The 72,089-nt window shown below is 44.2% G+C and overlaps 1 protein-coding gene across 1 annotated transcript; it reads right to left on the minus strand.

Annotated features, from left to right (window-relative positions):
• Positions 1-16,579: 16,579 nt before the first annotated feature.
• On the minus strand, positions 16,580-18,432 carry TPBGL (trophoblast glycoprotein like). The gene has a single exon (XM_056560273.1). The coding sequence runs from the start codon at positions 18,162-18,164 to the stop codon at positions 17,106-17,108; it is 1,059 nt and encodes a 352-aa protein (XP_056416248.1). The 5' UTR covers positions 18,165-18,432; the 3' UTR covers positions 16,580-17,105.
• Positions 18,433-72,089: the final 53,657 nt, after the last annotated feature.

Raw genomic sequence — 72,089 nt, forward strand, 5'->3', positions numbered from 1 at the left:
GGGGATCTCACGGCAGGTACAACAGTAAGATAAGCAGGAATGTCTTGGCAGTACAATGGGTGGGAGACCACCACTGGCTCAAGTCCCGGGATGAATGTTACAGTGCTGTGGTTTAAATTACTTTCCTGGAAAAGCTGCTGAGTTGCCCATAGCAACCAATCAGATTGCTTCTTTCATTTTTCACAAGGCCTCTGCAAAATGAAGGAAGCGATCTGATTGGTTGCTATGGGCAACTGCACAACTCTTCCTCTACACTGGTTTTGATGAATCTCCCCCATTTATCAAAACCTGTCCAGAGGAAAAGTTGCCCATAGCAACCAATCAGATCGCTTCATTTTACAGAGGCCATGTGAAAAATGAAAGAAGCAATCTGATTGGTTGCTATGGGCAACTCAGCAGCTTTTCCAGGAAAGTAAAGTTAAACCACAGCACTGTAACATTCTGTCCCACCCCAGGACTTGAGCCAGTGACGGTCTCCCATCCATTGTACTGCCGAGACATTCCTGCTTATCTTACCTGCCGTGAGATCCCCATAGATCACACTGGGCCTATTGGTTTCAATGGGCAGAAAATCACAGAGTTGAGTCATCAGTCATAGTTCCCTCTACCATTAAAGAAGGGAGGGCGCAATATTCGCGAATATGCGCATATATTTTCGCATATGCGCAAAAAAAAATATAATGAATATGCGAATTTCGCGAATATATGCCGAATATTCGTCCATATATTCGCAAAATATCGCAAATTCGAATATGGCCTATGCCGCTCATCACTAGTCGTGTGGTGGTAGTCGTGTGATAGTAGTCGTGTGATAGTAGTCGTGTGGTGGTAGTTATGTGATGGTAGTCGTGTGGTGGTAGTTATGTGATGGTAGTCGTGTGGTGGTAGTCGTGTGATAGTAGTCGTGTGATGGTAGTCGTGTGGTGGTAGTCGTGTGATAGTAGTCGTGTGATAGTAGTCGTGTGATAGTAGTCGTGTAGTAGTACTGATGTGGTGGTAGTCGTGTGGTGGTAGTCGTGTGATAGTAGTCGTGTGATAGTAGTCGTGTGACAGTAGTCGTGTGATAGTAGTCGTGTAGTAGTACTGATGTGGTGGTAGTCGTGTGGTGGTAGTCATGTGGTAGTACTGATGTGGTGGTAGTCGTGTGGTGGTAGTCGTGTGGTGGTAGTCGTGTGGTTGTACTGATGTGGTGGTAGTCGTGTGGTTGTACTGATGTGGTGGTAGTGGTGTGGTGGTAGTCGTGTGGTAGTACTGATGTGGTGGTAGTCGTGTGGTGGTAGTCGTGTGGTAGTCGTGTGGTAGTACTGATGTGGTGGTAGTGGTGTGGTGGTAGTCGTGTGGTAGTACTGGTGTGGTGGTAGTCGTGTGGTAGTCGTGTGGTAGTACTGATGTGGTGGTAGTGGTGTGGTGGTAGTCGTGTGGTAGTACTGATGTGGTGGTAGTGGTGTGGTGGTAGTCGTGTGGTAGTACTGATGTGGTGGTAGTCGTGTGGTAGTACTGATGTGGTGGTAGTCGTGTGGTGGTAGTCGTGTGGTAGTACTGATGTGGTGGTAGTGGTGTGGTGGTAGTCGTGTGGTAGTACTGGTGTGGTGGTAGTCGTGTGGTAGTCGTGTGGTAGTACTGATGTGGTGGTAGTGGTGTGGTGGTAGTCGTGTGGTAGTACTGGTGTGGTGGTAGTCGTGTGGTGGTAGTCGTGTGGTAGTATTGATGTGATGATGGTCGTGTGATGGTTGTCTAGTCATGTGGTTGTAGTCACAGACCTCCATAGCCTGATGGTTCTGATACATTGCTACCTGTACATATATTAGTGATACACAATATTTTACTATTGACTTTTCTTTTAACCCTTTTGTTGTCCTGATGACACAAGAGAGAGAGGTGCAGATGCTGACATTGGGTATTGGCTGCTTATACTGATCTTTAGTCACTGTAGAGAAGATTGTGGGCACCAGGTGGCGATGCTTCTCCATTCATCGCCATCAATTCACATATACTTGTGATATCTAGTGTGATATACTTATATTACCTCACAAGTGTTTATTCCCCATTTGTCATGTGCTCTGGGAATAAAAGAGTTAATATGCAGGTTGTATTATCCTTCTATATGGAGGTTATTCTAGGGAATCCATTGTGCTGCATGAATCCAATCTGTAACCTCTGTCCCTTTAAGGCCAGAGACCCTACAGGTCAAAGGTTACAATAATGCTGGAACAAGGTATAAGGAGTGGATTATATCAATCACCTCTTATTACAGTACAGCAGTGTTATATAGAGGAGAGGATGATATCACATCTTATTACAGTACAGCAGTGTTATATAGAGGAGAGGATGATATCACATCTTATTACAGTACAGCAGTGTTATATAGAGGAGAGGATGATATCACATCTTATTACAGTACAGCAGTGTTATATAGAGGAGAGGATGATATCACATCTTATTACAGTACAGCAGTGTTATATAGAGGAGGGGATGATATCACATCTTATTACAGTACAGCGGTGTTATATAGAGAGGATGATATCACATCTTATTACAGTACAGCAGTGTTATATAGAGGAGAGGATGATATCACATCTTATTACAGTACAGCAGTGTTATATAGAGGAGGGGATGATATCACATCTTATTACAGTACAGCAGTGTTATATAGAGGAGAGGATGATATCACATCTTATTACAGTACAGCAGTGTTATATAGAGGAGAGGATGATATCACATCTTATTACAGTACAGCAGTGTTATATAGAGGAGAGGATGATATCACATCTTATTACAGTACAGCAGTGTTATATAGAGGAGAGGATGATATCACATCTTATTACAGTACAGCAGTGTTATATAGAGGAGGGGATGATATCACATCTTATTACAGTACAGCAGTGTTATATAGAGGAGAGGATGATATCACATCTTATTACAGTACAGCAGTGTTATATAGAGGAGAGGATGATATCACATCTTATTACAGTACAGCAGTGTTATATAGAGGAGAGGATGATATCACATCTTATTACAGTACAGCAGTGTTATATAGAGGAGAGGATGGTATCACATCTTATTACAGTACAGCAGTGTTATATAGAGGAGAGGATGATATCACATCTTATTACAGTACAGCAGTGTTATATAGAGGAGGGGATGATATCACATCTTATTACAGTACAGCAGTGTTATATAGAGGAGAGGATGATATCACATCTTATTACAGTACAGCAGTGTTATATAGAGGAGAGGATGATATCACATCTTATTACAGTACAGCAGTGTTATATAGAGGAGAGGATGATATCACATCTTATTACAGTACAGCAGTGTTATATAGAGGAGAGGATGATATCACATCTTATTACAGTACAGCAGTGTTATATAGAGGAGAGGATGATATCAAATCTTATTACAGTACAGCAGTGTTATATAGAGGAGAGGATGATATAACATCTTATTACAGTACAGCAGTGTTATATAGAGGAGGGGATGATATCACATCTTATTACAGTACAGTAGTGTTATATAGAGGAGAGGATGATATCACATCTTATTACAGTACAGCAGTGTTATATAGAGGATGATATCACATCTTATTACAGTACAGCAGTGTTATATAGAGGAGAGGATGATATCACATCTTATTACAGTACAGCAGTGTTATATAGAGGAGAGGATGATATCACATCTTATTACAGTACAGCAGTGTTATATAGAGGAGAGGATGATATCACATCTTATTACAGTACAGCAGTGTTATATAGAGGAGGGGATGATATCACATCTTATTACAGTACAGCAGTGTTATATAGAGGAGAGGATGATATCACATCTTATTACAGTACAGCAGTGTTATATAGAGGAGAGGATGATATCACATCTTATTACAATACAGCAGTGTTATATAGAGGAGAGGATGATATCACATCTTATTACAGTACAGCAGTGTTATATAGAGGAGAGGATGATACCACATCTTATTACAGTACAGCAGTGTTATATAGAGGAGAGGATGATATCACATCTTATTACAGTACAGCAGTGTTATATAGAGGAGAGGATGATATCACATCTTATTACAGTACAGCAGTGTTATATAGAGGAGGGGATGATATCACATCTTATTACAGTACAGCAGTGTTATATAGAGGAGAGGATGATATCACATCTTATTACAGTACAGCAGTGTTATATAGAGGAGAGGATGATATCACATCTTATTACAGTACAGCAGTGTTATATAGAGGAGAGGATTATATCACATCTTATTACAGTACAGCAGTGTTATATAGAGGAGAGGAGGATATCACATCTTATTACAGTACAGCAGTGTTATATAGAGGAGAGGATGATATCACATCTTATTATAGTACAGCAGTGTTATATAGAGGAGAGGATGATATCACATCTTATTACAGTACAGCAGTGTTATATAGAGGATGATATCACATCTTATTACAGTACAGCAGTGTTATATAGAGGATGATATCACATCTTATTACAGTACAGCAGTGTTATATAGAGGAGAGAATGATATCACATCTTATTACAGTACAGCAGTGTTATATAGAGGAGAGGATGATATCACATCTTATTACAGTACAGCAGTGTTATATAGAGGAGGGGATGATATCACATCTTATTACAGTACAGCAGTGTTATATAGAGGAGAGGATGATATCACATCTTATTACAGTACAGCAGTGTTATATAGAGGAGAGGATGATATCACATCTTATTAGAGTACAGCAGTGTTATATAGAGGAGAGGAGGATATCACATCTTATTACAGTACAGCAGTGTTATATAGAGGAGGGGATGATATCACATCTTATTACAGTACAGCAGTGTTATATAGAGGAGGGGATGATATCACATCTTATTACAGTACAGCGGTGTTATATAGAGGAGAGGATGATATCACATCTTATTACAGTACAGCAGTGTTATATAGAGGAGGGGATGATATCACATCTTATTACAGTACAGCAGTGTTATATAGAGGAGAGGATGATATCACATCTTATTACAGTACAGCAGTGTTATATAGAGGAGAGGATAATATCACATCTTATTACAGTACAGCAGTGTTATATAGAGGAGAGGGTGATATCACATCTTATTACAGTACAGCAGTGTTATATAGAGGATGATATCACATCTTATTACAGTACAGCAGTGTTATATAGAGAGGATGATATCACATCTTATTACAGTACAGCAGTGTTATATAGAGGAGGGGATGATATCACATCTTATTACAGTACAGCAGTGTTATATAGAGGATGATATCACATCTTATTACAGTACAGCAGTGTTATATAGAGGAGAGGATGATATCACATCTTATTACAGTACAGCAGTGTTATATAGAGGAGAGGATGATATCACATCTTATTACAGTACAGCAGTGTTATATAGAGGAGAGGATGATATCACATCTTATTACAGTACAGCAGTGTTATATAGAGGAGGGGATGATATCACATCTTATTACAGTACAGCGGTGTTATATAGAGAGGATGATATCACATCTTATTACAGTACAGCGGTGTTATATAGAGGGGATGATATCACATCTTATTACAGTACAGCAGTGTTATATAGAGGATGATATCACATCTTATTACAGTACAGCAGTGTTATATAGAGAGGATGATATCACATCTTATTACAGTACAGCAGTGTTATATAGAGGAGGGGATGATATCACATCTTATTACAGTACAGCAGTGTTATATAGAGGAGAGGATGATATCACATCTTATTACAGTACAGCAGTGTTATATAGAGGAGAGGATGATATCACATCTTATTACAGTACAGCGGTGTTATATAGAGAGGATGATATCACATCTTATTACAGTACAGCAGTGTTATATAGAGGAGAGGAGGATATCACATCTTATTACAGTACAGCAGTGTTATATAGAGGAGAGGATGATATCACATCTTATTACAGTACAGCGGTGTTATATAGAGAGGATGATATCACATCTTATTACAGTACAGCGGTGTTATATAGAGGGGATGATATCACATCTTATTACAGTACAGCAGTGTTATATAGAGGAGAGGATGATATCACATCTTATTACAGTACAGCAGTGTTATAGAGAGGATGATATCACATCTTATTACAGTACAGCGGTGTTATATAGAGAGGATGATATCACCTCTTATTACAGTACAGCAGTGTTATATAGAGGAGAGGATGATATCACATCTTATTACAGTACAGCAGTGTTATATAGAGGAGAGGATGATATCACATCTTATTACAGTACAGCAGTGTTATATAGAGGAGAGGATGATATCACATCTTATTACAGTACAGCGGTGTTATATAGAGAGGATGATATCACATCTTATTACAGTACAGCGGTGTTATATAGAGGGGATGATATCACATCTTATTACAGTACAGCAGTGTTATATAGAGGATGATATCACATCTTATTACAGTACAGCAGTGTTATATAGAGAGGATGATATCACATCTTATTACAGTACAGCAGTGTTATATGGAGGAGGGGATGATATCACATCTTATTACAGTACAGCAGTGTTATATAGAGGAGAGGATGATATCACATCTTATTACAGTACAGCAGTGTTATATAGAGGAGAGGATGATATCACATCTTATTACAGTACAGCAGTGTTATATAGAGGAGAGGATGATATCACATCTTATTACAGTACAGCAGTGTTATATAGAGGAGAGGATGATATCACATCTTATTACAGTACAGCAGTGTTATATAGAGGAGGGGATGATATCACATCTTATTACAGTACAGCAGTGTTATATAGAGGAGAGGATGATATCACATCTTATTACAGTACAGCAGTGTTATATAGAGGAGAGGATGATATCACATCTTATTACAGTACAGCAGTGTTATATATAGGAGAGGATGATATCACATCTTATTACAGTACAGCAGTGTTATATATAGGAGAGGATGATATCGCATCTTATTACAGTACAGCAGTGTTATATAGAGGAGAGGATGATATCACATCTTATTACAGTACAGCAGTGTTATATAGAGGAGAGGATGATATCACATCTTATTACAGTACAGCAGTGTTATATAGAGGATGATATCACATCTCATTACAGTACAGCAGTGTTATATAGAGGAGGGGATGATATCACATCTTATTACAGTACAGCAGTGTTATATAGAGGAGAGGATGATATCACATCTTATTACAGTACAGCAGTGTTATATAGAGGAGAGGATGATATCACATCTTATTACAGTACAGCAGTGTTATATAGAGGAGAGGAGGATATCACATTTTATTACAGTACAGCAGTGTTATATAGAGGAGGGGATGATATCACATCTTATTACAGTACAGCAGTGTTATATAGAGGAGAGGATGATATCACATCTTATTACAGTACAGCAGTGTTATATAGAGGAGAGGATGATATCACATCTTATTACAGTACAGCAGTGTTATATAGAGGAGGGGATGATATCACATCTTATTACAGTACAGCAGTGTTATATAGAGGAGAGGATGATATCACATCTTATTACAGTACAGCAGTGTTATATAGAGGAGAGGATGATATCACATCTTATTACAGTACAGCAGTGTTATATAGAGGAGAGGATGATATCACATCTTATTACAGTACAGCAGTGTTATATAGAGGAGAGGATGATATCACATCTTATTACAGTACAGCAGTGTTATATAGAGGAGAGGGTGATATCGCATCTTATTACAGTACAGCAGTGTTATATAGAGGAGAGGATGATATCACATCTTATTACAGTACAGCAGTGTTATATGGAGGAGAGGATGATATCACATCTTATTACAGTACAGCAGTGTTATATAAAGGATGATATCACATCTTATTACAGTACAGCAGTGTTATATAGAGAGGATGATATCACATCTTATTACAGTACAGCAGTGTTATATAGAGGAGAGGATGATATCACATCTTATTACAGTACAGCAGTGTTATATAGAGGAGAGGATGATATCACATCTTATTACAGTACAGCGGTGTTATATAGAGAGGATGATATCACATCTTATTACAGTACAGCGGTGTTATATAGAGGGGATGATATCACATCTTATTACAGTACAGCAGTGTTATATAGAGGATGATATCACATCTTATTACAGTACAGCAGTGTTATATAGAGGAGAGGATGATATCACATCTTATTACAGTACAGCAGTGTTATATAGAGAAGAGGATGATATCACATCTTATTACAGTACAGCAGTGTTATATAGAGGAGGGGATGATATCACATCTTATTACAGTACAGCAGTGTTATATAGAGGAGAGGAGGATATCACATCTTATTACAGTACAGCAGTGTTATATAGAGGAGAGGAGGATATCACATCTTATTACAGTACAGCGGTGTTATATAGAGGAGAGGATGATATCACATCTTATTACAGTACAGCAGTGTTATATAGAGGAGAGGATATCACATCTTATTACAGTACAGAAGTGTTATATAGAGGATGATATCACATCTTATTACAGTACAGCAGTGTTATATAGAGGAGAGGAGGATATCACATCTTATTACAGTACAGCAGTGTTATATAGAGGAGAGGATGATATCACATCTTATTACAGTACAGCAGTGTTATATAGAGGAGAGGATGATATCACATCTTATTACAGTACAGCAGTGTTATATAGAGAAGGGGATGATATCACATCTTATTACAGTACAGCAGTGTTAAATAGAGGAGAGGATGATATCACATCTTATTACAGTACAGCAGTGTTATATAGAGGATGATATCACATCTTATTACAGTACAGCAGTGTTATATAGAGGAGAGGATGATATAACATCTTATTACAGTACAGCAGTGTTATATAGAGGAGAGGATGATATCACATCTTATTACAGTACAGCAGTGTTATATAGAGGAGAGGATGATATCACATCTTATTACAGTACAGCAGTGTTATATAGAGGAGGGGATGATATCACATCTTATTACAGTACAGCAGTGTTATATAGAGGAGAGGATGATATCACATCTTATTACAGTACAGCAGTGTTATATAGAGGAGAGGATGATATCACATCTTATTACAGTACAGCAGTGTTATATAGAGGAGAGGATGATATCACATCTTATTACAGTACAGCAGTGTTATATAGAGGAGACGATGATATCACATCTTATTACAGTACAGTAGTGTTATATAGAGGAGAGGATGATATAACATCTTATTACAGTACAGCAGTGTTATATAGAGGAGAGGATGATATCACATCTTATTACAGTACAGCAGTGTTATATAGAGGAGAGGATGATATCACATCTTATTACAGTACAGCAGTGTTATATAGAGGAGAGAATGATATAATATCTTATTACAGTACAGCAGTGTTATATAGAGGAGAGGATGATATCACATCTTATTACAGTACAGCAGTGTTATATAGAGGAGAGGATGATATAACATCTTATTACAGTACAGCAGTGTTATATAGAGGAGAGGATGATATCACATCTTATTACAGTACAGCAGTGTTATATAGAGGAGAGGATGATATCACATCTTATTACAGTACAGCAGTGTTATATAGAGGAGAGGATGATATAACATCTTATTACAGTACAGCAGTGTTATATAGAGGAGAGGATGATATAACATCTTATTACAGTACAGCAGTGTTATATAGAGGAGAGGAGGATATCACATCTTATTACAGTACAGCAGTGTTATATAGAGGAGAGGAGGATATCACATCTTATTACAGTACAGCAGTGTTATATAGAGGAGAGGAGGATATCACATCTTATTACAGTACAGTAGTGTTATATAGAGGAGAGGATGATATCACATCTTATTACAGTACAGCAGTGTTATATAGAGGAGAGGATGATATCACATCTTATTACAGTACAGCAGTGTTATATAGAGGAGAGGATGATATCACATCTTATTACAGTACAGCAGTGTTATATAGAGGAGGGGATGATATCACATCTTATTACAGTACAGCAGTGTTATATAGAGGAGAGGATGATATCACATCTTATTACAGTACAGCAGTGTTATATAGAGGAGAGGATGATATCACATCTTATTACAGTACAGCAGTGTTATATAGAGGAGAGGATGATATCACATCTTATTACAGTACAGCAGTGTTATATAGAGGAGAGGATGATATCACATCTTATTACAGTACAGCAGTGTTATATAGAGGAGAGGATGATATCACATCTTATTACAGTACAGCAGTGTTATATAGAGGAGAGGATGATATCACATCTTATTACAGTACAGCAGTGTTATATAGAGGAGAGGAGGATATCACATCTTATTACAGTACAGTAGTGTTATATAGAGGAGAGGAGGATATCACATCTTATTACAGTACAGCAGTGTTATATAGAGGAGAGGATGATATCACATCTTATTACAGTACAGCAGTGTTATATAGAGGAGGGGATGATATAACATCTTATTACAGTACAGCAGTGTTATATAGAGGAGAGGAGGATATCACATCTTATTACAGTACAGTAGTGTTATATAGAGGAGAGGATGATATCACATCTTATTACAGTACAGCAGTGTTATATAGAGGAGAGGATGATATCACATCTTATTACAGTACAGCAGTGTTATATAGAGGAGGGGATGATATAACATCTTATTACAGTACATCAGTGTTATATAGAGGAGAGGGTGATATCACATCTTATTACAGTACAGCAGTGTTATATAGAGGAGAGGATGATATCACATCTTATTACAGTACAGCAGTGTTATATAGAGGAGAGGATGATATCACATCTTATTACAGTACAGCAGTGTTATATAGAGGAGAGGAGGATATCACATCTTATTACAGTACAGCAGTGTTATATAGAGGAGAGGATGATATCACATCTTATTACAGTACAGCAGTGTTATATAGAGGAGAGGATGATATCACATCTTATTACAGTACAGCAGTGTTATATAGAGGAGAGGATGATATCACATCTTATTACAGTACAGCAGTGTTATATAGAGGAGAGGATGATATCACATCTTATTACAGTACAGCAGTGTTATATAGAGGAGAGGATGATATCACATCTTATTACAGTACAGCAGTGTTATATAGAGGAGAGGATGATATCACATCTTATTACAGTACAGCAGTGTTATATAGAGGAGAGGGTGATATCACATCTTATTACAGTACAGCAGTGTTATATAGAGGAGAGGATGATATCACATCTTATTACAGTACAGCAGTGTTATATAGAGGAGAGGATGATATCACATCTTATTACAGTACAGCAGTGTTATATAGAGGATGAGATCACATCTTATTACAGTACAGCAGTGTTATATAGAGGAGAGGATGATATCACATCTTATTACAGTACAGCAGTGTTATATAGAGGAGAGGATGATATCACATCTTATTACAGTACAGCAGTGTTATATAGAGGAGAGGATGATATCACATCTTATTACAGTACAGCAGTGTTATATGGAGGAGGGGATGATATCACATCTTATTACAGTACAGCAGTGTTATATAGAGGAGAGGATGATATCACATCTTATTACAGTACAGCAGTGTTATATAGAGGAGAGGATGATACCACATCTTATTACAGTACAGCAGTGTTATATAGAGGAGAGGATGATATCACATCTTATTACAGTACAGCAGTGTTATATAGAGGAGAGGATGATATCACATCTTATTACAGTACAGCAGTGTTATATAGAGGAGAGGATGATATCACATCGTATTACAGTACAGCAGTGTTATATAGAGGAGAGGATGATATCACATCTTATTACAGTACAGCAGTGTTATATAGAGGAGAGGATGATATCACATCTTTTTACAGTACAGCAGTGTTATATAGAGGAGAGGATGATATCACATCTTATTACAGTACAGCAGTGTTATATAGAGGAGGGGATGATATCACATCTTATTACAGTACAGCAGTGTTATATAGAGGAGAGGATGATTTCATAACACCTGCAGTCCTATGTAACACCACATATAACACCGTGATAACTCTCTGAGTACAGATAATGTATAGATGTGACCTGCAGTCCTATGTAACACCACATATAACACCGTGATAACTCTCTGAGTACAGATAATGTATAGATGTGACCTGCAGTCCTATGTAACACCACAGATAACACAGTGATCACTCTCTGAGTACAGATAATGTATAGATGTGACCTGCAGTCCTATGTAACACCACAGATAACACAGTGATAACACTCTGAGTACAGATAATGTAGTAGATGTGACCTGCAGTCCTATGTAACACCACAGATAACACAGTGATAACTCTCTGAGTACAGATAATGTATAGATGTGACCTGCAGTCCTATGTAACACCACAGATAACAGTGATAACTCTCTGAGTACAGATAATGTATAGATGTGACCTGAAGTCCTATGTAACACCACAGATAACACAGTGATAACTCTCTGAGTACAGATAATGTATAGATGTGACCTGCAGTCCTATGTAACACCACAGATAACACAGTGATAACTCTCTGAGTACAGATAATGTATAGATGTGACCTGCAGTCCTATGTAACACTACAGATAACACAGTGATAACTCTCTGAGTACAGATAATGTATAGATGTGACCTGCAGTCCCATGTAACACCACAAATAATACAGTGATAACTCTCTGAGTACAGATAATGTATAGATGTCACCTGCAGTCCTATGTAACACCACAGATAACAGTGATAACTCTCTGAGTACAGATAATGTATAGATGTGACTTGCAGTCCTATGTAACACCACAGATAACAGTAATGACTCTCTGAGTACAGATAATGTAGTAGATGTGACCTGCAGTCCTATGTAACACCACAGATAACACAGGGATAACTCTCTGAGTACAGATAATGTAGTAGATGTGACCTGCAGTCCTATGTAACACCACAGATAACAGTGATAACTCTCTGAGTACAGATAATGTATAGATGTGACCTGCAGTCCTATGTAACACCACAGATAACAGTGATAACTCTCTGAGTACAGATAATGTATAGATGTGACCTGCAGTCCTATGTAACACCACAGATAACACAGTGATAACTCTCTGAGTACAGATAGTGTATAGATGTGACCTGCAGTCCTATGTAACACCACAGATAACAGTGATAACTCCCTGAGTACATATAATGTATAGATGTGACCTGCAGTCCTATGTAACACCACAGATAACAGTGATAACTCTCTGAGTACAGATAATATATAGATGTGACCTGCAGTCCTATGTAACACAACAGATAACAGTGATAACTCTCTGAGTACAGATAATGTATAGATGTGACCTGCAGTCCTATGTAACACCACAGATAACACAGTGATAACTCTCTGAGTACAGATAATGTATAGATGTGACCTGCAGTCCTATGTAACACCACAGATAACAGTGATAACTCTCTGAGTACAGATAATATATAGATGTGACCTGCAGTCCTATGTAACACAACAGATAACAGTGATAACTCTCTGAGTACAGATAATGTATAGATGTGACCTGCAGTCCTATGTAACACTACAGATAACACAGTGATAACTCTCTGAGTACAGATAATGTATAGATGTGACCTGCAGTCCTATGTAACACTACAGATAACACAGTGATAACTCTCTGAGTACAGATAATGTATAGATGTGACCTGCAGTTCTATGTAACACTACAGATAACACAGTGATAACTCTCTGAGTACAGATAATGTATAGATGTGACCTGCAGTCCTATGTAACACCACAGATAACAGTGATAACTCTCTGAGTACAGATAATGTATAGATGTGACCTGCAGTCCTATGTAACACCACAGATAACACAGTGATAACTCTCTGAGTACAGATAATGTATAGATGTGACCTGCAGTCCTATGTAACACCACAGATAACACAGTGATAACTCTCTGAGTACAGATAATGTATAGATGTGACCTGCAGTCCTATGTAACACCACAGATAACACAGTGATAACTCTCTGAGTACAGATAATGTATAGATGTGACCTGCAGTCCTATGTAACACCACAGATAACACAGTGATTACTCTCTGAGTACAGATAATGTATAGATGTGACCTGCAGTCCTATGTAACACCACAGATAACAGTGATAACTCTCTGAGTACAGATAATGTATAGATGTGACCTGCAGTCCTATGTAACACCACAGATAACACAGTGATAACTCTCTGAGTACAGATAATGTATAGATGTGACCTGCAGTCCTATGTAACACCACAGATAACACAGTGATAACTCTCTGAGTACAGATAATGTATAGATGTGACCTGCAGTCCTATGTAACACCACAGATAACACAGTGATAACTCTCTGAGTACAGATAATGTATAGATGTGACCTGCAGTCCTATGTAACACCACAGATAACAGTGATAACTCTCTGAGTACAGATAATGTATAGATGTGACCTGCAGTCCTATGTAACACCACAGATAACAGTGATAACTCTCTGAGTACAGATAATGTATAGATGTGACCTGCAGTCCTATGTAAGACTACAGATAACTCACTGACAAACTACAGATTCCATTGCATTTATTTTACTCCCCTGTCTCATCTGTAGGGTGTTCCCTTTATGCGAGATATATATATAATTAGATTGTGCTTCTATTGTTATTTAATCATTTTTGTGCTTTAATCAAACAGAAATCAAATTCTGTGCAGAGGAAATGTTGCCCATAGCAACCAATCAGATCGCTGCTTTCATTTTGAACAAGGCCTTTGAGAAATGAAAGCAGGGATCTGATTGGTTGCTATGGGATACTGGCCAACGTTTCCTCTTCACAGGTTTTGATAAATCTTCCCCTACATCATTTCTTCTTTACTTGATATCCTGGGCCCTAATCCTCATTGCACCTTCTTCTGGTCATGCTCTTCCTTTGACCATATTCAGCAGTACCACCTCCTGCAGGATGGTGGCGCTCTTTTCTTTATGCTTTTACACGGTGACCCATTTCCATCTTGTGGTCATGCTCTGCCTGTGATAAGTGTCCTATGCTATACTAGTGATGAGCGGCATTGGCCATATTCCAATTTGTGATATTTCGTTAATATATGTACTAATATTCATCCTATATCCGCAAATTTCACTTATTCGTTGTGTATTTGCGTATTCGTTGCGTATTTGCGTAACCGCACATGAATCCCCCCCCCCCCCCCCAAAAAAAAAAAAAACGCTGCTGGAAGGAATCTTATATAGTTAAGTGGTGGGAAACTTTCCTATTGGTTGCTAGGGATGTTGCTAACCTCTGACAAGTGTATTTGCATCATTCTTATTGGTCCATAAGCTTAACGAAGTCATATGCGCAATTGCAAAATATTCGCGCTCCACCGTCTCACACAATAACTCGTATCGGAGCCTTCGTTAGACCACAAGCTGGAAGCAAGGAGGGATGATGATCCCTGTGATGTATTCTCTGGAAAAAAAAATTAAAAATAAAAGAATATGCGTAATTTCGAATATATAGCGAATATATTCGCAATATTCGGGATAAAAATTCGAAATGCATATACAGTGACCCCCCGACCTACGATGTCCCTGACATAGGATAATTTCAACATACGATGGCCTCTCAGAGGCAGCATCAACATCCGATGCTTTTGTATGTCGGGGCCATCGCATAAACGGCTATCCTCCAGCGCAGACTGCTTCAGCTGCCACCGGATAGCCGTTTACGGTGCCCCGTGTGGTCCGCTGACGATCACTTACCTGTCCTCGGGGCTCCGGCGCGTCCTCTTCGGGATCCCCTGCATCGCCGGCTCTCTCAATCGTCGTCATCACGTCGCTGCGCACGCCGTCCCGTCATCCAATAGGAGCCCCGTGTGTAGCTACGTGATGGCAGCGACGGAGAGCAAGGATGTCGGGGAAGCAGAGGCCTTCCGGAGCGTCGGGGACATCTTGTGGACGCGGCGACAGCGATGGACGGCGACATCCAGGGCAGCGGTGACAAGCGGTGATGGTCCGGAGCGGCAGGGACAGGTGAGTATAACTTCCCATGCCAGTGGTCTTCAACCTGCGGACCTCCAGATGTTGCAAAACTACAACTCCCAGCATGCCCGGACAGCCAACGGCCAACGCAGGTTGTAGACCACTGTCCTATACTTTCCATTCCACGGATCCCTCAACATACGATGGTTTCAACAAACGATGGTCCGTTTGGAACGGATTACCATCGTATGTTGAGGGACCACTGTATTTGCGCCCAACACTATGCAGTACCACGATAAGCACAGTGGTGGCGCTCAATACCTGGTGCAGTGACAGAGGGACATGCATGAGACGTATCTCAAAGAGTCCCCGGTCCCTGTCATGTGACTCATACCATAATGAATGCTACTCACCCAGCTTTCTAAAATGTGACCTGTATTTGGATACAGTATATACAGAGTAACGCTACAGCATTGTTTCTCAACCAGAGTGCCTCCAGCTGTTGCAAAACTACAACTCCCAGCATGCCCAGACAGCCGTAGGCTGTCTGGGCATGCTGGGAGTTGTACTTTTGCAACATCTGGAGGCACCCTGGTTTGGAAACAATGCTTTACAGGATACATATACACTATATACATGTTATGACTAGTGATGAGCGTCAGGGGCCATATTCGAATATATTGATTAATATTCGTCCTATGTTTGCGAAATTCACACATTCGCTATGTTTGTTCTCTTTAGTTTTTTTTTTTTTGTAAAAAAAAAACGAAAATTCGCATGCACAATTATATCTTTCACCTAAAAGAAAGGAGGGATCAGTATCCAGTGTGGAAGTGCCGATAGTGGCCTAAATATTTGCATAAATATCAGCATAAACATTAGCATAAATTTGCATATATTAAATAAAAAAAACAAATATTCGTCATTATGAATATATATATATATATCACTATATTCTAAATATTCACATAATCGCGAAGTGCCGTTATTGGCGGTAAAAATTAGCATTTCGAATATTCGGCGCTCAACACTAGTTATGACTTCATTCCTCATTGCATTTCAATAAATAGTAAGAACTCCCCCTTCGAGGGGACTATTTTGTCCGGTTAGATCCCGGTTGAGGCGTTCAACCTTCTCGGGTCGGAGTCCTGCTCGTATCGGTAGTGATATCCTTCCATCTGGTCCCGACAAGCTTCCCAAAAGTTATTGAGCCACTTCTTCATCCCTCGTCGGTTCAGGTAAAGTACCATGAGGAATATAACTCCTATCAGAGCCAGGACTATCCCAAAAAAGACGTAGGAGGCCGTCTCCAGTCCCTGGCTGATGCACTTTAGGTTTTCAGTCTTCAGGTTGGACACCAGGGTCCCGTTTACGTTGGGCGGAGAGAAGCACTGGAGGCTTTGGGCTTCCGAGGTCTGAGACGTATTTTTTATCCACAGGATCATGTCTAGAGTGTTACATTCGCAGGCTACCGGGTTTGGGCTTAGATAGACCCGAACTTTCCTCTCCTTGAGCTGCAAAATCGTTTCTTTATCGATCGACTTAATAGAATTGTTCCCAAGGTAGACGGTCTGCAGGCTTCGGAGATCCAAGACGTTCTTGGGGAAAGCTTGGAAGTCATTGCCGGTAAGTTCTAAAGTCCGGAGGTTCCTCAAGGCTTCGGTCCACGGTTGGTTAAATAGAAGCTTCTGAGACACTTCTCGAAGGGCATTGTTTAACTTTAAGGTTTCCAGTTGACTTAATCCAAGAAAGGTTTCATTCGATAAGGAGTCCAGGGGGTTGTTGCTAAGGTCCAAGGTGGTCAGGGTGGGAAGGTCAATGAACGTCTTGGCATCTATGGCTTGGATGTTGCAGTTGCTGAGGAGGAGACTTGTCAGGTTGGTTAAATGTATCTCGTAGCTTCGGAAGAAGGAGCCTTGGAGGACACTTATATTGCTTCCAACGAATGACAGGTTCTGGACCCAGGGAGGGACACCCTCCGGAAACTCCTGCTGAGGGGTCAAGAGGTGGCATTGCACCAGGCTGGTCTGGTTATGGCAGTAGCAGCTCAAGGGGCAAGAAAGGGTGACGTTGACCAAGACGAGCATCCCAAATAACTTCAAGACTTCAGAGGGGGTGCTGAGGGAGAGGTCGCCATGACCATCGAGACTGAACCTTCGGGGCATGTTTCGGAGTTGCGAATGGGTTACGAATGAGGTCCCCAAAGTAGGAAAAGAATTGCTCCAGTGTCCCGGTGACTGTCAGTGAGAGGAGGCAGCGTCTTCTCTCTCATCCTTTCGCTACATGGGGAGGCTCGAGCATCTCAGAGGTTCTCCAGCAGCAGCAGCAGCGCGCGGAGCGTCTGAAGTCAGGGAGCCCGGCGTCTTCCCATTGGAAACTCTTAATTCGATTTTGACGTCTCTGGCAGGTCAGATGGATGGACTGGTGTCTAACAGCGACGCCTCCCCCCCCCCACCATTCCGCACGGCAGGAGGCTTCCCCGCCCCCCCCCCCCATCTATTATACAGGAGGAGAGGCTGGAGGGATTTGCTGGGATGTATTCGCAGCAGTAAGCAGTGTCTCCGTATATATGAACCCGGACAACAAGGCTTAACCCTGGATGTGCCCAGTTGCGGGGGATCCACCACCCTGTCATGTCCTGCACACATCAGGTCATCGTTCTGAACTCACAATTTAGTCTTTTTTTTTTTTTTTTAATAGATTTTTGTTGTTGTTGTATTTTATCAGAACATTCTAAGGTAGTATTTCCCAACCAGGGTGCCTCCAGCTGTTGCAAAACTACAACTCCCAGGATGCATCCTGGGAGTTGTAGTTTTGCAGCAGCTGGAGTCACACTGGGCTGTCAGGGCATGCTGGGAGTTGTAGTTTTGCAACAGCTGGACGCACACTGGGCTGTCAGGGCATGCTGGGAGTTGTAGTTTTGCAACAGCTGGAGGCTCACTGGGCTGTCAGGGCATGCTGGGAGTTGTAGTTTTGCAACAGCTGGAGTCACACTGGGCTGTCAGGGCATGCTGGGAGTTGTAGTTTTGCAACAGCTGGACGCACACTGGGCTGTCAGGGCATGCTGGGAGTTGTAGTTTTGCAACAGCTGGAGGCTCACTGGGCTGTCAGGGCATGCTGGGAGTTGTAGTTTTGCAACAGCTGGAGGCACACTGGGCTGTCAGGGCATGCTGGGAGTTGTAGTTTTGCAACAGCTGGAGGAGGCACTGGGCTGTCAGGGCATGCTGGGAGTTGTAGTTTTGCAACAGCTGGAGGCGCACTGGGCTGTCAGGGCATGCTGGGAGTTGTAGTTTTGCAACAGCTGGAGGCACACTTGGCTGTCTGGGCATGCTGGGAGTTGTAGTTTTGCAACAGCTGGAGGTGCACTGTGCTGTCAGGGCATTCTGGGAGTTGTAGTTTTGCAACAGCTGGAGCCACACTAGTTGGGAAATAGTGTTGAGAGCGAATATTCTAAATGCCAATTTTTTATGCGAATATCGGCACTTTGCGATTTTGAGAATATTTAGAATATAGTGATATACATATTCGTAATGACAAATATTCGTGTTTTTTTATGCGAATATTTATGCGAAGATCGGCACTTCCAGACTAGACACGAGTGTTGAGCACGAATATTCGTAATGCTAATTTTTATTGTGAATATCGGCACTTCACGATTTTGCAAATATTTAGAATAAAGTGCTATATATATATATATATATATATATATATATATATATATATATATATATATATATAAATATATTCGTGTTTTTTTAATGTGAACATTTACGTGAAGATCGGCACTTCCAGACTGGACACTAGTGTTAAGCATGATTATTCGTAATGCAATTTTTTATTGCGAATATCGGCACTTCGCGAATATTTAGAACACAGTGCTGTATATTCGTAATGACGAATATTGTTTTTTTTTATTTTTTCACATGCAAATTTTTTATGTATTTTTTTTTTGTAAATGTTTCATGCCCATTTTCACATGGAAAAAAAAAGTGAACAAACATAGCGAATATGCAAATTTTGCGAACATAGGACGAACAATAGTTAATATATTCGCAAAATATCGCAAATTCGAATATGGTCCCACCGCTCATCACTATTGGGAAACACCGTTGTAAGGTATAGGACAGTCCTTGCCCTCTGAGACGTGTAGTGCAGCCTCCGGTAAGAAGCTTCCGCGTCCCTCCATAGAGATCTGTAGGGGGCTACAGTACAGCGCGTCCTCCGGCTGCTGAAGAACATAGTAAGAAGAGACGCAGGTCCGTCCTGAGAAGACTCCTCTACAGGAGACCGGATCAGCACCATAAGGCGTCATCACTTACTACAGGTTATTAACAATGTATGAAGTCAGGGAATGATTGATAAATAATTAAGTTGTTATTCACACTAGTGTCATACTTCATTATATATATATATATATATATATATATATATATATATATATATATATATATATATATATATGGAGTAAGAAAGAAAGGAATAGCACTACTTGCGATTACTACAGAACTGATAGGGTTAAACTTCAACCGAACAGCTCACACGGAGGCGGGTCCGAAAAAGGCCGTCAGCTATGGTGGTGCTGGGAAGATCCGAACATAGGAAAAATCAATGTGCATAGAAGATAGATTCAAAGATAAAATACCCGCACTCACCATTAAGTTAGCTACAGCCAGCTCCTAGGAATTAATGATGGTTAGACCAACGGAATGGGGACCATGCTGTGACCGCTGAGTGTGACACCTGAGCGCCCGTTACAGCATGGTCCCCATTCCGTTGGTCTAACCATCATTAATTCCTAGGCGCTGGCTGTCGCTAACTTAATGGTGAGTGCGGGTATTTTATCTTTGAATCTATCTTCTATGCACATATATATATATATATATATATATATATATATATATATATATATACTGTACATACACTCATATCCATATAGACATATATACAAACATATACACATCTATGTACAAATAGAAATACACACACTCACTGGCCACTTTATTAGGTACACCTTTCTAGTCCCCGGTCTGATCCCCATTATACTTTCTATATGGTGCAGGGAAACATTCCATAAGGACATGATGACATCACACAGTTCCTCCATATAGACATGATGACATCACACAGTTCCTCCATAAGGACATGATGACATCACACAGTTCCTCTATATAGACATGATGACATCACACAGTTCCTCTATATAGGCATGATGACATCACACAGTTCCTCTATATAGACATGATGACATCAAACAGTTCCTCTATATAGACATGATGACATCACACAGTTCCTCCATATGGACACGATGACATCACACAGTTCCTCCATAAGGACATGATGACATCACACAGTTCCTCCATATAGACATGATTACATCACACAGTTCTCCATATGGACATGGTGACATCACACAGTTCCTCCATAAGGACATGATGACATCACACAATTGCTCCATAAGGACATGATGACATCACACAGTTCCTTCATATAGACATGATGACATCACACAGTTCCTCCATATGGACATGATGACATCACACAGTTCCTCCATATGGACATGATGACATCACACAGTTCCTACATATAGACATGATGACATCACACAGTTCCTCTATATAGACATGATGACATCACACAGTTCCTCCATATAGACATGATGACATCACACAGTTCTTCCATATGGACATGATGACATAACACAGTTCCTCCATATGGACATGATGACATCACACAGTTCCTCCATATAGACATGATAACATCACACAGTTCCTCCATATGGACATGATGACATCACACAGTTCCTCCATATAAACATGATTACATCACACAGTTCTTCCATACAGACATGATGACATCACACAGTTCCTCCATATGGACATGATGACATCACACAGTTCCTCCATATGGACATGATGACATCACACAGTTCCTCCATATAGACATGATTACATCACACAGTTCCTCTATATAGACATGATGACATCACACAGTTCCTCTATATAGACATGATGACATCACACAGTTCCTCTATATTAACATGATTACATCACACAGTTCCTCTATATAGACATGATTACATCACACAGTTCCTCTATATAGACATGATGACATCACACAGTTGCTGTAGATTTGTAGCCTGCACATCCATGATGAGAATATCCCATTCAACAACATCCCGGCGGTGATCTATTGGATGAGATCTGGTGACTGTGGAGGCCATTGGAGTCCAGTAATCTCATTGTCCTGTATGAGATTATGTCATGTGACCTCATTGTCCTGTATGAGATGATGTCATGTGACCTCATTGTCCTGTATGAGATGATGTCATGTGACCTCATTGTCCTGTATGAGATGATGTCATGTGACATGGGGCATTATCCTGCTGGAAGTATCATCTTTTCATTACACTCTCCTGTCTATTCGTTACACGCCCTGTCTCTTCATTACACCTCTGCCTCTTCATCACATGCCCCTGTCTCTCCATTACACTCCCCTGCCTCTTCGTTACACTCCCCTGTCTCTTCATTACACACTTTTCTTTTCATTACACCCCCTGCCTCTTCATTACATGCCCCTGTCTTTTCATTACACTCCCATGTCTCTTCAATACACCCCCCTGTCTTCATTACACTCCCATGTCTCTTCAATACACCCCCTGCCTCTTCATTACACTCCCCTGTCTCTTGATTACACTCCCCTGACTCTTCATTACACCCGCTGTCTTTAAATTACACTCCCCTCTCTCTGCATTACACTCCCCTGTCTCTTCATTACACTCCCCTGCCTCTTCATTACACTCCCTGTCTCTTCATTACACTCCCCTGTCTCTTCATTACACTCCCCTGTCTCTTCATTACATTCCCCTGCATCTTCATTACACCCCCCTGTCTCATTGCACTCCTCTGCCTCTTCACTACACTCCCCTGCCTCTTCATTACACCCCCTGTCTCTTCATTACAGTCCCCTGCCTCTTCATTACACTCCCCTGCCTCTTCATTACACTCCCCTGTCTATTCATTACACTCCCCTGCCTCTTCTTTACACCCCCCTGTCTTTTTATTACACTCCCAGTCTCTTCATCCCCTGTCTTTTCATTACACCTCCCCTGTCTTTTCATTACACTCCCCTGTATCTTCATTACATGCCCCTGTCTTTTCATTACCTCTCTCTTCTCTTCATTACACTCCCCTGTCTTCAATACACTCCCCTGCCTCTTCATTACACTCCCCTGTCTCTTCATTACACTCCACTGCCTCTTCATTACACCCCATGTCTCCAAATTACTCTCCCTGTCTCTGCATTACACTCCCCTGTCTTTTCATTACAGTCCCCTGTCTTTCCATTACACCTCCTGTCTTTAAATTACACTCCCCTGTCTCTTCATTACACTCCTCGGTCTTTTTATTACACTCCCCTGTCTCTTCATTACATTCCCCTGTCTTTTCATTACAATCCCCTGTCTTTTCATTACACTCCTCTGTCTTTTCATTACACTCCACTGGACAGTTCTGAAAATGGACAGAGATGTCAGCAGAGAGCACTGTGCTCGTGTTGTCAGCAGAGAGCTCTGTGTTCCAAAAAGAAAATAATTTCCTCTGTAGTATTCAGCAGCTAATAAGTCCTGGAAGGATTGAGATTTTTTAATAGAAGTAATTTACAAAACTGTTTAACTTTCTGGCACCAGTTGATTTAAAAAATAAAAAGTTTTCCACCGGAGTATTCAGCTGCTCGGCGCTTGGAACAAACTGTTCTGAATGCTGAAGCCGGCGTTGGGAGCTCGTGACATCATAGCCCCACCCCCTCATTATGTCACATCCCGCCCCCTCATTGCAAGTCTATGGGAGGGGGCGTGACGCCCCCTCCCATAGACTTGCATTGAGGGGGCGGGGCTATGACAACACAAGCTCCCAGCTCCAGAGTTTGGAACAGCGGAGTACCCCTTTAAGACCACAAGTGGTGAGCTGTACCCAAACTTTCTATCTCCTACAATCTGTAATGTCAGCTGATAACCGGGGGGGTAGATATAGTGGGATCCCGTAGGAGCTGCGCATTCTTAGGTATATAACCTGCACTATAAGACGAGGCATGAATCCAAATGAGATTCTGCAACAGCAAGGCACATTGATGCATGATACACACCGCAGCTGCAGAACCTCTTTGTAAATAGAGGGAGCACTGCAACCAATGACTGAGAAGAAGCTGCCCCTTCCTCTGTACAAAGAGGACGTGTGAAGGACATTATTATCCGCAGATCTCTGCTCTACCCGTCCGGCACAGAACACTTTGTACTCATGACCATGAGATTTTATTTTTCCACCATAATTTATCGTATCCGCTCCCTCGTGTCTGAGCAGCTGAGTAAACCGGAGCCAAGGGCCACCAAATAAATCACCCACCCGCAGGTGTATGAGCACTTACCTGAGGAGAAGAGGCGGAAATATGCATGAGATACAGAGAGGAAGATACCATAGAACATTCATGTAGAACATTCTGCTATCCAACTATCTCATATCTATCTATCTCATATCTATCTATGTCATATCTATCTATCTCATATCTATCTATCTCATATCTATCTATCTCATATCTATCTATCTATCTCATATCTATCTATCTCATATCTATCTCATATCTATCTATCTATCTATCTCATATCTATCTATCTATCTCATATCTATCTATCTATCTATCTATCTCATATCTATCTATTTATCTATTCCATATCAATCTATCTTTCTATCTAGCTCATATCTATCTATCTCATATCTATCTATATATCTCATATCTATCTATCTATCTTTCTATCTAGCTCATATCTTTCTATCTCATATCTATATATCTCATATTTATTTATCTATCTATCTATCTATCTATCTATCTCATATCTATCTATCTATCTCATATCTATCTATCTATATATCTCATATCTATCTATCTATATATCTCATATCTATCTCCTATCTATCTCCTATCTATCTCCTATCTATCTCATATCTATCTATCTCATATCTATCTCATATCTATCTATCTATCTATCTATCTATCTCATATCTATCTATCTATCTATCTATCTATCTATCTCATATCTATCTATCTATCTATCTATCTATCTATCTCATATCTATCTATCTATCTATATATCTCATATCTATCTCATATCTATCTCCTATCTATCTATCTATCTCATATCTATCTATCTCATATCTATCTAGCTATCTATCTCATATCTATCTATCTATCTATCTATCTCATATCTATCTATCTCATATCTATCTATCTCCTATCTATCTATCTATCTCATATCTATCTATCTATCTATCTATCTATCTATCTATCTATCTATCTCATATCTATCTCATATCTATCTCCTATCTATCTATCTCATATCTATCTATCTATCTCATATCTATCTCATATCTATCTCCTATCTATCTATCTCATATCTATCTATCTATCTATCTATCTCATATCTATCTATCTCATATCTATCTATCTATCTATCTATCTATCTATCTATCTATCTATCTCATATCTATCTATCTATCTATCTATCTCATATCTATCTATCTATCTCATATCTATCTATCTATCTATCTATCTATCTATCTAGCAACAGGAGAATACAGCAGCACACCGCCAGCACAAAGATTTAGATAAAACATGGAGACTATACAGCTATGGTGTAATAGATGCAAATGTGAAACTATGAAATAGTGAGGCACTTAGCTCGCAAATTTCTCTCTGCCGGCGGTCAAATAGCTTGGACCGTCCCACCGCGATAAGGTGGCCTCATTGGGACGGTCCAAGCTATTTGACCGCCGGTGGAGACAAATTTGCGAGCTAAGTGCCTCACTATCTCATAGTTTCACATTTGCATCTGTTACGCCGAGCGCTCCGGGTCCCCGCTCCTCCCCGGAGCGCTCGCTACACTCCTCTCACTGCAGCGCTCCGGTCGGTTCCACGGACCCGGGGCGCTGCGATACCGCCTCTGGCCGGGATGCGATTCGCGATGCGGGTAGCGCCCGCTCGCGATGCGCACCCCGGCTCCCGTACCTGACTCGCTCTCCGTCAGTTCTGTCCCGGCGCGCGCGGCCCCGCTCCCTAGGGCGCGCGCGCGCCGGGTCTTTGCGATTTAAAGGGCCACTGCGCCGCTGATTGGCGCAGTGGTTCCAATTAGTGTTTACACCTGTGCACTTCCCTATATCACCTCACTTCCCCTTCACTCCCTCGCCGGATCTTGTTGCCTTAGTGCCAGTGAAAGCGTTTCCTTGTGTGTTCCTAGCCTGTGTTCCAGACCTCCTGCCGTTGCCCCTGACTACGATCCTTGCTGCCTGCCCCGACCTTCTGCTACGTCCGACCTTGCTTCTGTCTACTCCCTTGTACCGCGCCTATCTTCAGCAGCCAGAGAGGTTGAGCCGTTGCTAGGGGATACGACCTGGTCACTACCGCCGCAGCAAGACCATCCCGCTTTGCGGCGGGCTCTGGTGAAAACCAGTAGTGACTTAGAACCGATCCTCTAGCACGGTCCACGCCAATCCCTCTCTGGCACAGAGGATCCACTACCTGCCAGCCGGCATCGTGACAGTAGATCCGGCCATGGATCCCGCTGAAGTTCCTCTGCCAGTTGTCGCTGACCTCACCACGGTGGTCGCCCAGCAGTCACAACAGATTGCGCAACAAGGCCAACAGCTGTCTCAACTGACTGTTATGCTACAACAGTTACTACCACAGCTCCAGCAACCATCTCCTCCGCCAGCTCCTGTACCTCCTCCGCAGCGAGTGGCCGCTTCTGGACTACGACTATCCTTGCCGGATAAATTTGATGGGGACTCTAAGTTTTGCCGTGGCTTCCTTTCCCAATGTTCATTACACTTGGAGATGATGTCGGACCAGTTCCCCACTGAAAGGTCTAAGGTGGCTTTCGTAGTCAGCCTGCTGTCTGGAAAAGCCCTGGCTTGGGCCACACCGCTCTGGGACCGCAATGACCCCGTCACTGCCTCTGTACACTCCTTCTTCTCGGAAATTCGAAGTGTCTTTGAGGAACCTGCCCGAGCCTCTTCTGCTGAGACTGCCCTGTTGAACCTGGTCCAGGGTAATTCTTCCGTTGGCGAGTATGCCGTACAATTCCGTACTCTTGCTTCTGAATTATCCTGGAACAATGAGGCCCTCTGCGCGACCTTTAAAAAAGGCCTATCCAGCAACATTAAAGATGTTCTGGCCGCACGAGAAATGCCTGCTAATCTTCATGAACTTATTCACCTAGCCACTCGCATTGACATGCGTTTTTCCGAAAGGCGTCAGGAGCTCCGCCAAGATATGGACTCTGTTCGCACGAGGCGTTTCTTCTCCTCGGCTCCTCTCTCCTCTGGTTCCCTGCAATCTGTTCCTGTGCCTCCCGCCGTGGAGGCTATGCAGGTCGACCGGTCTCGCCTGACATCTCAAGAGAGGACACGACGCCGCATGGAGAACCTCTGCCTGTACTGTGCTAGTACCGAACACTTCCTGAGGGATTGTCCTATCCGCCCTCCCCGCCTGGAAAGACGTACCCTGACTCCGCACAAAGGTGAGACAATCCTTGATGTCCACTCTGCTTCTCCACGTCTTACTGTGCCTGTGCGGATGTCTGCCTCTGCCTTCTCCTTCTCTTCTGTGGCCTTCTTGGACTCTGGATCTGCAGGAAATTTTATTTTGGCCTCTCTCGTCAACAGGTTCAACATCCCAGTGACCAGTCTCACCAGACCCCTTTACATCAATTGTATAAACAATGAAAGATTGGACTGTTCCATACGTTTCCGCACGGAGCCCCTTCTAATGAGCATCGGATCTCATCACGAGAGGATTGAACTTTTGGTCCTCCCCAATTGCACCTCGGAAATTCTCCTTGGACTTCCCTGGCTTCAACTTCATTCCCCAACCCTGGATTGGTCCACTGGGGAGATCAAGAGTTGGGGGCCCTCTTGTTCCAAGGACTGTCTAAAACCGGTTCCCAGTAACCCTTGCCGTAACTCTGTGCTTCCTCCAGTAACCGGTCTCCCTAAGGCCTATATGGACTTCGCGGATGTTTTCTGCAAAAAACAAGCGGAGACTCTACCTCCTCACAGGCCTTATGATTGTCCTATCGACCTCCTCCCGGGCACTACTCCACCCCGGGGCAGAATTTATCCTCTCTCTGCCCCAGAGACTCTTGCCATGTCTGAATACGTCCAGGAGAATCTAAAAAAGGGCTTTATCCGTAAATCCTCCTCTCCTGCCGGAGCCGGATTTTTCTTTGTGTCCAAAAAAGATGGCTCTCTACGTCCTTGCATTGACTACCGCGGACTTAATAAAATCACGGTTAAGAACCGCTACCCCTTACCCCTCATCTCTGAACTCTTTGATCGCCTCCAAGGTGCCCACATCTTTACTAAATTGGACTTAAGAGGCGCCTATAACCTCATCCGCATCAGAGAGGGGGATGAGTGGAAAACAGCATTTAACACCAGAGATGGACACTTTGAGTATCTGGTCATGCCCTTTGGCCTGTGCAACGCCCCTGCTGTCTTCCAAGACTTTGTTAATGAAATTTTTCGTGATCTGTTATACTCCTGTGTTGTTGTATATCTTGATGATATCCTAATTTTTTCGGCCAATCTAGAAGAACACCGCCAGCATGTCCGTATGGTTCTTCAGAGACTTCGTGACAATCAACTCTATGCTAAAATTGAGAAATGTCTGTTTGAATGCCAATCTCTTCCTTTTCTAGGATACTTGGTCTCTGGCCAGGGACTACAAATGGATCCAGATAAACTCTCTGCCGTCTTAGATTGGCCACGCCCCTCCGGACTCCGTGCCATCCAACGTTTTTTGGGGTTCGCCAATTATTACAGGCAATTTATTCCACATTTTTCTACCATTGTGGCTCCTATTGTGGCTTTAACCAAAAAAAATGCCGATCCCAAGTCTTGGCCTCCTCAAGCGGAAGACGCCTTTAAACGACTCAAGTCTGCCTTCTCTTCGGCTCCCGTGCTCTCCAGACCTGACCCATCTAAACCCTTCCTATTGGAGGTTGATGCCTCCTCAGTGGGAGCTGGAGCTGTCCTTCTACAAAAAAACTCTTCCGGGCATGCTGTTACTTGTGGTTTTTTTTCTAGGACCTTCTCTCCGGCGGAGAGGAACTACTCCATCGGGGATCGAGAGCTTCTAGCCATTAAATTAGCACTTGAGGAATGGAGGCATCTGCTGGAGGGATCAAGATTTCCAGTTATTATTTACACCGATCACAAGAACCTCTCATACCTCGAGTCTGCCCAACGGCTGAATCCTCGTCAGGCCAGGTGGTCTCTGTTCTTTGCCCGATTTAATTTTGAAATTCACTTTCGGCCTGCTGATAAGAACATTAGGGCCGATGCTCTCTCTCGTTCCTCAGATGCTTCTGAAATTGAACTCTCTCCTCAACACATCATTCCTCCTGACTGCCTGATTTCCACTTCCCCAGCCTCCATCAGGCAAACTCCTCCAGGAAAGACCTTTGTTTCTCCACGCCAACGCCTCGGAATCCTCAAATGGGGTCACTCCTCCCATCTCGCAGGTCATGCGGGCATCAAGAAATCTGTGCAACTCATCTCTCGCTTCTATTGGTGGCCGACTCTAGAGACTGATGTGGTGGACTTTGTGCGAGCCTGCACTATCTGTGCCCGGGATAAGACTCCTCGCCAGAAGCCCGCTGGTTTTCTTCTTCCTCTGCCTGTTCCCGAACAACCTTGGTCTCTGATTGGTATGGATTTCATTACTGACTTACCCCCATCCCATGGCAACACTGTTATTTGGGTGGTCGTTGATCGATTCTCCAAAATGGCACATTTCATCCCTCTTCCTGGTCTTCCTTCAGCGCCTCAGTTGGCTAAACAATTTTTTGTACACATTTTTCGTCTTCACGGGTTGCCTACGCAGATCGTCTCGGATAGAGGCGTCCAATTTGTGTCTAAATTCTGGAGGGCTCTCTGTAAACAACTCAAGATTAAATTAAATTTTTCTTCTGCATACCATCCTCAATCCAATGGACAAGTAGAAAGAATTAACCAGATCTTGGGTGACTATTTACGACATTTTGTTTCCTCCCGCCAGGATGACTGGGCAGATCTTCTACCTTGGGCCGAATTCTCGTATAATTTCAGAATCTCTGAATCTTCCTCCAAATCCCCGTTTTTCGTGGTGTACGGCCGTCACCCTCTTCCCCCCCTCCCTACCCCCTTGCCCTCTGGTCTGCCCGCTGTGGATGAAATTTCTCGTGATCTTTCCATCATATGGAGAGAGACCCAAAATTCTCTCTTACAGGCTTCTTCACGCATGAAGAGATTCGCGGATAAGAAAAGAAGAGCTCCTCCCATTTTTTCCCCTGGAGACAAGGTATGGCTCTCCGCCAAATATGTCCGCTTCCGTGTCCCTAGCTATAAGTTGGGACCACGCTATCTTGGTCCTTTCAAGATTTTGCGCCAGATTAATCCTGTCTCTTACAAACTTCTTCTTCCTCCTTCTCTTCGTATTCCTAATGCCTTTCATGTTTCTCTTCTTAAACCACTTATCATTAACCGTTTCTCTCCCAAATCTGTTCCCCCCACTCCTGTCTCCGGCTCCTCGGACATCTTCTCCGTCAAAGAAATTTTAGCATCTAAAAAGGTCAGAGGGAAAACCTTCTTTTTAGTGGATTGGGAGGGTTGTGGTCCAGAAGAGAGGTCCTGGGAACCTGAGGACAATATCCTGGACAAAAGTCTGGTCCTCAGGTTCTCAGGCTCCAAGAAGAGGGGGAGACCCAAGGGGGGGGGTACTGTTACGCCGAGCGCTCCGGGTCCCCGCTCCTCCCCGGAGCGCTCGCTACACTCCTCTCACTGCAGCGCTCCGGTCGGTTCCACGGACCCGGGGCGCTGCGATACCGCCTCTGGCCGGGATGCGATTCGCGATGCGGGTAGCGCCCGCTCGCGATGCGCACCCCGGCTCCCGTACCTGACTCGCTCTCCGTCAGTTCTGTCCCGGCGCGCGCGGCCCCGCTCCCTAGGGCGCGCGCGCGCCGGGTCTTTGCGATTTAAAGGGCCACTGCGCCGCTGATTGGCGCAGTGGTTCCAATTAGTGTTTACACCTGTGCACTTCCCTATATCACCTCACTTCCCCTTCACTCCCTCGCCGGATCTTGTTGCCTTAGTGCCAGTGAAAGCGTTTCCTTGTGTGTTCCTAGCCTGTGTTCCAGACCTCCTGCCGTTGCCCCTGACTACGATCCTTGCTGCCTGCCCCGACCTTCTGCTACGTCCGACCTTGCTTCTGTCTACTCCCTTGTACCGCGCCTATCTTCAGCAGCCAGAGAGGTTGAGCCGTTGCTAGGGGATACGACCTGGTCAGCAAGACCATCCCGCTTTGCGGCGGGCTCTGGTGAAAACCAGTAGTGACTTAGAACCGATCCTCTAGCACGGTCCACGCCAATCCCTCTCTGGCACAGAGGATCCACTACCTGCCAGCCGGCATCGTGACAGCATCTATTACACCATAGCTGTATAGTCTCCATGTTTTATCTGCATGTTCATGTTTCCCCTATATCCTTGTGCTGGCAGTGTGCTGCTGTATTCTTCTGTTGCTGTATATTTAGCCTAGTAGCGTGCACCTGTAGGCCAGGTCCATATAATAGTTTGGTATCAACTAAAGTGCTGGCTGACTTATTCTTTGTCTGTATCTATCTATCTATCTATCTATCTATCTATCTAGAAGTAGTAGAAGAACAGCACATCCAGGTGGCCGCAGATTCTGGACCCTGTCAGGGGGTCGTCCTTCAAGCAGAAAAAATATCTCTCCCCAGCACCATGTAGCAAACAAGTGAAGATTTATTCCATAAAAAGTGTCATTACAAAAAGCAGCAACATTTGTCAGCTCAACCTGACACTTTTTATGGAATAAATCTTCACTTGTTTGCTACATGGTGCTGGGGAGAGATATTTTTCTATCTATCTCATATCTATCTATCTATCTATCTCATATCTATCTATCTCATATCTATCTATCTATCTATCTATCTATCATCTATCTATCTCATATCGATCTATCTATCTATCTATCTATCATCTATCTATCTCATATCGATCTATCTATCTATCTCATATCTATCTATCTATCTCATATCTATCTATCTATCTATCTATTTATCTACCTCATATCTATCCATCTCATATCTATATATCTATCTCATATCTATCTATCTATCTATCTATCTCATATCTATCTATCTATCTATCTCATATCTATCTATCTATCTCATATCTATCTATCTCATATCTATCTATCTATCTATATAATAGAAGGAGAGCAGCACCCTAGGAAAGATGGGTGAGATGGGACATGAACCCAATGGTGTATGCCATTCGTCACAATTGTGCTGTTTGACATGCGCCAATATCGATCCCAGGTTTTGCCAGGCTGTGGTATCACCACTCTTAATGAATTTATGATACCCTTGGACTATTGAATGTTATTTATCATTTTTTTATATTATTATATTATTTTATTTTTTATTGATTTTGTTTTATACATTATTTCTTTTTCACTTTCTTCTATTTCAGTTATTTTCTCTTTTGTGTTGCTTTCTTTGATGGATTCTGTTTTTCTATTGAGGCTATAAATTTCCCATATCTGTTCATACGTGTGATATACTGGACCTTCTGCGCCTGCGCAGCGGATGCCTTCTGTCGGGACTTAGTCTCGGGGGTTGGTCTCTGTTGCGCATGCGCTGAGGACTAGTGACGCGTTGCCATGCTAACGAACACGCTCTGATTACGCCCATGTAAGCGGAAGTTGTCTAGTGGACGTGCTCTGAACACGCCCATAGACAACAACAGGAAGTTATATCCAGTGTTGCGCCATGTACGGCGGCTTGGTTCGCCACGCATGCGCATTTTCTTTGTTTACAAGCCAGAGTTCGTCCGGGTGAGTGAGCTTCCCCTAGCAACTGCTTTGTTTTTAATTTGCACACAGGTGTCTGATCTATACAATCGGACACCTATTAAGGTATTGGTGCACATAGCACGGTATTAATGTACACTTTTGAATTAATTATGGATTGATTTGTATATTTTCACTATTTTGGTATGATGTATTCGATTATTTTATTATGATTGATTCTTTTTCACATTATATTTGATGTTATGGATTTATTGACACTTATCTTGGTACTTGATGAGTACCCTTATAAATTGTGTGTTGTGCACATTGTATACTGAGCTGGAAAAAGACCAGGGAGCTGGTTGAAACGTTGTTCTGGACACCCCCACTGTGATGGAATAAAACTTGTTTGGATTTTACTACTCAGTGTGATGCGGAAATTTTCAAATTTTTATCTATCTATCTATCAATCACTTATCTATCTATCTCATATATATCTATCTAATATCTAACTATCTCATATCTATCTATCTATCTATCACTTATCTATCTATCTATCTCATATATATATATATCTATCTAAGCTTGATAATGGCGGCGAGAGGCCGCAGAAACGTTGCTATCCTGATTTTTGCACTGGAATAATGCAATAAAACCCACGTTTTTTTCACAATTTTTTTTTTTGTGTGCTGCTATTCTCTGGATTACTATCTATCTATCTATCTCATATCTATCTATCTATCTATCTATCTCATATCTATCTATCTATCTATCTATCTCACATCTATCTATCTATCTCATATCTATCTATCTATCTCATATCTATCTATCTATCTCACATCTATCTCTCTATCTATCTATCTCATATCTATCTATCTATCTATCTCATATCTATCTCATATCTATCTATCTATCTATCTCACATCTATCTATCTATCTATCTACCTATCTCACATCTATCTATCTATCTATCTCATATCTGTCTATCTCATATCTATCTATCTATCTATCTATCTATCTACCTCATATCTTTCTATCTATCTATCTCAAAGCTATGAATAATGTGAGGTCAGCGTATCAGGAAGGAGAGGATTAACCATGTGAAGATTTTTCCTCTCCCCATTCCATGGAGTAATAAACACTTATACCAGATTCCTTCTGGAGAGATTTCCCCTCCGTCCACCACAACTCTCCTCTCCTCTAACCCCGAGTGTCCTCTCCTCTAACCCCGAGTGTCCTCTCCTCTAACCCTGAGTGTCCTCTCCTCTAACCCTGAGTGTCCTCTCCTCTAACCCTGAGTGTCCTCTCCTCTCACCCCGAGTGTTCTGTCCTCTAACCCCGAGTGTCCTCTCCTCTAACCCCGAGTGTCCTCTCCTCTAACCCCGAGTGTCCTCTCCTATAACCGCGAGTGTCCTCTCCTCTCATCACAAGTGTCCTCTTCACTAACCCTGAGTGTCCTCTCCTCTCACCCCGAGTGTTCTGTCCTCTAACCCCGAGTGTCCTCTCCTCTAACCCCGAGTGTCCTCTCCTATAACCGCGAGTGTCCTCTCCTCTCACCACAAGTGTCCTCTCCTCTCACCACAAGTGTCCTCTCCTCTAACCCCGAGTGTCCTTGTCAGGATCCAGACTGGTATGCGGAGAGGACACTGGTGGTGGATCCTCTGTGTCAGTGAAGTAATGGCGTGGGCCGTACCAGGGGAACGGAGTCTAAGGGGTTACTGGTTTTCACCAGAGCCCGCCACAAACGGGATGGACTTGCAGCGGCAGGTAACCCCCAGGTCGTTCCACCCGATAGCGACTCAACCTCACTGATATCTGAGACTGGTGCGGTACACAAGGACTAGATGGAGGCGAGGTCAGACGTAGCAGAAGGTCAGGGCAGGCAGTGAGGTTCGTAGTCAGGGGCAGCAGCAGAAGGTCTGGGTACACAGGCTTGGGAACACACTAAAACGCTTTCACAGGGCACAAGGCAACAAGATCCGGCGAGGACAGGAAGGGGAAGTGGGTTTATATATGTTTGGGAGTGATTATCACTGATTGGGCCAGGCAATTTCAGAGAGCTGGCGCGCGCGCCCTAGAGAGCGGGGCCGCGCGCGCCGGGACATGACAGCAGGGGAACGGGACAGGTGAGATGATTGGGATGCGACCCGCGGGCGGGCGCGTCCCGCTACGCGGATCGCATCCCCGCTGGCGATAACAGTGCAGCGCTCCCGGTCAGCGGGTCTGATCGCGGTGCTGCACACAGAAGAACGCCGCGAGCGCTCCGGGGAGGAGCAGGGACCCGGAGCGCTCGGCGTAACAGTCCTCTCCTCTCACCACGAGTGTCCTCTCCTCTAACCCCGAGTGTCCTCTCCTCTAACCCTGAGTGTCCTCTCCTCTCACCACAAGTGTCCTCTCCTCTCACCACAAGTGTCCTCTCCTCTAACCCTGAGTGTTCCGCCGGCGATAACAGTGCAGCGCTCCCAGTCTGACCGGGGCGCTACACACAGAAGAACGCCGCGAGCGCTCCGGGGAGGAGCAAGGACCCGGAGCGCACGGCGTAACAATACCCCCCCCCCCCCCCACCCCTTAGGTCTCCCCATCTTTTTGGAGCCCAGGAATCTGCGGACAAGCTCCTTGTCAAAAATGTTGAGAAGGAGGAGTTGGCGGAAGGAGAAATCCGCACAGGTACAGTCAGACGTGAGAGGCAGAATTCACACCAAGTGTTGTTTCACCCACGTGAACTAGGTGCGTGCATTTCTCCTGAGGCGGAGGGCGGATAGGACAGTCTTTTAGGAAATGTTCGGTACTAGCACAGTACAGGCACAAATTCTCGTTTCGGCGGCGAGTCCTCTCTTGTAGGGTCAGGCAAGACCGATCCACTTGCATAGCCTCCTCGGCGGAAGGCACAGGAACAGATTGCAAAGGACGTTGGAAGAGAGGAGCCGGGGAGAAAAACCGCCTGGTGCGAACAAGATCCTTTTACTGACAAAGTTCCTGGCGTCTTTCAGAGAAACGCATGTAGATGCGGGTGGCCAAATGGAGGAGTTCAGACAGATTAGCAGGAATTTCTCGTGCGGCCAGGACATCTTTGATGTTACTGGATAAGCCTTTCTTGAAGGTCGCACAGAGGGCCTCATTGTTCCAGAATAGCTCTGAGGCGAGGGTGCGGAACTGGATGGCGTATTCACCCACAGAAGAACTCCCTTGGACAAGGTTCAGCAAAGCAGTCTCGGCTGAGGAGGCTCGGGCTGGCTCCTCAAAGACACTACGTACTTCAGAGAAGAAGGACTGGATTGTAGCAGTGGCAGGATCATTGCGGTCCCAAAGCGGTGCGGCCCATGACAAGGCCTTTCCAGACAGGAGACTGACCACGAAAGCCACCTTAGACCGTTCAGTGGGGAATTGGTCCGACATCATCTCCAGGTGTAGGGAACACTGGGACAGGAATCCACGGCACTGTTTAGAGTCCCCATCAAACTTGTCCGGTAGAGACAGGCAGAAGCTGGGAGCAGCCATTCGCTGTGGAGGAGATGCAGGAGCTGGCGGGGGAGATGGATGCTGTTGTTGCGGCAGAAGCTGTTGCAGCATAGCGGTCAATTGAGTCAACTGCTGTCCTTGTAGCGCGATCTGCTGTGATTGCTGGGCGACCACGGAGGTTAGGTCAGCGACACTGGGCAGTGGGACCTCAGCGGGATCCATGGCCGGATCTACTGTCAGGATCCGGACTGGTATGCGGAGAGGACACTGGTGGTGGATCCTCTGTGTCAGTGGGGTGATTGCATGGGCCGTACCAGGGGAACGGAGTCTAAGGGGTTACTGGTTTTCACCAGAGCCCGCCGCAAAGCGCAATGGACTTGCAGCGGCAGGTAACCCCCAGGTCGTTCCACCCGATAGCGACTCAACCTCACTGACAGCTGAGACAGGCGCGGTACACAAGGACTAGATGGAGACAAGGTCAGACGTAGCAGAAGGTCAGGGCAGGCAGCGAGGTTCGTAGTCAGGAGCAACAGCAGAAGGTCTGGGTACACAGGCTTGGGAACACACTAAACGCTTTCCCAGGGCACAAGGCAACAAGATCCTGCAGGGACAGGAAGGGGAAGTGTTTTTTTTTATGTTTGGGAATGATTACCACTGATTGGGCCAGGCACCAATTAGTGGTGCACTGGCCCTTTAAATTTCAGAGAGCCGGCGCACGCCCTAGAGAGCGGGGCCGCGCGCGCCGGGACATGACAGCAGGGGAACGGGACAGGTGAGATGATTGGGATGCGACCCGCGGGCGGGCGCGTCCCGCTACGCGGATCGCATCCCCGCCGGCGATAACAGTGCAGCGCTCCCAGTCAGCGGGTCTGATCGGGGCGCTGCACACAGAAGAACGCCGGGAGCGCTCCGGGGAGGAGCAGGGACCCGGAGCGCTCGGCGTAACAGTCCTCTCCTCTCACCACGAGTGTCCTCTCCTCTAACCCCGAGTGTCCTCTCTAACCCCGAGTGTCCTCTCCTCTCACCACGAGTGTCCTCTCCTCTAACCCTGAGTGTCCTCTCCTCTAACCCCGAGTGTCCTCTCCTCTACCCCGAGTGTCCTCTCCTCTAACCCCGAGTGTCCTCTCCTCTAACCCCGAGTGTCCTCTCCTCTCACCCCGAGTGTCCTCTCCTCTAACCCTGAGTGTGCTCTTCTCTAACCCCTAGTTTACTGTCCTCTCACCACAAGTATACTCTCCTCTCACCACAAGTGTCCTCTCCACTAACCCCGAGTGTCCTCTCCTCTCACTACAAGTGTCCTCTCCTCTCACTACAAGTGTCCTCTCCTCTCACCACAAGTATACTCTCCTCTCACCACAAGTGTCCTCTCCTCTAACCCCGAGTGTTCTGTCCTTTCATCACAAGTGTCCTCTCCTCTCACCACAAGTGTCCCCTCCTCTAACCCTGATTGTCCTCTCCTCTAACCCCGAGTGTCCTCTCCTCTCACCACAAGTGTCCTCTCCTCTAACCCCTAGTGTCCTCTCCTCTAACCCCAATTGTGCTCTCCTCTCACCACAAGTGTCCTCTCATCAAACCCCGAGTGTCCTCTCCTCTAACCTTGAGTGTTCTGTCCTCTCACCACAAGTGTCCTCTCCTCTCACCACGAGTGTCCTCTCCTCTAACCCCGAGTGTCCTCTCCTCTAACCCCGAGTGTCCTCTCCTCTCACCACGAGTGTCCTCTCCTCTAACCCCGAGTGTCCTCTCCTCTAACCCCGAGTGTCCTCTCCTCTACCCCGAGTGTCCTCTCCTGTAACCCTGAGTGTCCTCTCCTCTCACCCCGAGTGTCCTCTCCTCTAACCCTGAGTGTGCTCTTCTCTAACCCCCAGTTTATTGTCCTCTCACCACAAGTATACTCTCCTCTCACCACAAGTGTCCTCTCCACTAACCCCGAGTGTCCTCTCCTCTCACTACAAGTGTCCTCTCCTCTCACCACAAGTATACTCTCCTCTCACCACAAGTGTCCTCTCCTCTCCCCACAAGTGACCTCTCTTCTCACCCATAGTGTTCTCTCCTCTCAATCTGAGTGTCCTCTCCTCTAACCCCAAGTGCCCCAAGTAAGCCCCAAAATCACTGAGCGAGAAACCTTCGGCTGTGATCTATAGAGGACAACAATATTGTTCTGGAGGATCTATAGGGCATGAATGGGAGTGAGCAGCAGTGAGAGAACATCGGACCTGATCTGTAATGATGGGGATGTGGTCCTTAGTACAGGAGGTAGTCTCCAGCACCATGACATAGCAGAGCTGACCGGGCAGGGAAGGTCATCATAAAATCTGATGCCTGTGGTCCCTCTTCTCTCTCCGCTGTCACATATAATACTGCACGTACCTGATAACCCTACCCGGGCCCCACACACTGGTCTTATATGACTTATATTGTGTAATACTGTACGTACCTGATAACCCTCCCCAGGCCTCACACACCGCCCCTATATGACTTATATTGTGTAATACCGTATGTACCTGATAACCCTCCCCGGGCCCCACACACTGGTCTTATATGACTTATATTGTGTAATACTGTGCATACCTGATAACCCTCCCTGGGTCCCACACAGGCCCTATATGACTTATATTGTGTAATACTGTATGTACCTGATAACCCTCTCTGGGTCCCACACCGGCCCTATATGACTTATATTGTGTAATACTGTATGCACCTGATAACCCTCCCCGGGCTCCACACACTTGTCTTATATGACTTATATTGTGTAATACTGTACGTACCTGATAACCCTCCCCAGGCCTCACACACCGCCCTTATATGACTTATATTGTGTAATACCGTATGTACCTGATAACCCTCCCCGGGCCCCACACACTGGTCTTATATGACTTATATTGTGTAATACTGTATGTACCTGATAACCCTCCCCGGGCTCCACACACTTGTCTTATATGACTTATATTGTGTAATACTGTACGTACCTGATAACCCTCCCCAGGCCTCACACACCGCCCCTATATGACTTATATTGTGTAATACCGTATGTACCTGATAACCCTCCCCGGGCCCCACACACTGGTCTTATATGACTTATTGTTACGCCGAGCGCTCCGGGTCCCCGTTCCTCCCCGGAGCGCTCGCCTCATCCTCGTTGCTGCAGCGCCCCGGTCAGATCCACTGACCGGGTGCGCTGCGGTACCGCCTCCAGCCGGGATGCGATTCGCGATGCGGGTGGCGCCCGCTCGCGATGCGCACCCCGGTCCCCGTACCTGACTCGCTCTCCGTCGGTCCTGTCCCGGCGCGCGCGGCCCCGCTCCCTAGGGCGCGCGCGCGCCGGGTCTCTGCAATTTAAAGGGCCAGTGCACCAATGTTGGTGCCTGGCCCAATCTTCCCAATTACCAATTAGTGTGATCACCTGTGTACTTCCCTATATTACCTCACTTCCCCTGCACTCCCTTGCCGGATCTTGTTGCCTTAGTGCCTAGTGAAAGCGTTCCCTTGTCTGTTCCTAGCCCGTGTTCCTGACCTCCTGCCGTTGCCCCTGACTACGATCCTTGCTGCCTGCCTCGACCTTCTGCTACGTCCGACCTTGCTTCTGCCTACTCCCTTGTACCTCGCCTATCTTCAGTATCTTCAGCAGCCAGAGAGGTGAGCCGTTGCTAGTGGATACGACCTGGTCACTACCGCCGCAGCAAGTCCATCCCGCTTTGCGGCGGGCTCTGGTGAAAACCAGTAGTGTCTTAGAACCGGTCCACTAGCACGGTCCTCGCTATCCCTCTCTGGCACAGAGGATCCACCTCCTGCCAGCCGGCATCGTGACAGTAGATCCGGCCATGGATCCCGCTGAAGATCCTACACTGGTCGCCCAGCTAGCCCTAAAGATCGCCCAACGAGATCAACAGCTGGCATACTTGACCTCCGAGGCACTGCGTATTCAGTCACAGATACAGCAGCTGCAGCCGCAGATACAGCAACAGCTACAGCTGCAACTACCATCTCCTCCGCCGGCTCCTGCAACTCCTCCGCAGCAACCGGTCCTTCCTAACCCCTGCTTGTCCCTGCCGGACAAATTTGGCGTAAAGATCGCCCAACGAGATCAACAGCTGGCATACTTGATCTCCGAGACACAGCGTCTTCAGTCACAGTTACAGCAGCTGCTGCCGCAGATACAGCAACTTCAGTCACAGCAGCTGCTGCCGCAGATACAGCAACTTCAGTCACAGCTACAGCTGCAACAACCATCTCCTCCGCCGGCTCCTGCAACTCCTCCGCAGCAACCGGCCGTTCTTAACCCCTGCTTGTCCCTGCCGGACAAGTTTGATGGGGACCGCAATGATTCTGCCACAGCCACAGTCCAGTCCTTCTTCGCTGAGGTCCGTGGTGTCTTCGAGGAGCCTGCCCGAGCTTCTTCTGCCGAGATTGCCCTGCTGAACCTGGAACAGGGTGTTTCTTCCATTGGCGAGTACGCCATTCAGTTCCGTGCTCTTGCTTACGAGTTGTCCTGGAATAGTGAGGTTCTCTGCGCGACCTTTAAAAAAGGCCTATCCAGCAACATTAAAGATGTTCTGGCCGCACGAGAGACTCCTGCTGACCTACATGAACTCATTCATCTTGCCACTCGCATTGACATGCGTTCTTCCGGATGGCGTCTGGAGCTCCGCCTGGATATGGACTTTGTTCGCACGAAGCGTTTTTTCTCCCCGGCTCCTCTCTCCTCTGGTCCTCTGCAATCCGTTCCTGTGCTTCCCGCCGCGGAGGCTATGCAAGTTGACCGGTCTCGCTTGACACCTCAAGAGAGGACACGACGCCGCATGGAGAATCTTTGCCTGTACTATGCCGGTACCGAACACTTCCTGAACGATTGTCCTATCCGTCCTCCCCGCCTGGAAAGACGTACGCTGACTCCGCACAAAGGTGACACAGTTCTGGATGTCAACTCTGCTTCTCCACGCCTTACTGTGCCTGTGCGGATATCTGCCTCTACCTTCTCCTTCTCTACTATGGTCTCCTTGGATTCCGGATCTGCAGGAAAAATTTTTTTGGCCTCTCTTATCAACAGGTTCTACGTCCCTGTGACCAGTCTCGCCAGACCCCTCTACATCTATTGTATTAACAATAAAAGATTGGACTGTCTCATGCGTTTCCGCACAGAACCCCTCCTAATGTGCATCGGACCTCATCACGGAAAAATTGACTTTTTTTTCCTCAGGTTCTTTGGCCCCAAGAAGAGGGGGAGACCCAAGGGGGGGGGTACTGTTACGCCGAGCGCTCCGGGTCCCCGTTCCTCCCCGGAGCGCTCGCCTCATCCTCGTTGCTGCAGCGCCCCGGTCAGATCCACTGACCGGGTGCGCTGCGGTACCGCCTCCAGCCGGGATGCGATTCGCGATGCGGGTGGCGCCCGCTCGCGATGCGCACCCCGGTCCCCGTACCTGACTCGCTCTCCGTCGGTCCTGTCCCGGCGCGCGCGGCCCCGCTCCCTAGGGCGCGCGCGCGCCGGGTCTCTGCAATTTAAAGGGCCAGTGCACCAATGTTGGTGCCTGGCCCAATCTTCCCAATTACCAATTAGTGTGATCACCTGTGTACTTCCCTATATTACCTCACTTCCCCTGCACTCCCTTGCCGGATCTTGTTGCCTTAGTGCCTAGTGAAAGCGTTCCCTTGTCTGTTCCTAGCCCGTGTTCCTGACCTCCTGCCGTTGCCCCTGACTACGATCCTTGCTGCCTGCCTCGACCTTCTGCTACGTCCGACCTTGCTTCTGCCTACTCCCTTGTACCTCGCCTATCTTCAGTATCTTCAGCAGCCAGAGAGGTGAGCCGTTGCTAGTGGATACGACCTGGTCACTACCGCCGCAGCAAGTCCATCCCGCTTTGCGGCGGGCTCTGGTGAAAACCAGTAGTGTCTTAGAACCGGTCCACTAGCACGGTCCTCGCTATCCCTCTCTGGCACAGAGGATCCACCTCCTGCCAGCCGGCATCGTGACACTTATATTGTGTAATACCGTATGTACCTGATAACCCTCCCCGGGCACCACACACTGGTCCTATATGACTTATATTGTGTAATACTGTGCATACCTGATAACCCTCCCCGGGCCCCACACATTGGTCCTATATGACTTATATTGTGTAATACTGTGCATACCTGATAACCCTCCCCGGGCCCCACACATTGGTCCTATATGACTTATATTGTGTAATACTGTACATACCTGATAACCCTCCCCGGGCCCTACACACCGGCCCTATATGACTTATATTGTGTAATACAGTATGTACCTGATAACCCTTCCCTCCCCACAGACTGGCCCTATATGACTTATATTGTGTAATACTGTACATACCTGATAACCCTCCCCGGGCCCCACACACCGCCCCTATATGACTTATATTGTGTAATACTGTATGTACCTGATAACCCTCCCCGGGCCCCACACACCGGCCCTATATGACTTATATTGTGTAATACTGTACATACCTGATAACCCTCCCCGGGCCCCACACACCGGCCCTATATGACTTATATTGTGTAATACTGTACATACCTGATAACCCTCCCCGGGCCCCACACACTGGTCTTATATGACTTATATTGTGTAATACTGTGCATACCTGATAACCCTCCCCGGGCCCCACACATTGGTCCTATATGACTTATATTGTGTAATACTGTGCATACCTGATAACCTCCCCGGGCCCCACACATTGCCCCTATATGACTTATATTGTGTAATACTGTACATACCTGACAACCCTCCCCGGGCCCCACACACCACCCCTATATGACTTATATTGTGTAATACTGTATGTACCTGATAACCCTCCCCGGGCTCCACACACTGGTCTTATATGACTTTTATTGTGTAATACTGTATGTACCTGATAACCCTCCCCGGGCGCCACACACTGGTCCTATATGACTTATATTGTGTAATACTGTGCATACCTGATAACCTCCCCGGGCCCCACACATTGCCCCCATATGACTTATATTGTGTAATACTGTACATACCTGACAACCCTCCCCGGGCCCCACACACCACCCCTATATGACTTATATTGTGTAATATTGTATGTACCTGATAACCCTCCCCGGGCCCCACACACCGCCCCTATATGACTTATATTGTGTAATACTGTATGTACCTGATAACCCTCCCCGGGCCCCACACACCGGCCCTATATGACTTATATTGTGTAATACTGTACGTACCTGATAACCCTTCCCTGCCCACAAACCAGCCCTATATGACTTATATTGTGTAATACTGTACATACCTGATAACCCTCCCCGGGCCCCACACATTGCCCCTATATGACTTATATTATGTAATACTGTACATACCTGATAACCCTCCCCGGGCCCCACACACCGCCCCTATATGACATATATTGTGTAATACTGTACGTACCTGATAACCCTCCCCGAAACTCCCACACCACCCCTATATGACTTATATTGTGTAATACTGTACATACCTGATAACCCATCCCTGCCCCACACACCGGCCCTATATGACTTATATTGTGTAATACTGTACATACCTGATAACCCATCCCTGCCCCACACACCGGCCCTATATGACTTATATTGTGTAATACTATACTTACCTGATAATCCTCCCCGGAACCCCCACACCACCCCTATATGATTTATATTGCGTAATACTGTACTTACCTGATAATCCTCCCCGGGCCCCCCACACCACCCCTATATGACTTATATTGTGTAATACTGTACATACCTGATAATCCTCCCCGGAGCCCACAGACCGGCCCTATATGACTTATATTGTGTAATACCGTATGTACCTGATAATCCTCCCCGGAGCCCACACACCGCCCCGATATGACTTATATTGTGTAATATTGTATGTACCTGATAACCCTCCCCAGGCCCCACACACCGCCCCTATATGACTTATATTGTGTAATACTGTACATACCTGATAACCCTCCCCGGGCCCCACACACCGCCCCTATATGACTTATATTGTGTAATACTGTACATACCTGATAATCCTCCCCGGAGCCCACAGACCGGCCCTATATGACTTATATTGTGTAATACTATACTTACCTGATAATCCTCCCCGGAACCCCCACACCACCCCTATATGACTTATATTGTGTAATACTGTACATACCTGATAATCCTCCCCGGAGCCCACAGACCGGCCCTATATGACTTATATTGTGTAATACCGTATGTACCTGATAATCCTCCCCGGAGCCCACACACCGCCCCGATATGACTTATATTGTGTAATATTGTATGTACCTGATAACCCTCCCCAGGCCCCACACACCGCCCCTATATGACTTATATTGTGTAATACTGTACATACCTGATAACCCTCCCCGGGCCCCACACACCGCCCCTATATGACTTATATTGTGTAATACTGTACATACCTGATAATCCTCCCTGGAGCCCACAGACCGGCCCTATATGACTTATATTGTGTAATACTGTACTTACCTGATAATCCTCCTCGGGCCCCTCACATCGCCCCTATATGACTTATATTGTGTAATACTGTACATACCTGATAATCCTCCCTGGAGCCCACAGACCGGCCCTATATGACTTATATTGTGTAATACTGTACATACCTGATAACCCTCCCCGGGCCCCTCACATCGCCCCTAAAAGACTTATATTGTGTAATACTGTGCATACCTGATAATCCTCCCCGGAGCCCACACCGGCCCTATATGACTTATATTGTGTAATGACCCGGCTGCTGGATACCGCACGCAGCTTCTTTCTGGTCTCTGTTTACAGTTGCTCTGGTTTATACGGGGTTAATATATTATTTACAGGGGAGATCCCTGGAGAAATCACATAAATGCTATTTCCAGAATAATCCGCTCATCCAGTGACATCCGTTAAAAGTCACAGAGTCGCGGGTGACAGATCAGAGACTTCAGAGGACTGTCTCACGCTTCTGTACTATTGATCTGTCTCCAGGGCTACAAGCTCGTGTGGGGGAAGCCCTGCAAAAAGTAACAAATTCAAAAAGAAAAGAGCATACAGCAGCTAATAAGCACTGGAGCATACAGCAGCTGGTAAGTACTGGAAGGATTAAGATCTTTATATAGAAGTGGTTTACAAATCTGTTTAACTTTCTGGCACCAGTTGATTAAAAAAAAAAAAAAAAAAAAAAACTTTTCCACCGGAGTACCCCTTTAACAATGGTGGATTTTAGAAAACAAACAAAAAAAAAACGAAAAAAAAAAAAAATGAAAAAATGAAAAATAAAAAAGTGTTAACACAGGGGAAAGTGTTGTTTTGGGGCACTTTTTTTTTTTTTTTGTAAGCTTAAAAAACAAAAAAAATTAAAATAAAAAACAGAAAAAAATATAAAACAACAGAAACAAGTTGTGTGGAAATGTAGCCTGAAGTAGGAAAAATAAAAAAGTCATGCGCTGTATCTATGTATCACATTCTTATTGTTGGTGCAATCAATTTTTTTGTGATGCGTTTGTGAAAATTCTTGAAAAAGTAAATAAAAATATCAGATTTTATTTTATTTTTGAAAATAAATGAATAAAATAAATGTCAATGTACCGTAACTGACTCCTATAACATCGCGCCGTAACGTTTTTCCCATCGATGTTGTTTTCTACCTGCAGCGTCTCATCGTTTTTAGGGACGCTGTTACGTTATTTCTTTGCCGCTTTGTCTTTGACGTCAGAACGATGAGATGAAGGAGATGAAGGTTGGGAGGTGTCCCAGTGGTGCCCGCTCCTGGCGGGGTACAAGGGGCGCCTGATCTGCTGCACTAATACATATTCGTTGTGCGCTCCTCGCCTCATTACAGCTGATGGATGGCGCGGCCGCCGCTTCACTGCAAACACTTAATAGGAAATCCTTCTCTTGTTTATTTCCTAGCAGGGATGACAGGGGGAACCTGGATGAAATATTGGGCGCTAATAAATCACAGCGTGGGCGCCCTGTAATTAAAGGAGAAGCGCGGAAGGAAAAGTTTACTTAATCAATGAAGATTAGTCCGGAGCGCAAATTAGCTGCTATTATTCTTTATAGGGAAGAGGAAAAAACGGTAAACATGGTCAGAAATGTATTATTATTCTCCAATCCACCCAAAATAATACTGAATGCAAATCCTCTTGATAAAACATCTGCTCCCGATTTGTGTACACAGCTCCTATTCAGGCCTATGTGTTTCCATGGTTACAGACTACAAACAAAGCCTGCATGTAGTCTGATCTAATCATGTAGTCTTGAGCTGATCTACAATGATTTTCTTACAAAAAACGTGTCAACAGTGGGGACTACACCAGGGGGACCACCACTGATTATAAAGATGGGTCCCCTGTTCCCTATAAACGAGACATTTGTCATATCCTATTAGTGCTTGGCCTCATTATTTCCCATTATGGAAAGAAGGGAGACAGGATCCTCCTTCTTGTGACTGATGGGGGTCCATGTGACTGATGGGGGTCCATGTGACTGATGGAGGTCCATGTGACTGATGGAGGTCCATGTTACTGATGGAGGTCCATGTGACTGATGGGGGTCCATGTGACTGATGGGGGTCCAGGTGACTGATGGGGGTCCATGTGACTGATGGGGGTCCAGGTGACTGATGGGGGTCCAAGTGACTGATGGGGGTCCATGTGACTGATGGGGGTCCATGTGACTGATGGAGGTTCATGTGACTGATGGAGGTCCATGTGACTGATGGAGGTCCATGTTACTGATGGAGGTCCATGTGACTGATGGGGGTCCAGGTGACTGATGGGGGTCCATGTGACTGATGGGGGCCCATGTGACTGATTGAGGTCCATGTGACTGATGGAGGTCCATGTGACTGATGGGGTCCATGTGACTGATGGACGTTCATGTGACTGATGGGGGTCCATGTGACTGATGGAGGTCCATGTGACTGATGGGGGTCCATGTGACTGATGGGGGCCCATGTGACTGATGGAGGTCCATGTGACTGATGGAGGTCCATGTGACTGATGGGGGCCCATGTGACTGATGGAGGTCCATGTGACTGACGGAGGTCCATGTGACTGATGGAGGTCCACGTGACTCACGGAGGTCCATGTGACTGATGGGGGTCCATGGGCTTTAGATAGATGATAACATTTTTTTTGTTTACCCCCTTTAACTTGAGTCCCTAAACAAACCTCCATGGTAAAGCACGTTGTGGTTCAGGAGTTCCCCTGACCACTTCCCCTGGCGGTGATTCCACTTTTACTACTGGTTATTGTTCAACCTTTACTGGGGTTCTTCTGGTGGTTGTTCCACATCTACTGGTGTTGTCTTCGCATCTATTGGTGGGGGTTACACCTTAATTTGGATATGGTGTCACTTCCACTGGTATTAGTTCCTTTTTATCTGTTTTGGTTTTACTCTCACTGGTGTGCATTTCTCTTCCACTGACGTTGGCTCCTTTTTTTTACTGGTGTATAGTGTTGAGCGGCATAGGCCATATTCGAATTTGCGAATATTTGTGAATATATGGACGAATATTCGTCATATATTCGCTAAATTTGCATATTCGTAATATTCTCGTTTTATTTTCGCATATGCGAAAATTCGCTTATGCGTAAATTATCATGTAAAAAATTAGCATATGCGAAAATTCGCACGCCAGTCTCACACAGTAGTATTAGAGCCTTATATACACCATACAAGCTGGAAGCAGAGAGGGGTGATCACTGTGATGTGTACTGTGGAAAAAAAAAAAAAAAAAAACAATATTCGTAATTACGAATATATAGTGCTATATTCGCGAATATTCACGAATTCGCGAATATGTGATATTCGCGAATATAATTCGCATTGTGAATATTTGCAAGCAACACTACTGGTGTACATCCACCTTCTTCTTCTTCCACTAGTGGAAGTTTACCCTATACTGCTGATGGTGTTACTTCCATTGATGCTGTTTCCTGTGTCATGTTGTTGTTCTACTTCCACTTGTGTTGTCTCCACATCTATTGGTGGGGGTTACACATTTTTTGGTGTTACTTCCACTGGTATTAGTTTCTTTTTAACTGTTTTGGTTTTACTTTCACTGGTGTGGATTTCTCTTCCACTGACGTTGGCTCCTTTTTTACTGGTGTGCTTCCACCTCCACTGGTGGTTCTTCTTCTTCTTCCACTAGTGGTAGTTTAACCCATACTGCTGATGGTGTCACACCATTGATGCCGTTTCTTGTGTCATGGTGTTGTTCTACCTCCACTTCCTCTGGTGTTGTGTCATTGGTGTGGTTCCACTTTCACTGGCAATAATTCCATTTTCAATCTTGATGGTTCCACTTCTATTGATTTTGGTTTCACTTCCATTGGTGGTGGTTCCAAATTTACTGGCGATGGTTTCACTTCCACTAGTGTTGGCTCCACTTTCACTGGTGATGGTTTCACTTCCACTGATGGTTTATTCATGACTTTCCTACCACTAGTGTTGGCCCCTTTTTCACTGGCGCTTTCACTTCCACTCGTGATAGTTTCCCCTTTCCTGGTGATGGTTTTACGTCCACTGATGTTTTCTTCTATCTTACTGGTGTGGTTTTACTTCTACTGCTGGTAGTTCCACTTAAAATATTAATGGTTTCACTTCCATCAATGTTGTTTTCACTTCTACTGGTGATGTCTCATCCCTCACTGGTGGTATTTCCACTGTTGATGGTTCCACTTCCACTACTATTGGTTCCATTTCCACTTCCATGGGTGGTATGGTGTTTCCACCAATAAGAGTTTCACTTCCTCTGATACTGTTTCCTCTTTAAAGGAAAATGAATATTCTATATGAATATAGAAGCGCCCCACGCCCGCAGCTCTACTCCCTGTCCCCCGCAGCTCTACTCCCCGTCCCCCGTTAACGCTCAGGGAGCGGGGAACAGAAAGTAGAGCATCAGGCGCAGGTAAAGTAGTACTGCGCATGCGTAGCACGACGCAAATAGCGTAGGGCTAAAGTTAGTACTGCGCAGGCGCAGAACTACGCAAATTGCGTAGGGAAGGACAACTGAGCATGCGCAATACTAACTTTAGCCCTAGGCTATTTGCGTAGTGCTGCGCATGTGCAGTACTACCTTACCTGCACCTGATGCTCAACTTTCTGTTCCCCGCTCCCTGAGCGTTAACGGGGGACAGGGAGTAGAGCTGCGGGCGTGGGGCGCTCGCGAGGAGGCACACTGATGACAGCGCCATCGGGCATAGGGATCCCGATAGCGCTGTGTATCAACAGTACATGTAATAATAGAGTAAATGTTTATGAGGCAGCCGTATGAGCAGCGTAAATGTGTGAGCTTCTGTCGGGCCACAGAGGACATGAAAGCTCCATGCAGCTTCAGCTATTACAAGGAGAAGAGATCCTCTCCGTGATAGCCAAACTGACACTGCTGTGCGCATCGCTGCGTGACGTTTAAATATGTCACGTGACAAGTGTGAGCCAATAGGATGTGATGGAGGCGGAGCATCTCATTCTATGGCAAATCTCATTCTATGGCAATGCACCGGCTCTGCCTATAGGCAAAATAGGCAGCCGCCTAGATCGCCCTCTTGATGGGGGGATGCCGCTCTGCCTGCCACAAGAAAGTATGACAACCAGCATCCAAACCACTTGCTCAGCAAGCAGCATGAGGAGGTATGTTACAGTGTGTCACCCCAGAAGTAAGGAGATTACATGTGGAGGAGGTTTGTTACAGTGTGTCACCCCAGTAGTAAGGAGATTACATGAGGAGGAGGTTTGTTACAGTGTGTCACCCCAGTAGTAAGGAGATTATATGAGGAGGAGGTCTGTTACAGTGTGTCACCACAGTAGTAAGTGGATCACATGAGGAAGAGGTTTGTTACAGTGTATCACCCCAGTAGTAAGGAGATTACATGAGGGGGAGGTTTTTTACAGTGTGTCACCCCAGTAGTAAGGAGATTACATGAGGAGGAGGTTTGTTAAAGTGTGTCACCCCAGTAGTAAGGAGATTACATGGGGAGGAGGTTTGTTCCAGTGTGTCACCCCAGTAGTAAGGAGATTATATGAGGAGGAGGTTTGTTACAGTGTGCCACCCCAGTAGTAAGGAGATGACATGAGGAGGAGGTTTGTTACAGTGTGTCACCCCAGTAGTAAGGAGATTACACGAGGAGGAGGATTGTTAAAGTGTGTAAACCTAGTAGTAAGGAGATTACATGAGGAGGAGATTTGTTACAGTGTGTCCCCCCAGTAGTAAGGGGATTACATGAGGAGGGGTTTGTTACAGTGTGTCACCCCAGTAATAGATCAGATGAGGAGGGGAATGTTTCAGTGTGTCAGCCCGGAGAAAGGAGATTACATGAGGAAGAGGTTTGTTACAATGTGTCACCCAAGTAGTAAGGAGATTACATGAGGAGGAGGTTTGTTACATTGTGTCCCCCGAGTAATAAGGTGATTACATGAAGAGGAGGTTTGTTACAGTGTGTCACCCCAGTAGTAAGGAGATTACATGAGGAGGAGGTTTGTTACAGTGTGTCACCCAAGTAGTAAGGAGATTACATGAGGAGGAGGTTTATTACAGTGTGTCACCCCAGTAGTAAGGAGATTACATGAGGAGGAGGTTTGTTACAGTGTGTCACCCCAGTAGTAAGGTGATTACATGAGGAGGGGGTTTGTTACAGTGTGTCACCCCAGTAGTAAGGAGATTACATGAGGAGGAGGTTTGTTACAGTGTGTCACCCAAGTAGTAAGGAGATTACATGAGGAGGAGGTTTATTACAGTGTGTCACCCCAGTAGTAAGGAGATTACATGAGGAGGAGGTTTGTTACAGTGTATCACCCCAGTAGTAAGGTTATTACATGAGGAGGTTTTTTTTTACAGTGTGTCACCCCAGTAGTAAGGAGATTACATGAGGAGGAGGTTTGTTACAGTGTATCACCCCAGTAGTAAGGAGATTACATGAGGAAGAGATTTGTTACAGTGTGTCACCCCAGTAGTGAGGAGATTACATGAGGAGGAGGTTTATTACAGTGTGTCACCCCAGTAGTAAGGAGATTACATGAGGAGGAGGTTTGTTACAGTGTGTCACCCCAGTAGTAAGGTGATTACATGAGGAGGGGGTTTGTTACAGTGTGTAACCCCAGTAGTAAGGAGATTACATGAGGAGGAGGTTTGTTACAGTGTATCACCCCAGTAGTAAGGAGATTACATGAGGAAGAGATTTGTTACAGTGTGTCACCCCAGTAGTGAGGAGATTACATGAGGAGGAGGTTTATTACAGTGTGTCACCCCAGTAGTAAGGAGATTACATGAGGAGGAGGTTTGTTACAGTGTGTCACCCCAGTAGTAAGGTGATTACATGAGGAGGGGGTTTGTTACAGTGTGTCTCCTCAGTAGTAAGGAGATTACATGAGGAGGAGGTTTGTTACAGTGTGTCACCCAAGTAGTAAGGAGATTACATGAGGAGGAGGTTTGTTACAGTGTGTCACCCCAGTAGTAAGGAGATTACATGAGGAGGAGGTTTGTTACAGTGTGTCACCCAAGTAGTAAGGAGATTACATGAGGAGGAGGTTTATTACAGTGTGTCACCCCAGTAGTAAGGAGATTACATGAGGAGGAGGTTTGTTACAGTGTGTCACCCCAGTAGTAAGGTGATTACATGAGGAGGGGGTTTGTTACAGTGTGTAACCCCAGTAGTAAGGAGATTACATGAGGAGGAGGTTTGTTACAGTGTATCACCCCAGTAGTAAGGAGATTACATGAGGAAGAGATTTGTTACAGTGTGTCACCCCAGTAGTGAGGAGATTACATGAGGAGGAGGTTTATTACAGTGTGTCACCCCAGTAGTAAGGAGATTACATGAGGAGGAGGTTTGTTACAGTGTGTCACCCCAGTAGTAAGGAGATTACATGAGGAGGAGGTTTGTTACAGTGTATCACCCCAGTAGTAAGGAGATTACATGAGGAAGAGATTTGTTACAGTGTGTAACCCCAGTAGTAAGGGATTTGTCAAAGGGCGAGCCAATGGGCAGAGTCAAGTGGGCAGCCAAATTAGCTATTGTAGAGGGCTCTGTTTCCCAACTGGGGTGCCTCCAGCTGTTGCAAAACTACAACTCCCAGCATGCCTGGACAACCTTTGGCTGTCCGGGCATGCTGGGAATTGTAGTTTTGCAACAGCTGGAGGAACCCTGATTGGGAAGTAGTGGTCTATGGTGACAAAATTCCATGCACCAGCCCTGGATCTCCATAACTGTTTCATTAGTATTCACCCCATCCTCTCCTCCCCCTCCGTCAATCCGTGTATTGGAAGCCGCTCCTGACATCTTCATCGTGGATCATTTTTCCTTTTCCCGGAACATGATTAAAATCAATACCTTGGGATCATCCTCGGATCCCACCCCCGACTGGTTAATCAGATATGTATTTACCCCCTTCCAGATGTTTCCTTTTATTCTAGATTCATCTTAATGAATGATTTATGATCTTTAAACAAAATGCAATGTGACAGGTCATCTGACATAATTTGTGAGTCATTTTAAATTAACCCCTTAAAGGAAACAGTTCATTTAAGATTTATACCAAAGTTTCTTATAGTTTAACCCAGTGTTTCCCAACCAGGGCGCCTCTAGGTTTTGCAAAACTACAACTCCCAGAATACCTGGACAGCCAAAATCTGCCAAAGGCTTCCAGACATGCTGGGAGTTGTAGTCTTGCGTTGGGAAACAATGATTTAACCTATGGATGATAAATACTGTATCCAAACAGAAAAAAACTAATCCTGGGATAATAATCATTTCTTTGCTGTAAGATTCTACTAGTAACATCAATACATATAATATCTTTTTACTGTGACATCACTGTGTGTATTATCCCTGTACTGTGACATCACTGTGTATATTATCCCTGTACTGTGACATCACTGTGTTTATTATCCCTGTACTATGACATCACTATCTGTATTATCCCTGTACTGTGACATCACTGTGTGTATTATCCCTGTACTGTGACATCACTGTGTATTATCCCTGTACTGTGACATCACTGTGTATTATCCCTGTAATGTGACATCACTGTGTGTATTATCCCTGTACTGTGACATCACTTTGTGTATTATCCCTGTACTGTGACATCACTGTGAATATTATCCCTGTACTGTGACATCACTGTGTGTATTAACCCTGTACTGTGACATCACTGTGTGTATTATCCCTGTACTGTGACATCACTGTGTGTATTATCCCTGTACTGTGACATCACTGTGTGTATTATCCCTGTACTGTGACATCACTGTGTGTATTATCCCTGTACTGTGACATCACTGTGTATTATCCCTGTACTGTGACATCACTGTGTATATTATCCCTGTACTGTGACATCATTGTGTATTATCCCTGTACTGTGACATCACTGTGTATTATCCCTGTACTGTGACATCACTGTGTATATTATCCCTGTACTGTGACATCACTGTGTATTATCCCTGTACTGTGACATCACTGTGTGTATTATCCCTGTACTGTGACATCACTGTGTGTATTATCCCTGTACTGTGACATCACTGTGTGTATTATTCCTGTACTGTGACATCACTGTGTGTATTATCCCTGTACTGTGACATCACTGTGTGTATTATCCCTGTACTGTGACATCACTGTGTATATTATCCCTGTACTGTGACATCACTGTGTGTATTATCCCTGTACTGTGACATCACTGTGTGTATTATCCCTGTACTGTGACATCACTGTGTGTATTATCCCTGTACTGTGACATCACTGTGTATTATCCCTGTACTGTGACATCACTGTGTATATTATCCCTGTACTGTGACATCACTGTGTATTATCCCTGTACTGTGACATCACTGTGTGTATTATCCCTGTACTGTGACATCACTGTGTGTATTATCCCTGTACTGTGACATCACTGTGAATATTATCCCTGTACTGTGACATCACTGTGTGTATTAACCCTGTACTGTGACATCACTGTGTGTATTATCCCTGTACTGTGACATCACTGTGTGTATTATCCCTGTACTGTGACATCACTGTGTGTATTATCCCTGTACTGTGACATCACTGTGTGTATTATCCCTGTACTGTGACATCACTGTGTATTATCCCTGTACTGTGACATCACTGTGTATATTATCCCTGTACTGTGACATCATTGTGTATTATCCCTGTACTGTGAAATCACTGTGTATTATCCCTGTACTGTGACATCACTGTGTATATTATCCCTGTACTGTGACATCACTGTGTATTATCCCTGTACTGTGACATCACTGTGTGTATTATCCCTGTACTGTGACATCACTGTGTGTATTATCCCTGTACTGTGACATCACTGTGTGTATTATTCCTGTACTGTGACATCACTGTGTGTATTATCCCTGTACTGTGACATCACTGTGTGTATTATCCCTGTACTGTGACATCACTGTGTGTATTATCCCTGTACTGTGACATCACTGTGTGTATTATCCCTGTACTGTGACATCACTGTGTGTATTATCCCTGTACTGTGACATCACTGTGTGTATTATCCCTGTACTGTGACATCACTGTGTATTATCCCTGTACTGTGACATCACTGTGTATATTATCCCTGTACTGTGACATCACTGTGTATTATCCCTGTACTGTGACATCACTGTGTGTATTATCCCTGTACTGTGACATCACTGTGTGTATTATCCCTGTACTGTGACATCACTGTGTGTATTATTCCTGTACTGTGACATCACTGTGTGTATTATCCCTGTACTGTGACATCACTGTGTGTATTATCCCTGTACTGTGACATCACTGTGTGTATTATCCCTGTACTGTGACATCACTGTGTGTATTATCCCTGTACTGTGACATCACTGTGTGTATTATCCCTGTACTGTGACATCACTGTGTGTATTATCCCTGTACTGTGACATCACTGTGTGTATTATCCCTGTACTGTGACATCACTGTGTATTATCCCTGTACTGTGACATCACTGTGTATATTATCCCTGTACTGTGACATCATTGTGTATTATCCCTGTACTGTGACATCACTGTGTATTATCCCTGTACTGTGACATCATTGTGTATTATTCCTGTACTGTGACATCACTGTGTGTATTATCCCTGTACTGTGACATCACTGTGTGTATTATCCCTGTACTGTGACATCACTGTGTGTATTATCCCTGTACTGTGACATCACTGTGTGTATTATCCCTGTACTGTGACATCACTGTGTATTATCCCTGTACTGTGACATCACTGTGTATATTATCCCTGTACTGTGACATCACTGTGTATTATCCCTGTACTGTGACATCACTGTGTGTATTATCCCTGTACTGTGACATCACTGTGTGTATTATCCCTGTACTGTGACATCACTGTGTGTATTATTCCTGTACTGTGACATCACTGTGTGTATTATCCCTGTACTGTGACATCACTGTGTGTATTATCCCTGTACTGTGACATCACTGTGTGTATTATCCCTGTACTGTGACATCACTGTGTGTATTATCCCTGTACTGTGACATCACTGTGTGTATTATCCCTGTACTGTGACATCACTGTGTGTATTATCCCTGTACTGTGACATCACTGTGTGTATTATCCCTGTACTGTGACATCACTGTGTATTATCCCTGTACTGTGACATCACTGTGTATATTATCCCTGTACTGTGACATCATTGTGTATTATCCCTGTACTGTGACATCACTGTGTATTATCCCTGTACTGTGACATCACTGTGTATATTATCCCTGTACTGTGACATCACTGTGTATTATCCCTGTACTGTGACATCACTGTGTGTATTATCCCTGTACTGTGACATCACTGTGTGTATTATCCCTGTACTGTGACATCACTGTGTGTATTATCTCTGTACTGTGACATCACTGTGTGTATTATCCCTGTACTGTGACATCACTGTGTGTATTATCCCTGTACTGTGACATCACTGTGTATATTATCCCTGTACTGTGACATCACTGTGTGTATTATCCCTGTACTGTGACATCACTGTGTGTATTATCCCTGTACTGTGACATCACTGTGTGTATTATCCCTGTACTGTGACATCACTGTGTGTATTATCCCTGTACTGTGACATCACTGTGTGTATTATCCCTGTACTGTTACATCACTGTGTATTATCCCTGTACTGTGACATCACTGTGTATATTATCCCTGTACTGTGACATCATTGTGTATTATCCCTGTACTGTGACATCACTGTGTATTATCCCTGTACTGTGACATCACTGTGTATATTATCCCTGTACTGTGACATCACTGTGTATTATCCCTGTACTGTGACATCACTGTGTGTATTATCCCTGTACTGTGACATCACTGTGTGTATTATCCCTGTACTGTGACATCACTGTGTGTATTATCTCTGTACTGTGACATCACTGTGTGTATTATCCCTGTACTGTGACATCACTGTGTGTATTATCCCTGTACTGTGACATCACTGTGTATATTATCCCTGTACTGTGACATCACTGTGTGTATTATCCCTGTACTGTGACATCACTGTGTATATTATCCCTGTACTGTGACATCACTGTGTGTATTATCCCTGTACTGTGACATCACTATGTGTATTATCCCTGTACTGTGACATCACTGTGTGTATTATCCCTGTACTGTGACATCACTGTGTATTATCCCTGTACTGTGACATCACTGTGTATTATCCTTGTAATGTGACATCACTGTGTGTATTTTCCCTGTACTGTGACATCACTGTGTGTATTATCCCTGTACTGTGACATCACTGTGTATATTATCTCTGTACTGTGACATCACTGTGTGTATTATCCCTGTACTGTGACATCACTGTGTGTATTATCCCTGTACTGTGACATCACTGTGTTTATTATCCCTGTACTGTGACATCATTGTGTATATTATCCCTGTACTGTGACATCACTGTGTATTATCCCTGTACTGTGACATCACTGTGTGTATTATCCCTGTACTGTGACATCACTGTGTGTATTATCCCTGTACTGTGACATCACTGTGTATTATCCCTGTACTGTGACATCACTGTGTATTATCCTTGTAATGTGACATCACTGTGTGTATTATCCCTGTACTGTGACATCACTGTGTGTATTATCCCTGTACTGTGACATGACTGTGTATATTATCCCTGTACTGTGACATCACTGTGTGTATTATCTCTGTACTGTGACATCACTGTGTGTATTATCTCTTTACTATGACATCACTGTGTGTATTATGCCTGTACTGTGACATCACTGAGTATTATCCCTGTACTGTGACATCACTTTGTATTATCCCTGTATTGTGACATCACTGTGTGTATTATATCTGTTTTGTGACATCACTGTGTGTATTATCCCTGTACTGTGACATCACTATGTATTATCCCTGTACTATGACATTACTGTGTATTATTCCTATACTGTGACATCACTGTGTGTATTATCCCTGTACTGTGACATCACTATGTGTATTATCCCTGTACTGTGACATCACTGTGTGTATTATCCCTGTACTGTGACATCACTGTGTATTATCCCTGTACTGTGACATCACTGTGTATTATCCATGTACTGTGATATCACTGTGTGTATTATCTCTGTACTGTGAGATCAATGTGTGTATTATCCCTGTACTGTGACATCACTGTGTATTATCCATGTACTGTGATATCACTGTGTGTATTATCTCTGTACTGTGAGATCAATGTGTGTATTATCCCTGTATTGTGACATCACTGTGTGTATTATATCTGTATTTTGACATCACTGTGTGTATTATCCCTGAACTCTGACATCACTGTGTATTATCCCTGTACTGTGACATCACTGTGTATTATCCCTGTACTGTGACATCACTGTGTATTATCCCTGTACTGTGACATCACTGTGTATTATCCCTGTACTGTGACATCACTGTGTGTATTATCTCTGTACTGTGACATCACTGTGTATTATCCCTGTACTGTGACATCAAAGTGTATATTATCCCTGTACTGTGACATCACTATGTATATTATCCCTGTACTGTGACATCACTGTGTATATTATCCCTGTACTGTGACATCACTGTGTGTATTATCCATGTACTGTGACATCACTGTGTGTATTATCCCTGTACTGTGACATCCCTGTGTGTATTATCCCTGAACTCTGACATCACTGTGTATTATCCTTGTACTGTGACATCACTGTGTATTATCCCTGTACTGTGACATCACTGTGTATTATCCCTGTACTGTGACATCACTGTGTATTATCCCTGTACTGTGACATCACTGTGTGTATTATCTCTGTACTGTGACATCACTGTGTATTATCCCTGTACTGTGACATCACTGTGTATTATCCATGTACTGTGATATCACTGTGTGTATTATCTCTGTACTGTGAGATCAATGTGTGTATTATCCCTGTACTGTGACATCACTGTGTATTATCCATGTACTGTGATATCACTGTGTGTATTATCTCTGTACTGTGAGATCAATGTGTGTATTATCCCTGTATTGTGACATCACTGTGTGTATTATATCTGTATTTTGACATCACTGTGTGTATTATCCCTGAACTCTGACATCACTGTGTATTATCCCTGTACTGTGACATCACTGTGTATTATCCCTGTACTGTGACATCACTGTGTATTATCCCTGTACTGTGACATCACTGTGTATTATCCCTGTACTGTGACATCACTGTGTGTATTATCTCTGTACTGTGACATCACTGTGTATTATCCCTGTACTGTGACATCAAAGTGTATATTATCCCTGTACTGTGACATCACTATGTATATTATCCCTGTACTGTGACATCACTGTGTATATTATCCCTGTACTGTGACATCACTGTGTGTATTATCCTTGTACTGTGACATCACTGTGTGTATTATCCATGTACTGTGACATCACTATGTGTATTATCCCTGTACTGTGACATCACTGTGTGTATTATCCCTGTACTGTGACATCACTGTGTGTATTATCCCTGTACTGTGACATCCCTGTGTGTATTATCCCTGAACTCTGACATCACTGTGTATTATCCCTGTACTGTGACATCACTGTGTATTATCCCTGTACTGTGACATCACTGTGTATTATCCCTGTACTGTGACATCACTGTGTGTATTATCTCTGTACTGTGACATCACTGTGTATTATCCCTGTACTGTGACATCAAAGTGTATATTATCCCTGTACTGTGACATCACTGTGTACATTATCCCTGTACTGTGAAATCACTGTGTGTATTATCCATGTACTGTGACATCACTGTGTGTATTATCCCTGTACTGTGACATCACTGTGTGTATTATCCCTGTACTGTGACATCCCTGTGTGTATTATCCCTGAACTCTGACATCACTGTGTATTATCCCTGTACTGTGACATCACTGTGTATTATCCCTGTACTGTGACATCACTGTGTATTATCCCTGTACTGTGACATCACTGTGTATTATCCCTGTACTGTGACATCACTGTGTGTATTATCTTTGTACTGTGACATCACTGTGTATTATCCCTGTACTGTGACATCAAAGTGTATATTATCCCTGTACTGTGACATCACTGTGTATATTATCCCTGTACTGTGACATGACTGTGTGTATTATCCATGTACTGTGACATCACTGTGTGTATTATCTCGGTACTGTGACATCACTGTGTATTATCCCTGTACTGTGAAATCAAAGTGTATATTATCCCTGTACTGTGACATCACTGTGTATATTATCCCTGTACTGTGACATCACTGTGTATATTATCCCTGTACTGTGACATCACTGTGTGTATTATCCATGTACTGTGACATCACTGTGTGTATTATCCCTTTATGTGACATCACTGTGTGTATTATCCCTGTACTGTGACATCACTGTGTGTATCATCCCTGTTCTGTGACATCACTGTGTATTATCCCTGTACTGTGACATCACTGTGTGTATTATCCCTGAACTGTGACATCACTGTGTGTATTATCCCTGTACTTTGACATCACTGTGTATTATCCCTGTACTGTGACATCACTGTGTATTATCCCTGTACTGTGACATCTTTGTGTATTATCCCTGTACTGTGACATCACTGTGTATTATACCTGTACTGTGACATCACTGTGTATTATCCTTGTACTGTGACATTACTGTGTGTATTATCCCTGTACTGTAACATCACTGTGTTTATTATCCCTGTACTGTGACATCACTGTGTGTATTATCCCTGTACTGTGACATCACTGTGTGTATTATCCCTGTACTGTGACATCACTGTGTGTATTATCCCTGTACTGTGACATCACTGTGTGTATTATCCCTGTACTGTGACATCACTGTGTGTATTATCCCTGTACTGTGACATCACTGTGTGTATTATCCCTGTACTGTGACATCACTGTGTATTATCCCTGTAATGTGACATCACTGTGTGTATTATCCCTGTACTGTGACATCACTGTGTGTATTATCCCTGTACTGTGACATCACTGTGTATATTATCCCTGTACTGTGACATCACTGTGTCTATTAACCCTGTACTGTGACATCACTGTGTGTATTATCCCTGTACTGTGACATTACTGTGTGTATTATCCCTGCACTGTGACATCACTGTGTGTATTATCCCTGTATTGTGACATCACTGTGTGTATTATATCTGTATTGTGACATCACTGTGTGTATTATCCCTGTACTGTGACATCACTATGTATTATCCCTGTACTATGACATTACTGTGTATTATTCCTATACTGTGACATCACTGTGTGTATTATCCTTGTACTGTGACATCACTGTGTGTATTATCTCTGTACTGTGACATCACTGTGTGTATTATCCCTGTACTGTGACATCACTGTGTATTATCCCTGTACTGTGACATCACTGTGTATTATCCATGTACTGTGATATCACTGTGTGTATTATCTCTGTACTGTGAGATCACTGTGTGTATTATCCCTGTATTGTGACATCACTGTGTGTATTATATCTGTATTTTGACATCACTGTGTGTATTATCCCTGAACTCTGACATCACTGTGTATTATCCCTGTACTGTGACATCACTGTGTATTATCCCTGTACTGTGACATCACTGTGTATTATCCCTGTACTGTGACATCACTGTGTATTATCCCTGTACTGTGACATCACTGTGTGTATTATCTCTGTACTGTGACATCACTGTGTATTATCCCTGTACTGTGACATCAAATGTATATTATCCCTGTGCTGTGACATCACTATGTATATTATCCCTGTACTGTGACATCACTGTGTATGTTATCCCTGTACTGTGACATCACTGTGTGTATTATCCATGTACTGTGACATCACTGTGTGTATTATCCCTGTACTGTGACATCACTGTGTATATTATCCCTGGTCTGTGACATCACTGTGTGTATTATCCCTGTACTGTGACATCACTGTGTGTATTATCCCTGTACTGTGACATCCCTGTGTGTATTATCCCTGTACTGTGACATCACTGTGTGTATTATCCCTGTACTGTGACATCACTGTGTGTATTATCCCTGTACTGTGACATCACTGTGTGTATTATCCCTGTACTGTGACATCACTGTGTATTATCCCTGTACTGTGACATCACTGTGTATATTATCCCTGTACTGTGACATCATTGTGTATTATCCCTGTACTGTGACATCACTGTGTATTATCCCTGTACTGTGACATCACTGTGTATATTATCCCTGTACTGTGACATCACTGTGTATTATCCCTGTACTGTGACATCACTGTGTGTATTATCCCTGTACTGTGACATCACTGTGTGTATTATCCCTGTACTGTGACATCACTGTGTGTATTATTCCTGTACTGTGACATCACTGTGTGTATTATCCCTGTACTGTGACATCACTGTGTGTATTATCCCTGTACTGTGACATCACTGTGTGTATTATCCCTGTACTGTTACATCACTGTGTGTATTATCCCTGTACTGTGACATCACTGTGTGTATTATCCCTGTACTGTGACATCACTGTGTGTATTATCCCTGTACTGTGACATCACTGTGTGTATTATCCCTGTACTGTGACATCACTGTGTATTATCCCTGTACTGTGACATCACTGTGTATATTATCCCTGTACTGTGACATCATTGTGTATTATCCCTGTACTGTGACATCACTGTGTATTATCCCTGTACTGTGACATCACTGTGTATATTATCCCTGTACTGTGACATCACTGTGTATTATCCCTGTACTGTGACATCACTGTGTGTATTATCCCTGTACTGTGACATCACTGTGTGTATTATCCCTGTACTGTGACATCACTGTGTGTATTATCTCTGTACTGTGACATCACTGTGTGTATTATCCCTGTACTGTGACATAACTGTGTGTATTATCCCTGTACTGTGACATCACTGTGTATATTATCCCTGTAATGTGACATCACTGTGTGTATTATCCCTGTACTGTGACATCACTGTGTGTATTATCCCTGTACTGTGACATCACTGTGTGTATTATCCCTGTACTGTGACATCACTATGTGTATTATCCCTGTACTGTGACATCACTGTGTGTATTATCCCTGTACTGTGACATCACTGTGTATTATCCCTGTACTGTGACATCACTGTGTATTATCCTTGTAATGTGACATCACTGTGTGTTTTTTCCCTGTACTGTGACATCACTGTGTGTATTATCCCTGTACTGTGACATCACTGTGTATATTATCTCTGTACTGTGACATCACTGTGTGTATTATCCCTGTACTGTGACATCACTGTGTGTATTATCCCTGTACTGTGACATCACTGTGTGTATTATCCCTGTACTGTGACATCATTGTGTGTATTATCCCTGTACTGTGACATCACTGTGTGTATTATCCCTGTACTGTGACATCACTGTGTATATTATCCCTGTACTGTGACATCATTGTGTATTATCCCTGTACTGTGACATCACTGTGTATTATCCCTGTACTGTGACATCACTGTGTATATTATCCCTGTACTGTGACATCACTGTGTATTATCCCTGTACTGTGACATCACTGTGTGTATTATCCCTGTACTGTGACATCACTGTGTGTATTATCCCTGTACTGTGACATCACTGTGTGTATTATCTCTGTACTGTGACATCACTGTGTGTATTATCCCTGTACTGTGACATCACTGTGTGTATTATCCCTGTACTGTGACATCACTGTGTATATTATCCCTGTAATGTGACATCACTGTGTGTATTATCCCTGTACTGTGACATCACTGTGTGTATTATCCCTGTACTGTGACATCACTGTGTGTATTATCCCTGTACTGTGACATCACTATGTGTATTATCCCTGTACTGTGACATCACTGTGTGTATTATCCCTGTACTGTGACATCACTGTGTATTATCCCTGTACTGTGACATCACTGTGTATTATCCTTGTAATGTGACATCACTGTGTGTTTTTTCCCTGTACTGTGACATCACTGTGTGTATTATCCCTGTACTGTGACATCACTGTGTATATTATCTCTGTACTGTGACATCACTGTGTGTATTATCCCTGTACTGTGACATCACTGTGTGTATTATCCCTGTACTGTGACATCACTGTGTGTATTATCCCTGTACTGTGACATCATTGTGTGTATTATCCCTGTACTGTGACATCACTGTGTGTATTATCCCTGTACTGTGACATCACTGTGTGTATTATCCCTGTACTGTGACATCACTGTGTGTATTATCCCTGTACTGTGACATCACTGTGTATTATCCCTGTACTGTGACATCACTGTGTATTATCCCTGTAATGTGACATCACTGTGTGTATTATCCCTGTACTGTGACATCACTGTGTGTATTATCCCTGTACTGTGACAGCACTGTGTATATTATCCCTGTACTGTGACATCACTGTGTGTATTAACCCTGTACTGTGACGTCACTGTGTGTATTATCCCTGTACTGTGACATTACTGTGTGTATTATCCCTGTACTGTGACATCACTGTGTGTATTATCTCTGTACTGTGACATCACTGTGTGTATTATCTCTTTACTATGACATCACTGTGTGTATTATGCCTGTACTGTGACATCACTGAGTATTATCCCTGTACTGTGACATCACTTTGTATTATCCCTGTATTGTGACATCACTGTGTGTATTATTCCTATACTGTGACATCACTGTGTGTATTATCCCTGTACTGTGACATCACTATGTGTATTATCCCTGTACTGTGACATCACTGTGTGTATTATCCCTGTACTGTGACATCACTGTGTATTATCCCTGTACTGTGACATCACTGTGTATTATCCATGTACTGTGATATCACTGTGTGTATTATCTCTGTACTGTGAGATCAATGTGTGTATTATCCCTGTACTGTGACATCACTGTGTATTATCCATGTACTGTGATATCACTGTGTGTATTATCTCTGTACTGTGAGATCAATGTGTGTATTATCCCTGTATTGTGACATCACTGTGTGTATTATATCTGTATTTTGACATCACTGTGTGTATTATCCCTGAACTCTGACATCACTGTGTATTATCCCTGTACTGTGACATCACTGTGTATTATCCCTGTACTGTGACATCACTGTGTATTATCCCTGTACTGTGACATCACTGTGTATTATCCCTGTACTGTGACATCACTGTGTGTATTATCTCTGTACTGTGACATCACTGTGTATTATCCCTGTACTGTGACATCAAAGTGTATATTATCCCTGTACTGTGACATCACTATGTATATTATCCCTGTACTGTGACATCACTGTGTATATTATCCCTGTACTGTGACATCACTGTGTGTAATATCCATGAACTGTGACATCACTGTGTGTATTATCCATGTACTGTGACATCACTGTGTGTATTATCCCTGTACTGTGACATCACTGTGTGTATTATCCCTGTACTGTGACATCACTGTGTGTATTATCCCTGTACTGTGACATCCCTGTGTGTATTATCCCTGAACTCTGACATCACTGTGTATTATCCCTGTACTGTGACATCACTGTGTATTACCCCTGTACTGTGACATCACTGTGTATTATCCCTGTACTGTGACATCACTGTGTATTATCCCTGTACTGTGACATCACTGTGTGTATTATCTCTGTACTGTGACATCACTGTGTATTATCCCTGTACTGTGACATCAAAGTGTATATTATCCCTGTACTGTGACATCACTGTGTATATTATCCCTGTACTGTGAAATCACTGTGTGTATTATCCATGTACTGTGACATCACTGTGTGTATTATCCCTGTACTGTGAAATCACTGTGTGTATTATCCCTGCACTGTGACATCCCTGTGTGTATTATCCCTGAACTCTGACATCACTGTGTATTATCCCTGTACTGTGACATCACTGTGTATTATCCCTGTACTGTGACATCACTGTGTATTATCCCTGTACTGTGACATCACTGTGTATTATCCCTGTACTGTGACATCACTGTGTGTATTATCTCTGTACTGTGACATCACTGTGTATTATCCCTGTACTGTGACATCAAAGTGTATATTATCCCTGTACTGTGACATCACTGTGTATATTATCCCTGTACTGTGACATCACTGTGTGTATTATCCATGTACTGTGACATCACTGTGTGTATTATCTCGGTACTGTGACATCACTGTGTATTATCCCTGTACTGTGACATCAAAGTGTATATTATCCCTGTACTGTGACATCACTGTGTATATTATCCCTGTACTGTGACATCACTGTGTATATTATCCCTGTACTGTGACATCACTGTGTGTATTATCTATGTACTGTGACATCACTGTGTGTATTATCCCTTTATGTGACATCACTGTGTGTATTATCCCTGTACTGTGACATCACTGTGTGTATCATCCCTGTTCTGTGACATCACTGTGTATTATCCCTGTACTGTGACATCACTGTGTGTATTATCCCTGAACTGTGACATCCCTGTGTGTATTATCCCTGAACTCTGACATCACTGTGTGTATTATCCCTGTACTTTGACATCACTGTGTATTATCCCTGTTGTCACGATGCCGGCTGGCAGGAGGTGGATCCTCTGTGCCAGAGAGGGATAGCGAGGACCGTGCTAGTGGACCGGTTCTAAGACACTACAGGTTTTCACCAGAGCCCGCCGCAAAGCGGGATGGTCTTGCTGCGGCGGTAGTGACCAGGTCGTATCCACTAGCAACGGCTCACCTCTCTGGCTGCTGAAGATAGGCGAGGTACAAGGGAGTAGGCAGAAGCAAAGTCGGACGTAGCAGAAGGTCGGGGGCAGGCGGCAAGGTTCGTAGTCAGGGGAGATAGCAAAGTTCTGGTACACAGGGTATAAACACACAAAAACGCTTTCACTAGGCTCTAGGGCAACAAGATCCGGCAAGGAAGTGCAAGGGAGGAGACTAGATATAGCCAGGAAACAGATGGGAACCAATTAAGCTAATTGGGCCAGGCACCAATCATTGGTGCACTGGCCTTTTAAGTCTCAGGGAGCTGGCGCGCGCGCGCCCTAGAGAGCGGAGCCGCGCGCGCCAGCACATGACCGCAGGAGACGGGAACGGGTAAGTGACCTGGGATGCGATTCGCGAGCGGGCGCGTCCCGCTGTGCGAATCGCATCCCCAACGGCCATGACAGGGCAGCGCTCCCGGTCAGCGCTGACCGGGGAGCTGCAGGGAGAAAGGCGCCGTGAGCGCTCCGGGGAGGAGCGGGGACCCGGAGCGCTAGGCGTAACACCTGTACTGTGACATCACTGTGTGTATTATCCCTGTACTGTGACATCACTGTGTGTATTATCCCTGTACTGTGACATCACTGTGTGTATTATCCCTGTACTGTGACATCACTGTGTGTATTATCCCTGTACTGTGACATCACTGTGTGTATTATCCCTGTACTGTGACATCACTGTGTATTATCCCTGTAATGTGACATCACTCTGTGTATTATCCCTGTACTGTGACATCACTGTGTGTATTATCCCTGTACTGTGACATCACTGTGTATATTATCCCTGTACTGTGACATCACTGTGTCTATTAACCCTGTACTGTGACATCACTGTGTGTATTATCCCTGTACTGTGACATTACTGTGTGTATTATCCCTGCACTGTGACATCACTGTGTGTATTATCCCTGTATTGTGACATCACTGTGTGTATTATATCTGTATTGTGATATCACTGTGTGTATTATCCCTGTACTGTGACATCACTATGTATTATCCCTGTACTATGACATTACTGTGTATTATTCCTATACTGTGACATCACTGTGTGTATTATCCCTGTACTGTGACATCACTGTGTGTATTATCTCTGTACTGTGACATCACTGTGTGTATTATCCCTGTACTGTGACATCACTGTGTATTATCCCTGTACTGTGACATCACTGTGTATTATCCATGTACTGTGATATCACTGTGTGTATTATCTCTGTACTGTGAGATCACTGTGTGTATTATCCCTGTATTGTGACATCACTGTGTGTATTATATCTGTATTTTGACATCACTGTGTGTATTATCCCTGAACTCTGACATCACTGTGTATTATCCCTGTACTGTGACATCACTGTGTATTATCCCTGTACTGTGACATCACTGTGTATTATCCCTGTACTGTGACATCACTGTGTATTATCCCTGTACTGTGACATCACTGTGTGTATTATCTCTGTACTGTGACATCACTGTGTATTATCCCTGTACTGTGACATCAAAGTGTATATTATCCCTGTGCTGTGACATCACTATGTATATTATCCCTGTACTGTGACATCACTGTGTATATTATCCCTGTACTGTGACATCACTGTGTGTATTATCCATGTACTGTGACATCACTGTGTGTATTATCCCTGTACTGTGACATCACTGTGTATATTATCCCTGTTCTGTGACATCACTGTGTGTATTATCCCTGTACTGTGACATCACTGTGTGTATTATCCTTGTACTGTGACATCCCTGTGTGTATTATCCCTGAACTCTGACATCACTGTGTATTATCCCTGTACTGTGACATCACTGTGTATTATCCCTGTACTGTGACATCACTGTGTATTATCCCTGTACTGTGACATCACTGTGTATTATGCCTGTACTGTGACATCACTGTGTGTATTATCTCTGTACTGTGACATCACTGTGTATTATCCCTGTACTGTGACATCACTGTGTATATTATCCCTGTACTGTGACATCACTGTGTCTATTATCCCTGCACTGTGACATCACTGTGTGTATTATCCCTGTATTGTGACATCACTGTGTGTATTATATCTGTATTGTGACATCACTGTGTGTATTATCCCTGTACTGTGACATCACTATGTATTATCCCTGTACTATGACATTACTGTGTGTATTATCCCTGTACTGTAACATCACTGTGTGTATTATCCCTGTACTGTGACATCACTGTGTGTATTATCCCTGTACTGTGACATCACTGTGTGTATTATCCCTGTACTGTGACATCACTGTGTGTATTATCCCTGTACTGTGACATCACTGTGTGTATTATCCCTGTACTGTGACATCACTGTGTGTATTATCCCTGTACTGTGACATCACTGTGTATTATCCCTGTAATGTGACATCACTGTGTGTATTATCCCTGTACTGTGACATCACTGTGTGTATTATCCCTGTACTGTGACATCACTGTGTATATTATCCCTGTACTGTGACATCACTGTGTCTATTAACCCTGTACTGTGACATCACTGTGTGTATTGTTACGCCGAGCGCTCCGGGTCCCCGCTCCTCCCCGCTGCAGCGCTCCGGTCAGATCCACTGACCCGGGGCGCTGCGATTCCGCTTCCAGCCGGGATGCGATTCGCGATGCGGGTAGCGCCCGCTCGCGATGCGCACCCCGGCTCCCGTACCTGACTCGCTCTCCCTCGGTCCTGTCCCGGCGCGCGCGGCCCCGCTCCCTAGGGCGCGCGCGCGCCGGGTCTTTGCGATTTAATGGGCCACTGCGCCGCTGATTGGCGCAGTGATTCCAATTAGTGTGTTCACCTGTGCACTTCCCTATATCACCTCACTTCCCCTGCACTCCCTTGCCGGATCTTGTTGCCATCGTGCCAGTGAAAGCGTTTCCTTGTGTGTTCCTAGCCTGTGTTCCAGACCTCCTGCCGTTGCCCCTGACTACGATCCTTGCTGCCTGCCCCGACCTTCTGCTACGTCCGACCTTGCTTTTGTCTACTCCCTTGTACCGCGCCTATCTTCAGCAGCCAGAGAGGTGAGCCGTTGCTAGTGGATACGACCTGGTCACTACCGCCGCAGCAAGACCATCCCGCTTTGCGGCGGGCTCTGGTGAAAACCAGTAGTGACTTAGAACCGATCCACTAGCACGGTCCACGCCAATCCCTCTCTGGCACAGAGGATCCACTACCTGCCAGCCGGCATCGTGACAGTAGATCCGGCCATGGATCCCGCTGAAGTTCCTCTGCCAGTTGTCGCTGACCTTACCACGGTGGTCGCCCAGCAGTCACAACAGATAGCGCAACAAGGCCAACAGCTGTCTCAACTGACCGTTATGCTACAGCAGTTACTACCACAGCTTCAGCAGTCATCTCCTCCGCCAGCTCCTGCACCTCCTCCGCAGCGAGTGGCCGCTCCTGGTCTACGCCTATCCTTGCCGGATAAATTTGATGGGGACTCTAAGTTTTGCCGTGGCTTTCTTTCCCAATGTTCCCTGCATCTGGAGATGATGTCGGACCAGTTTCCCACTGAAAGGTCTAAGGTGGCTTTCGTAGTCAGCCTTCTGTCTGGAAAAGCCCTGTCTTGGGCCACACCGCTCTGGGACCGCAATGACCCCGTCACTGCCTCTGTACACTCCTTCTTCTCGGAAATCCGAAGTGTCTTTGAGGAACCTGCCCGAGCCTCTTCTGCTGAGACTGCCCTGTTGAACCTGGTCCAGGGTAATTCTTCCGTTGGCGAGTATGCCGTACAATTCCGTACTCTTGCTTCAGAATTATCCTGGAATAATGAGGCCCTCTGCGCGACCTTTAAAAAAGGCCTATCCAGCAACATTAAAGATGTTCTGGCCGCACGAGAAATTCCTGCTAATCTACATGAACTCATTCACCTAGCCACTCGCATTGACATGCGTTTTTCCGAAAGGCGTCAGGAGCTCCGCCAAGATATGGACTCTGTTCGCACGAGGCGTTTCTTCTCCTCGGCTCCTCTCTCCTCTGGTCCCCTGCAATCCGTTCCTGTGCCTCCCGCCGTGGAGGCTATGCAGGTCGACCGGTCTCGCCTGACACCTCAAGAGAGGACACGACGCCGCATGGAGAACCTCTGCCTGTACTGTGCTAGTACCGAACACTTCCTGAGGGATTGTCCTATCCGTCCTCCCCGCCTGGAAAGACGTACGCTGACTCCGCACAAAGGTGAGACAGTCCTTGATGTCTACTCTGCTTCTCCACGTCTTACTGTGCCTGTGCGGATGTCTGCCTCTGCCTTCTCCTTCTCTACTGTGGCCTTCTTGGACTCTGGATCTGCAGGAAATTTTATTTTGGCCTCTCTCGTCAACAGGTTCAACATCCCAGTGACCAGTCTCGCCAGACCCCTTTACATCAATTGTGTAAACAATGAAAGATTGGACTGTACCATACGTTTCCGCACGGAGCCCCTTCTAATGAGCATCGGATCTCATCACGAGAGGATTGAACTTTTGGTCCTCCCCAATTGCACCTCGGAAATTCTCCTTGGACTTCCCTGGCTTCAACTTCATTCCCCAACCCTGGATTGGTCCACTGGGGAGATCAAGAGTTGGGGGCCCTCTTGTTCCAAGGACTGTCTAAAACCGGTTCCCAGTAACCCTTGCCGTGACTCTGTGGTTCCTCCAGTAACCGGTCTCCCTAAGGCCTATATGGACTTCGCGGATGTTTTCTGCAAAAAACAAGCTGAGACCCTACCTCCTCACAGGCCTTATGATTGTCCTATCGACCTCCTCCCGGGCACTACTCCACCCCGGGGCAGAATTTATCCTCTCTCTGCCCCAGAGACTCTTGCCATGTCTGAATACGTCCAGGAAAATTTAAAAAAGGGCTTTATCCGTAAATCCTCCTCTCCTGCCGGAGCCGGATTTTTCTTTGTGTCCAAAAAAGATGGCTCCCTACGTCCTTGCATTGACTACCGCGGTCTTAATAAAATCACGGTTAAGAACCGCTACCCTCTACCCCTCATCTCTGAACTCTTTGATCGCCTCCAAGGTGCCCACATCTTTACTAAACTGGACTTAAGAGGTGCCTATAACCTCATCCGCATCAGAGAGGGGGATGAGTGGAAAACGGCATTTAACACCAGAGATGGACACTTTGAGTATCTGGTCATGCCCTTTGGCCTGTGCAACGCCCCTGCTGTCTTCCAAGACTTTGTTAATGAAATTTTTCGTGATCTGTTATACTCCTGTGTTGTTGTATATCTGGACGATATCCTAATTTTTTCTGCCAATCTAGAAGAACACCGCCAGCATGTCCGTATGGTTCTTCAGAGACTTCGTGACAATCAACTCTATGCCAAAATTGAGAAATGTCTGTTTGAATGCCAATCTCTTCCTTTTCTAGGATATTTGGTCTCTGGCCAGGGACTACAAATGGATCCAGACAAACTCTCTGCCGTCTTAGATTGGCCACGCCCCTCCGGACTCCGTGCTATCCAACGCTTTTTGGGGTTCGCCAATTATTACAGGCAATTTATTCCACATTTTTCTACCGTTGTGGCTCCTATCGTGGCTTT

This window comes from Hyla sarda, chromosome 2, assembly GCF_029499605.1.
Source record: "Hyla sarda isolate aHylSar1 chromosome 2, aHylSar1.hap1, whole genome shotgun sequence".
Taxonomy (NCBI): domain Eukaryota; kingdom Metazoa; phylum Chordata; class Amphibia; order Anura; family Hylidae; genus Hyla; species Hyla sarda.

Excerpts from the sequence above, each read along its gene's own strand:
- TPBGL (XM_056560273.1), bottom strand. The coding sequence starts at position 18,164 with ATGCCCCGAAGGTTCAGTCTCGATGGTCATGGCGACCTCTCCCTCAGC.